We start from the raw sequence: 51,164 nt of genomic DNA on the forward strand, positions 1-51,164 counted from the left end.
GTGCAGACCAACAGGAGCCGGATGTAGATCGCTCCTGAGAGACACAGCCAGAATACAGCAAATACAGAGGTGAATGCCAGCAGCAAACCACTGAACTGAGAATAGGACCCCCGTTGAAGGAATCAGAGAAAGAACTGGAAGAGCTTGAAGGGGCTCGAGACCCCATATGTACAACAATGCCAAGCAACCAGAGCTTCCAGGGACTAAGCCACTACCTAAAGACTATACATGGACTGACCCTGGACTCTGACCTCATAGGTAGCAATGAATAACCTAGTAAGAGCACCAGTGGAAGGGGAAGCCCTGGGTCCTGCTAAGACTGAACCCCCAGTGATCTAGACTGTTGGGGGGAGGGCGGCAATGGGGGGAGGGTTGGGAGAGGAACACCCATAAGGAAGGGGAGGGGGGAGGGGGATGTTTGCCCGGATACCGGGAAAGGGAATAACACTCGAAATGTATATAAGAAATACTCAAGTTAATAAAAAAAAAGGAAATTGTCCACTGTGCCCACGTGTATGAGAATCTTCCCTACTTTTTCTTCTATTAGTTTGAGTGTATTTGGTTTTATATGGAGGCCCTTGATCCACTTGTGCTTGATCTCTGTACAGGGTGACAAGAATGGTTTGATTGTACATGCTGACTTCCAGTTGAACCAGTGCCACTTGTTGAAAATGCTATCCTTTTTTCCAGTGGATGGATTTAGCTCCTTTGTCAAAGATCAAGTGATCATAGATGTGTGGTTCATTTCTGGGTCTTCAATTCTATTCCATTGATCTACCTGCCTGTCTCTTTACCAATACCATACATTTTTTATCACTCTTGCTCTGTAATACAGCTTGAGGTCAGGAATAGTGATTCCCCCAAGAAGTTTTTATATTGTTGATGATATTTTTTGCTACCCTGTGTTTTTTGTTATAACAAATGAGATTGCAAATGACTCTTTCTAACTCTATGAAGAATTGAGTCAGGTTTTTGATGGGGATTGCACTGAATCTGTAGTTTGCTTTTAGCAACATGACCATTTTTACTGTATTAATCCTGCCAATCCATGAGCATGGGAGAACTTTCAATCTTCTGAGATCTTCTTCAATTTCTTTCTTCAGAGACTTAAAGTCCTTGCCATACAAATCTTTCACTTACTTGGTTAGAGTAACACTGAGGTATTTTACATTATTTGGGACTATTGTGAAGGGAATCATTTTCCTAATTTTTTTCTCAGCCTGTTAATTCTTTGAATAGAAGAAGGCTACTCATTTGTTTGAGTTAATTTTATATCCAGCCACTTTGCTGAAGTTGTTTATCAGGTTTAGGATCTCTTCTGGAATTTTTGTGGGCTCTAAGTATACTAACATATCATCTGAAAATAGTTATATTTTGACTTCTTACTTTCCAAATTGTATCCCTTTGACCTCCTTTCATTGTCTGATTGCTTTGGCTAGGACATCGAGTACTATATTGAATAGGTAGGAAGAGAGTGGGCATCCTTGTCTACTTCTTGATTTTAGTGGGATTATTTCAAGTTTCTCTCCATTTAGTTTGATGTTGGCTACTGTTTTGCCATTTATTGATTTTACTATGCTTAGGTATGAGCTTTGAGTTCCTAATCTTTTCAAGACTTTTATCATGAAGAGGTGTTGAATTTTGTGAAATGATTTCTCAGCATCTATTGGGATGATTAAGTGGTTTATTCCTTTAAATTTGTTTACATAGCAAATTATATTGATGTATTTACATATACTGAACTATTTCTGCGTTACTGGGATGAAGCCAACTTGATGATGATGGATGGAACTTTTGATAAGTTCTTGGATTTGGTTTTCAATAATTTTATTCATTATTTTTCCATCAATATTCATAAGGGAAATTGGTCTGAAATCCTCTTGTTGGGTCTTTGTGTAGTTTTGGTATAAGCACAATTATTGCTCCATAGAAGGAGTTGGGTATTTTTCCATTTGTTTCTATTTTGTGGAATAGTGTGAAGGGTATTAGGTCTTCTTTGTGGGTCTGACAGAATTCTGCACTAACCCATCTGGTACTGGCCTCTGTTTGGTTGGGAAACTTTTAATGGCTGCTATTTCTTTAGGGCTTATGCAGTTATTTAGATGGTTTACCTGGTCCTGATTTAACTTTGGTACCTGGAATGTGTCTAGAAAATGGTTCATTCCTTCCAGATTTTCCAATTGGTTGAGAATAGGCTTTTGTAATAGGATCTGATGACTTTTTGAACTTCCTCAGTTTCTGATGTCATGTCTTCCTATTCATTTCTAATTTTGTTAATTCAGATACTGTCTCTGTGCCCTCTGATTAGTCTGGCTAGGGGCTTATCTATCTTGTTGATTTTCTTAAAGAACCAGCTCCTGACTTTGTTGATTTTTTTGTATAGTTATTTTTGTTTCTACTTGGTTGATTTCAGCACTGACTTGGATTATTTCCTGCCTTGTCCTCCTCATGAGTGCATTTGCTTCTTTTTTTTAAAATTTGTTTAATACTTAATAATAATTTTTTGGTTTCCTGGCAAACATCCCCTCCCCCCTCCCCTTCATTATGGGTGTTCCCCTCCCAACCCTCCCCCCGTTGCCGCCCTCCCCCCAACAGTCTCGTTCACTGGGGGTTCAGTCTTTGCAGGACACAGGGCTTCCCCTTCCACTGGTGCTCTTACTAGAATATTCATTGCTACCTATGAGGTCAGAGTCCAGGGTCAGTCCATGTATAGTCTTTAGGTAGTGGCTTAGTCCCTGGAAGCTCTGGTTGCTTGGCATTGTTGTACATATGGGGTCTCGAGCCCCTTCAAGCTCTTCTAGTTCTTTCTCTGATTCCTTCAACGGGGGTCCTATTCTCAGTTCAGTAGTTTGCTGCTGGCATTCGCCTCTGTATTTGCTGTATTCTGGCTGTGTCTCTCAGGAGCGATCTACATCCGGCTCCTGTCAGTCTGCACTTCTTTGCTTCATCCATCTTGTCTAATTGGGTGGCTGTATATGTATGGGCCACATGTGGGGCAGGCTCTGAATGGTAGTTCCTTCAGTCTCTGTTTTAATCTTTGCCTCTCTCTTCCCTGCCAAGGGTATTCTTGTTCCCCTTTTAGAGAAGGAGTGAAGCATTCACATTTTGATCATCCGTCTTGAGTTTCATTTGTTCTAGGCATCTAGGGTAATTCAAGCATTTGGGCTAATAGCCACTTATCAGTGAGTGCATACCATGTATGTCTTCTTTGATTGGGTTAGCTCACTCAGGATGAAATTTTCCAGTTCCAACCATTTGCCTACGAATTTCATAAAGCCGTTGTTTTTGATAGCTGAGTAATATTCCATTGTGTAGATGTACCACATTTTCTGTATCCATTCCTATGTTGAAGGGCATCTGGGTTCTTTCCAGTCTGGCTATTATAAAAAAGGCTGCGATGAACATAGTGGAGCACGTGTCTTTTTTATATGTTGGGGCATCTTTTGGGTATATGCCCAAGAGAGGTATAGCTGGAACCTCAGGCAGTTCAATGTCCAATTTTCTGAGGAACCTCCAGACTGATTTCCAGAATGGTTGTACCAGTCAGCAATCACACCAACAATGGAGGAGTGTTCCTCTTTCTCCGCATCCTCGCCAGCATCTGCTGTCACCTGAGTTTTTGATCTTAGCCATTCTCACTGGTGTGAGGTGAAATCTCAGGGCTGTTTTGATTTGCATTTCCCTTATGACTAAAGATGTTGAACATTTCTTTAGGTGTTTCTCAGCCATTCGGCATTCCTCAGTTGTGAAATCTTTGTTTAGCTCTGAACCCCATTTTTTAATAGGGTTATTTGTCTCCCTGAGGTCTAACTTCTTGAGTTCTTTGTATATTTTGGATATAAGGCCTCTATCTGTTGTAGGATTGGTAAAGATATTTTCCCAATCTGTTGGTTGCCGATTTGTCCTAACCACAGTGTCCTATGCCTTACAGAAGCTTTGCAGTTTTATGAGATCCCATTTGTCGATTCTTGATCTTAGAGCATAAGCCACTGGTGTTTTGTTCAGGAATTTTTTTCCAGTGCCCATGTGTTCCAGATGCTGCCCTAGTTTTTCTTCTATTAGTTTGAGTGTATCAGGTTTGATGTGGAGGTCCTTGATCCACTTGGACTTAAGCTTTTTACAGGGTGATAAGCATGGATCAATCTGCATTCTTCAACATGTTGACCTCCAGTTGAACCAGCACCATTTGCTGAAAATGCTATCTTTTTTCCATTGGATGGTTTTGGCTCCTTTGTCAAAAATCAAGTGACCATACGTATGTGGGTTCATTTCTGGGTCTTCAATTCTATTCCATTGGTCTATCTGTCTGTCTCTGTACCAATACCATGCAGTTTTTATCACTATTGCTCTGTAATACTGCTTGAGTTCAGGGATAGTGATTCCCCCTGAAGTCCTTTTATTGTTGAGGATTGTTTTAGCTATCCTGGGTTTTTTGTTATTCCAGATGAATTTGCAAATTGTTCTGTCTAACTCTTTGAAGAATTGGATTGGTATTTTGATGGGGATTGCATTGAATCTGTAGATTGCTTTTGGTAAAATGGCCATTTTTACTATATTAATCCTGCCAATCCATGAGCATGGGAGATCTTTCCATCTTCTGAGGTCTTCTTCAATTTCTTTCCTCAGAGTCTTGACGTTCTGATTGTACAGATCTTTTACTTGCTTGGTTAAAGTCACACCGAGGTACTTTATATAATTTGGGTCTATTATGAAGGGTGTCGTTTCCCTAATTTCTTTCTCGGCTTGTTTCTCTTTTGTGCTGAGGAAGGCTACTGATTTATCTGAGTTAATTTTATACCCAGCCACATTGCTGAAGTTGTTTATCACCTTTAGTAGTACTCTGGTGGAACTTTTGGGATCACTTAAATAAACTACCTTATCATCTGCAAATAGTGATATTTTGACTTCTTCTTTTCCGATCTGTATCCCCTTGATCTCCTTTTGTTGTCTGATCGCTCTGGCTAGAACTCCAAGAAGTCTATTGAATAAGTAGGGAGAGTGTGGGCAGCCTTGTCTAGTCCCTGATTTTAGTAGGATTGCTTCAAGTTTCTCTCCATTTAGTTTAATGTTAGCAACTGGTTTGCTGTATATGGCTTTTACTATGTTTAGGTATGGGCCTTTCATTCCTATTCTTTCCAGGACTTTTATCATGAATGGGTGTTGAATTTTGTCAAATGCTTTCTCAGCATCTAATGAAATGACCATGTGGTTTTGTTCTTTCAGTTTGTTTATATAATGGATTACGTTGATGGTTTTCCGTATATTAAACCATCCCTGCATGCCTGGGATGAATCCTACTTGATCATGGTGGATTATTGTATTTGATATTAGAATGGCTACTTCAGCTTGCTTCTTCTGACCATTTGCTTGGAAAGTTTTTTTCCAGCCTTTCACTTTGAGGTAGTGTCTGTCTTTGTCTCTGAGGTGTGTTTCCTGTAGGCAGCAGAATGCAGGGTCCTCGTTGCGTATCCAGTTTGTTAATCTATGTCTTTTTATTGGGGAGTTGAGGCCATTGATGTTGAGAGATACTAAGGAATAGTGATTATTGCTTCCTGTTATATTCATATTTGGATGTGAGGTTATGTTTGTGTGCTTTTCTTCTCTTTGTTTTGTTGCCAAGATGATTAGTTTCTTGCTTCTCCTAGGGTATAGCTTGCCTCCTTATGTTGGGCTTTTCCCTTTATTATCCTTTGTAGTGCTGGATTTGTAGAAAGATATTGTGTAAATTTGGTTTTGTCATGGAATATCTTTGTTTCTCCATCTATGTTAATTGAGAGTTTTGCAGGATACAGTAACCTGGGCTGGCATTTGTGTTCTCTTAGGGTCTGTATGACATCTGTCCAGGATCTTCTGGCCTTCATAGTTTCTGGCGAAAAGTCTGGTGTGATTCTGATAGGTCTGCCTTTATATGTTACTTGACCTTTTTCCCTTACTGCTTTTAATATTCTTTGTTTATTTTGCGCGTTTGGTGTTTTGACTATTATGTGACGGGAGGTGTTTCTTTTCTGGTCCAATCTATTTGGAGTTCTGTAGGCTTCTTTTATGCCTATGGGTATCTCTTTTTTTAGGTTAGGGAAGTTTTCTTCTATGATTTTGTTGAAGATATTTACTGGTCCTTTGAGCTGGGAGTCTTCACTCTCTTCTATACCTATTATCATTAGGTTTGATCTTCTCATTGAGTCCTGGATTTCCTGTATGTTTTGGCCTAGTAGCTTTTTCTGCTTTACATTATCTTTGACAGTTGAGTCAATGATTTCTATGGAATCTTCTGCTCCCGAGATTCTCTCTTCCATCTCTTGTATTCTGTTGGTGAAGCTTGTATCTACAGCTCCTTGTCTTTTCTTCTGATTTTCTATGTCCAGGGTTGTTTCCATGTGTTCTTTCTTGATTGCTTCTATTTCCATTTTTAATTCCTTCAACTCTTTGATTGTGTTTTCCTGGATTTCTTTCAGGGATTTTTGTGTCTCCTCTCTATGGGTTTCTACTTGTTTATTTATGTTTTCCTGGAATTCTTTCAGGGATTTTTGCGATTCCTCTCTGTAGGCTTCTACTTGTTCTCTAAGGGAGTTCTCCACGTCTTTCTTGAAGTCCTCCAGCATCATGATCAAATATGATTTTGAAACTAGATCTTGCTTTTCTTGTGTGTTTGGATATTCCATGTTTATTTTGGTGGGAGACTTGGGCTCCGATGATGCCATGTAGTCTTGGTTTCTGTTGCTTGGGTTCCTGCGCTTGCCTCTCGCCATCAGATTATCTCTAGTGTTACTTTGTTCTGCTATTTCTGACAGTGGCTAGACTGTTCTATAAGCCTGTGTGTCAGGAGTGCTGTAGACCTGTTTTCCTGTTTTCTTTCAGCCAGTTATGGGGACAGAGTGTTCTGCTTTCGGGCGTGTAGTTTTTCCTATCTACAGGTCTTCAGCTGTTCCTGTGGGCCTGTGTCTTGAATTCACCAGGCAGGTCACTTGTAGCAGAAAAGTTTGTCTTACCTGTGGTCCCGAGGCTCAAGTTTGCTCGCGGGGTGCTGCCCAGGAGCTCTCTGCGGCAGCAGCAACCAGAAAGATATGTGCCGCCCTTTCCGGGAGCTTCTGTGCACTAGCGTTCCAGATGGCGTTTGGTGTTTTCCTCTGGCGTCCGAGATGTGTGTGCAGAGTGCAGTTTCTTCTGGTTTCCCAGTCGTGTCTGCCTCTCTGTAGGTTTAGCTCTCCCTCCCACGGGATTTGGGTGCAGAGAACTGTTTATCTGGTCTGTATCCTTCAGGTTCCGGCGGTGTCTCAGTCGCAGGGGTCCTGCCGCTCCTGGGCCCTCCCCTACGGGAACCCAGAGGCCTTATACAGTTGCCTCTTGGGCCAGGGATGTGGGCAGGGGTGGGCAGTGTTGGTGGTCTCCTCCGCTCTGCAGCCTCAGGAGTGCCCACCTGGCCAGGCGGTGAGATCTCTCCCACGGGGTTTGGGAGCAGAGAGCTGCTGCGGGCCGGGATCAGCGGGTCGCATTTGCTTCTTTTTGTTCTAGAACTTTTAGGTGTGCTGTCAAGCTGCTAGTGTATGCTCCCTCCAGTTTTCTTTTAGAGGCCCTCAGATCTATGAGTTTTCCACAGCACTGCTTTCATTGTTTCTCATAAGTTTGGTTATGTTGTGCCTTCGTTTTCATTAAATTATAAAGTCTTTAATTTCTTTATTTTTTCCTTGACCAAATTACCATCGGGTAGAGTGTTGTTCAGCTTCCATGTGTATGTGGGCTTTCTATCATTTTTGCTCTTATTGAAGGCCAGCTTTCATCCATGGTGATCTGATAGGGAACATGGGATTATTTCAATCTTCTTGTATCTGTTGAGTCCTGTTTTGTGTCTGATTATATGGTCAGTTTTGGAGGAGGTACCATGAGGTGCTGCAAAGGTGGTCTATTCTTTTTTTTTAGGATGAAATGTTTATAGATATGTTAAATCCATTTGGTTCATAACATCTGTTAGTTTCTCTGTGTCTGTGTTTAGTTTCTCTTTCCATGTTATGTCCATTATTAGAGTGGGTTGCAATGTGTTCTTTGAGCTTAATAAAGTTTCTTTTATGAATGTAGGTGCCCTTCCATTTGTGCTGCAAGGTTATAGCAGGGTATTACCTAGCATGGTCCATTAAATAGCAGTGTGCTTTGGGTGGCAATGAGATGACCTTAGTGTCTACTAGGGCCCCAAGAAATGGTTCACTATGTGGGGTTATGGAGGGTGCCTAACAACTGCTGATACACAGTTCATGTAGAACTGCATGGTTGGTGAACAGAAAGGCTTGTCATAGAGTATGTTACATGGGGCTTTGTGGGGAAATATTCAGCTGGTTCTAGATGAGCAATACATTTGAGGAGATGGTTTTGGGGGATGGGACTTCAAGCTGGGCCAAATACTACTAATGGTATTTGAGCAGAGCAGCTGGAGGACATATGTGTCAAGTCCTGACTTGCTGGTATGTATTGAATAGAGTGGTGGAGAGAGAGGCATCCAGACCTGATACATTGTAATGTTTGTGGAGTTTTGGTATGTGTTTGTGTGTGCGTGGAAAAAGGTCTCAGTTAAGACCTAATATCTAGAGGTATATGTGGTATAGGGCCACAAGTATTTGCATGGGCTGGTACCTACTAGTGTTGGAGCTGTGCTGTGTCCAGCAGAGCCTGGTAACTTGAAGTCTTTGTAGGGGAGCAGGAGGATGTCTGCACGGGTTGATAACTAGCAGTGTGTATAGAGAATTCATAGGACATGTGCAGCCCTAGGCTTTCTGTTTTCTAGGAGAAGCAGCATTGAGACACTCAAGCTACAGAATGTTCCATGTCTTTCCCATCTTTTACCTCACTCTTCTACTTTCCTGAGGTATTTGGAAGTCAAAAGCAAAGCTAACAGTAAGAGCTGGAAGGGACAACACAGCTTTGGGTTGTGATCATTCTTCTATCCCACATTCCTGTGGAGAAATCTTGGAAGTGGATAAGGGAGTCTTGAGTGTAATACAGCAGCAAACAAAGCACATCTGCCTGTCTGCCAGGACATTCCCTTGGTACTGCTAAATAGTAAATCAGTATCTTGGCATAGGATAGGAATTTGTGGCACCTGGGTGTTACAGTGATGAGGCTCACTCTAGATGTCCTAAGGAGGTGTTTGAACAAGCCAGGCTCCACATTCTGTATTTTCTTGTCTGGTAAATGCAGAGCTCCTGTGTCCATAGTTCACCTTTTCTGTGTTATGTTATAACATAACTGAATAATCCTCTTCACAACGTCACAGTTAGGTAATTCTCTTAGGTAACTTTTATATGAACACTATAGTTTTAGATTTTGGGACAGTGTAATATTGGTGACAGTGTTCATTATTTCAATGGCTTTCCTACTTGTTTTTTTAAGCTTCTTTTGCAACCCTTGTGGATAAACAATGTTATCTGCCTTGATTTGCCTGTGTGCCTTTGACAGAACTAGCTGACTTGAATTAGGTGATCTGTTGCTGGTTTTTGTGGTCAATCTCATGTGTTCAGTCTTTGTTCCTTCCTTGTAGCACTTTCTGTTTCTTGGAGGCTTTGTGTGGAAATTGCTAGAACCAGAAGTGCAGGGTCTTGAGGAATCTTTTCTGCCCTCTTCCAGTAATTTGTTACATTTGGTATTTGAGCATCATACTAGATTTGGCTAAGTCTATAGATGAAGTGCTAAAGTTCCCTCATGTTAACAACTTTATATTTCTATCAACCAAGTTTTAAAGTTTTCTTAATGACAATTTACGTAAGTTATGTTGGAATTCTTGAATACTTCAATATTTAAATAGAATTTTTCAGTGAGAAATTGTCTAATAGGATGACCTCCAGTTCACCCTCTTCAGCTTAGTTGTAGCCAGGCATAATTGGTCCATGGACGTTGCCTTTCTCAGATCTAGTCTAGAGGCCCAACAGTTGTGCATTCCCTTCTCAAGACTCTACTGAGACACGTTCCTCATCTGATAAGGCCAGTTTCCTTGGTAATCCAAGAGGACATAGATGACATTTCTGCACTGTAGAAAGCATGAAAATGAATTGGGGATCTCATCTCCCGAAAGGCTTTCACAGGGGGTCTTTATTCCCAGATACTACTGAGAAGTGAGGATGGTAGTCTATAGGTAGATGATGGAATAGAAACCATTTCATTGTTATTCACAACATGTCTTTCTGATGCTGTGTAGAGCCTCTATGATCCTTTAAAGCTCATGCAATGGCCTGCTGGTCTCCCAGCAGAAGGGTGGTGTGACATGCTATCCTTCATCTCTGGACAAGTGTTGAGTGTGAAGGTCCTGGGATTGGGAAGTGGAAATGAGCTTCAGGATGTGGCCAGGGACCTACAAGAGAAGAAATATTATGGATCAATGAAGAAGCTGGCCAAGAGTTTCACATTCCCCAAGCCCAATACCTGTAACCCTGGTAGATAACAGTAGGCTTATTTTTTTTAGTGGAATCAGGACTGAGACAGATATAAAATTTAGTGTCTTCCAGTGTGAAAGTCGCTACAATGACATCATCATTGTCTCTTCTGTCACCTCTGACTACAAGTTAATGATTTCTCACTGATGCCCTGTTACTTTTCAGAAATCAGGCCCTAGAAGCAAAGGAGGTAAAGCATTCCTCACCAAAATGTCTAAACATATGCACCTAATTCTTGCAGCACAACTCACATATGTTTACATGAGACTAAATGCATACATGCTGAAAGTAAACCTCCACAATAGAATATGTCCAAAAGAGTCTGAAAATATTAGAAGAGAAAGGACAGTCAATGAGAGATCTGGATTTGGCCTCTGAGTCTCCAAAGAAGCCAGGTGCACTGGTTACATATGGTCAAAAGGTTTACTGGGTAGAACTTAAAACACTGTCCCAACCAAAACTGATCTGTCCAAAAAAGCAAGGTACAGAGCATCTCAAGGACTCAGTTTTGTCCTCTATGAGGTGAATACCTGTGGAATGTTTTGAGATGATCTTTGTGAAGACCCTGCTACAAATAGCTGGACTGACTGCCCCTGCTCCTATTCCCTCCAGCAGATAGGGAAGGAAGGAAGTACTGGATGTGGGGTCCTGGTACTCATCTGATTTCTCTCCTATCGGGTAAAAGTCTACATGGAGCAATGCCCCTCACTGAGTAGCAAGGGTACACAAAGTCCCCATCAGATTTATGCATTTCATTTGTTGCTATTGAAATATATCATCTTAGAGACATTTAGCTGGATCTGGAGCCAATGATTCATGCTGGTGAATTATGTCAAATGCTTTCTCAGCATCTAATGAAATGATCATGTGGGTTTTTTCTTTGAGTTTGTTCACATAGTTGATTATGTTGATGGATTTCTGTGTATTGAACCATTCCTGCATTCCTGGGATGAAACCTCATTGATCCTGATGGATGATCATTTTTATGTGTTTTGGGATTTGGTTTGCGAGAATTTTATTGAGTATTTTTACATCAATATTCATAAGGGGAATTGGTGTGAAGTTCTCTTTCTTTGTTGGGTCTTTGTGTGGTTCAGGTATAAGCTTAATTGTGGTTTCATAGAAGGAATTGTATAGTGTTTCTTCTGTTTTTATTTTGTGAAACAGTTTGGCCAGTATTGGTATAAAGTCTTCTATGAAGGTCTCATAAAATTCTACACTAAATCCATCTGGTACTGAGCATTTTTTGGTTGGGAGATTTTTAATGACTGCTTCTATTTCTTTAGTTATTATGGGCCTGTTTAGATGGTTTATCTAATCCTGATTTAAGTTTGGTACCTGTTATCTATCTAGAAAATTGTGTATTTCATCCAGATTTTCCCGTTTTCTTGAATATAGGGTTTTGTAGTAGGATCTGATGATCTTTTGAATTTCCTCAGAATCTATTGTTATTTCTCCTATTTCATTTCTGATTTTGTTAATTTGGATACACTCTCTATGCCCTTTGGATAGTCAGGCTAAGGGTTTATCTATCTTGTTGATTTTCTCAAAGAACCAGTTCCTGGTTTTGTTGATTCTTTGTATAAGTTGGTTGATTTGAGCCCTGAGTTTGATTATTTCCTGTCATCTACTCCTCTTGCGTGTATTTGCTTCTTTTTGTTCTAGAGATTTTAGGTGTGCTGTCAAGCTGCTGATGTATGCTCTCTCCTGTTTCTTTTTGGAGGCACTCAACTATGAGTTTTCCTCTTAGCACTGCTTTCATTGTGTCCCATAAGTTTGGGTATGTTGTGCCCTAATTTTCATTACATTCTAAAAAGTTTTTAATATATTTCTTCATTTCTTCCTTGACCATTGAGTAAAACATTGCTCAACTTCCATGTATATGCAGGCTTTCTGTCGTTTTTGTTGTTATTAAATACCAGCCTTAGATTATGGTGATCTGATACCATGTATGGGGTTATTTCAATCTTCTTGTATCTGTTGAGGCCTGTTTTGTGACTCAGTATATGGTCAGTTTTGGAGAAAGGACCATGAGGTGCTGAAAGGAAGGTATATTCTTTTGTCTTAGGATGAAATGTTCTATAAATATCTGTTAAATTCATTTGGTTCATAACTTCTGTCAGTTTCTGTATGTCTGTTTAATTGCTCTTTCCACGATCTGTCGATGGATGAGAGTGAGGTATTGAAATCTGCTACTATTCGTTTGTGAGGTATAATATGTGATTTGAGCTTTAGTAAGGTTTGTTTTATGAATGTAGGTACCCTTGCATTTGGAGCATACATATTCAGGATTGAGAGTTCATCTTGGTGGATTATTCCTTTGATGTATATGAAGTGTCCTTCCTTATTTTTTTGGATGACTTTCAGTTGAAAGTCGATTTTATTCAATATTAAAATGTGTACTCCAGCTTGTTTTTTGGATTATTTGCTTGGAAAATTGTTTTCCAGCCTTATACTCTGAAATAGTGGCTATCTTTGTCACTGAGGTGTGTTTTCTGTATGCAGCAAAATTCTGGTTCCTCTTTACATATCCAGTCTGTTAGTCTATGTCTTTTTATTGGGGAATTGAGTCCATTGATTTGGAGAGGTATTAAGGAGTTCTGATTGTTGTTTCCTATTATTTTGTTGTTAGAGGTGGAATTATGTTTGTGTGTCTCTCTTCTTTTAGTTTTTTACTTTTTCTAGGGTGTACTTTCCCTCCTTGTTTTGGAATTTTCTATCTCTTATCCTTTGTAGGGATGGATTTGTAGAAATATATTGTGTAGGTTTGGTTTTATCATGGAATATCTTGGTTTCTCCATCTATGTTAATTGAAATTTTTGCTGGATATAGTTGCCTTGGCTGGCATTTGTGTTATCTTAAGTTCCATATGATATCTGCCCAAGATCTTCTGGCTTTCATAATCTGTGGTGAGAAGTCTGGTGTAATTCTCATAGGTCTACCTTTATATGTTAGTTGACCTTTTTCCCTTACTGCCTTTAATATTCTTTCTTTGTTTTGTGCATTTGATGTTTTGACTATTATGTGATGGGAAGAATTTCTTTTCTGGCCCAATCTATTTGGAGTTCTGTAGGCTTCTTTTATGTTGATGCTTATTGCATCTCTTTCTTTAGGTTAGTGAAGTTTTCTTCCATAATTTTTTGAAGATATTTACTGGTCCTTTTACTTGGGGAGCTTTGCACTCTTCTATACCTATTATCCTTTGGTTTGATCTTCTCATTGTGTCCCAGATTTCCTGAATGTTTTGGGATAGGTGCTTTTTGCATTTTTCATTATCTTTGACAATTGTGATGATTTTTTTTAATGGTATCTTCTGCCCCTGAGATTCTCTCTTCTATCTCTTGTAGTCTGTTGGTGATGCTTGCATCTGTGGCTCCTGATCTCTTTCCTAGGTTTTCTATCTCCTGGGTTGTCTTCCTTTTTGCTTTCTTTATTATTTCTAGTTTCATTTTTAATTTTGGATGATTTTGTTCAATCCCTTTACTTGTTTGTATTTTTAGGGATTTTTGTGTTTCTTCTTCAAGGGTTTCTACTTGTTCTACTTGTGTTGTTCTGTATGTCTTTAAGGGAGTTATTTGTGTCCTTCTTAAAGTCCTCTATCATTATGAGACATAATTTTAAATCCAAATCTTGCTTTTCTGGTGTGTTTGGATATTCAGTATTTGCTTTGGTGGAAGAACTGGGCTCTGATGGTGCCAAGTATACATCTAAGTCTAGATACATGGAATAGCTTGATGCTCTGTTGCTTTAAGAAAATACTGACTAAAAGTAAGGAAGGTGAGAAAAAAGAGTTTATTTCATCTCACAAGCTAGGCTATCATGAAGGAATGCCTACACAGTAACTTTAGACAGGAATGAAGAGGAGAACATGGAGTTACATTGTTTGCTGCCCTGCTTTCCATATTGTCTGGGTGTGCTTTAGAGAAACCAGGACCTCCTGCCAAGGGGTGGCACACACATTTGGCAGTACCCTCCATATCAATCATGAATTAAATGCTCCACAGACCTGCAAAAAAACCAATCTGATGGACATAATTCCTCGACTGGAGTTTCTTCTTCCAGGTGACTCTAGTTTGTGCCATGTTGACAAAAACTACCCAGCACATATATTAAAGTCATTGTTTGCACATCCTCATACTGCCATTCTTCATGATGTCTAACTCCTCACCGAAAGCAATCAACCAATCAATCAACCAACCAACCAACCAAATAACAATAAAAAACCATGTAGTATACATTTTTATTCATTAACAATTTGTGTTTAGGGATTATTAATTATGAATAATGGAAATTAACTTTCTCCTAAAATGAAGACTTTTTTTTAGATTCATCTCTATATGATTTACTTAGTAAATCATCACAGGAGTCATTCATTTGACTCCTAAGCTCTTTTTAAAAAATATTTATTCATTTATTTATTTATTTATTTATTTATTTAATTGATTTTATGCTTCTTGGATATTTTATGTATTTACATTTCAAATGTTATCTCCATTCCCCTTCTCCCACATCCCCTCCCCACTCCTCTTGCCTCTTTGAGGATGCTCCCACTCCCACCCACCCACTCCAACCTCTCTTGGTGACCAGTATGCTCAGGAAAAATGCCACATTTGGTGTTGTGCAGTTTGGCGGTCGGGAGAAAATGATCCACAAGGTGCAAGGTTTTAGTTGAGTATGATACCCCAGTCTCTTCCACAAATTGGGATAGGTACTTCTTTGACAATTCTGGCTAAGATCTTTTTGCCTGAGAAGTGGTTGTTTCAGGGGCATAGCTGAATGCAAGGGCATGGCTTGCTAATGTGGAAGTTCAGGGTGCTGGAAAGGGATGTAGCCCTGTGAAAAGAATGGGACCTCAGGACTGTATGGGGTCCATGTGCTCATCTGGAAGGGCGAGTGAAACAGATTTATGTTTCTAGGACTGTAATACCTTTTTGCGTGTCTCATAGTGACCTGAGGTGCTGAGCCATGGGTCCTTTTCAGAATTTGCCTGCACCCGCAGTGGAGCCTAGGGATGTGTATCCCAGCTCCTCACCTGGTCCAAGGTCTAGTATGCATCCCCAAAATCCTAAACCTGAGGGGCAGTTGAGAGGGAACACTGGAGGGCAGAGTCCCCAGAATGAGTCTACATGGGGGTAGACTGAAAAATACTAGATTGTGATTGAGTGATTTATTTGACATTTTAAAATTGTGGTCTTATTATACCTTGTTCATAGTAAAAATATTATACAATTATTTTTGCTAGAGGATTTTACTCTCTATTTGCAATGTAAACAACACATTGCAAATGTGGAAATAGTTAAAATGCTGGCAGCTCATGGTAAACATGGGTTTCTTATGTTGGCTAGTGTTTGCACAGAGCTGTGAAACCTGTGACAGTTATTTTCTAGAGTGGCATGGCACTTTTTAATTAGAATGTCTCTCTCTCTCTTTCTCTCTCTCTCTCTCTCTCTCTCTCTCTCTCTCTCTCTCTCTCTGTGTGTGTGTGTGTGTGTGTGTGTGTGTGTGTGTGTGTGTGTTCTGTGTGAGGTTATCCACATAATTTATAGATTTTAAATCTATAAACCACCATGTCTGGAGAAGGCTGGACATATATACAGGACACATGCCCTTTCTTGACATGTACAACACAGACTTTGTCTTAAACTATTGTCTAAAGACTCTTTTACAGCTTAGAAGAGCATTTAAATCATAGTTAATGTAATTGAATAAATAGTAATCATTCAAAAATAGCAAAATCAAGAGGTTTGTGAGCCCAGTTTTAAGGGAAGTTATAAACCGTATATTAAGGACATATTTTGAATAGACAAAATTCACAAACACAGCCAAGAAGAAGACAGATTTGGAGAGAATAAACAATAGATCTATTTGCAAGTTTTCCAATGAAAATATAAACTGGATAGAATTTATCTTCTCCCCTATATAGCTTTTGTTTTAGCTTCTTCCTGAATTTTGTTTCCATTTAATGCCAGAAAATTATTTGGCCATGTTATGTTCATTTGGCATTCATTTCTATGTTTTGGGATTTTTACAATTTATACTGTCGTGGGGGCACCAATGCCAAGGCAGACATTTAGAAGTCAAAAGACAATTTTTCAGAAGTTGTTTTCTTCTTCCATCATGAGGGTTCTGAGAATTAAACTCAATTTCTGGGAATTGACCTCAGTTCTGGGAATGATCAGCTTTGATAACAAATACCTTACATTTATCCTGACATGAACCTTTATCTTAGATGAGGTTGATATTCCAGAGGGAGAATAGTGTTATGTCCCAGATACAAAGCATGCTCAGTGATATTTTGTGTCTCTTTCATGTTTTTCATAAGCCTCAAATATTTCAAACTACTTCCAGCACCATGCTACTTTCTTAGATAAGTTGTTCCTGGAGAGAATACCTATATCGTTTATGCTTGTTCTTTCAGAATTGTGTGCTCTCTAGTGTCTTTTTCCCCATGTCAGTTATCCAAATAATTTTACTGATGTGCTGTGCAATCTGGAAAATGTTAACAAGTGTACTGATTAAACAAAATTGCAAGTGTTGGGACAGGCTTTTGAAGATTGTGGTAGAGGTGTCCTCTTTAGAAAAGTGCTGAACAAATTTGAATTGGATTTTCAAGCAAACACCTGTATGTATGGAAAACACTGCTGATTTTTAGTAGATTTGTTGAGGGCTTTGTACAAATTGTGCTATGGAGATTGTATAGTATTTGCTGTTTAAGCATTGGGGGTATAAATTCCCATTCCCAGGACATACAGAATAATCAAGTAACCTTAGTGCTCTATGGCAGAGAGAAGAGTACATGTGGGGAGACCCATGGATCCAGCTGCATATGTAGCAGAGGAATGCATCGACTGGTATCAAAAGGAAGAGAAGACCTTTGTCTTGTGAAGGCTCATTTCCTAGTGTAGAGGAATGCCAGTGTAGTGAAGCATAGTGGGTGGATGGGAAGGGGAGCATTAGGAGTGATGGCAAAGGGGTTGTACTGAGAAAGGGGATAACATTTGAAATTTAAACACATAAAATATCCAATAAAATAAATGAAATTTAGAAAAAGAAAATTCTTTTTTTAAAAGATTTTCCAAATTGTGGAGTGCAAGTTTTTAATATATTTCCTTATGATTCTCTGGATTTTCTCAGTTTCTGTTGTTATCTCTCTCTTTTCATTTCTAATCATGGTACTTTGGATATTTTCTCTCTGTCTTTTATTTAATTTGACTAAGAGTTTGTCAATCTTGCTGATTTTGTCAAAAAATCAACCTTTTGTTACATTGATTCTTTGTATTTGTTCCAAATTTATTTACTTCAGCCCTGACTTTGATTATTTCTTGCCATCTCCTTCTTTTGGTTGTGATTTCTTTCTTTTATGCTATAGCTTTCAGGTATGCTCACAGTTTCTAATATAGCAGCTCTTAACAACCCTGTGAAGCACTTAGTTCCTCTGAGAACTGTCTTTATTGTGTCCTTTAAGTGTGAACATGTAGAGTAACCATTTTCATTCAATTCTAGAAAGTGTTTAATTTCTTTCTTAATTTCTAGCTTGACTTGCTTTCATTCAGTAGTGACCTGTTCTTTTACCATGAGTTTGTAAAGATTTCTGTCTTTTAGTTTTTTGTTTCATTTTTCTATTGTTGGTATCCAGCTTCTCTTGTGATAGACAGAATGTAGAGAGTTATTTCAACTTTCTTGTATGTGAAGACTTTGCGTCTAAGTATGTGATCAATTTTGGAGAAAGTTCTATGATGTGCAAAGAAGAAAGTAAATTCCTTTGTATTTGGGTGAAATGTTCTGTAAATATTTGTCAGATCCATTTAGTTTTCGATGTCAGTTAGCTCTGGTATTTCTCTATTTAGTTTTGTCTGTATGACATGTCAACTGAGTAGGGTATTGAAGTCTCCTACTATCTGTGTTTAAGGGACAAGATATGAGTAAAGCTGTAAAAATGCTTCTATTATGAACTTAGGTGTACTTGAATTCACGAATGGATGCTAAGAATTGAGCACTTAAACTGAAAATTAAATCAAATAATTAGGAACTAATTAGTTGGCACAGGTAATTTCAAGACAAGAGAGCATTTAGGCTATGCTGTGGCTTCTTCTGAACTCTCTTGTCTACATCTGTGGTGAAAAAGAGCAACTGTTGGATAGACAGATTGGAAAAAAATCTGCAGATTACTGACTAGGAAAAGACAAAGTGAAAATTTCAGCTAAGGTGTATGCTGAAAAAGAGGCTGTGATTGTTACCTGTAATCCCCTGCTCTGCTGTGGGATGATATGAACATACACTGAGGAAAAACTCCACCTATAGCAGACTTCAACTTCTGAACATGCACATTTGTTTAAAAGGTGTCAGTCTGAACTGAGACTGCCACAGAAGGGGATGGATCCCTGATCCTCAACAGTACCCCCAAAATCCAAGAGTAAAGCTGTAACCATGAAGTACAAAAAGCATTGGAGACCTCAAGGTTTTAGTGATACCAGATGTAAGAGAGGTCTGCTTAGGAAGGTTGCATGAGCTTATTAATTGGCTCATTCTTAAACTGGACTGAATCATTTTTACTATCCATTTTCCTGCACCCAGTCTGTTATCAGTATTTATCATGAGCAGAAATAAATAAATGATTGATAGCAAACAAATGGAGTAACTGAAACTCTTTTATTGAATTTTGTGTATATAGAGACGTGCTAGCAAAATAATCATAAGTCAATGCTAGTAAAACTAAAATGTTTATAAACGTTCTAACAGTTACTTAACTACTCTTCTGATGTAATGTTTCATTTACTTGATTAATTCTTTTCTCTAAAAGTAATAGTTAAAAATTGCCAATGTGTAAATTATGAATACAATCGTGTACAAAGCCAACATAGTATGTTTTACCATTCATCTCTTTCAAGTTCTGCTATTTTAATTTCTGAATACAAAGGAAACTCCCAGAAGAATAAAGCCAAAAGAGGCTTAAGTTCGACACTATTATGTTTCCAAAGTTTACCTTAAATCTACAGTTAACCAGTAGATGGTTGGAGACCAGAGTCATTCCTTTTATAGGCTAGAGTGACTCTGGGCTCTTATGAACTTAACCCTGACAGGAGGCAGATGTAGGGACTTCAGTTTAGTTTGGATTGTAAGAGGGGACTCTCTACCTAGAGAAACTTTGAATAATTTCAAGACTTAGGAGCAAACAATAAAATTTTACAATACAATTCGGATATAATTTTTTTATATAATAGACATTGTCAATTAACTATACACATATGGTTAGATTTCGGCAGTAACCAAGCGATTGTCTATAAGTTCAACAAAATTTCACACTTTTCTAGTATTTTATAACCACATCATTGGGAATGTATTAGTGAGCTTTCTTTCATTATAACAATATCTGGGGAAAGCAACTTATAAAGACAGAAGCTTTATTTTAGCTCTTGGGTTTGGAATTTACGTTCTGTGGTGAGATGGACAGAATATCATGGTGAGGGTAAATGGCAAAGCAAAACTAACCACCTCATTTTATTGAATTTTTCATGGCCAAGAAACAAGGGAAAGGAAGACCAAGGGCCAGGAGCACTCATTCTCTTCTAGGCCATGTTCCAGTTTCGTAGCTTCCACCCACTAACTTCTACTACACCTTCTCATAGCTCTTGCTGGCAGTAACACATGCTGTGTCCACGTCCTCATCACATGGCCATTGCAGGTTTGAGTGCTAGAAAGCAAATGGCATTCTAGCTCATGCTAAATACCCCAGGCTCCTGTTCACACCACAGGCTGCTCCTGCTGATCTCAGCTTAGCAGTGCTGATGTCTGCAACTAAAGTAAAAGGGTAAGTGCTGAGAATTTGTGACCTAAACATGTGTGCCTTTCTGTCTTCTGAGCCATCATTCAGTCATGCAACATGCTGTGTTCTCCATATTGCCTGGTTACTGGGAGTAAAAGGATGCCCAAGACATGGAGCGAGTGAGAGGTGGAAGGAAGTATGCTGGCAAGCAAATGCAGATGGACTCTGCTAAAGTGGGCAAAAGTACAAGCTGTTCCTCAGAAGAAGAGATGACAGGAGATCAAAACTTAACTGGCTGCAAGTTGAACACCAACCTTCCATTCTGCTTTTATCAAGACACAATTTGTGCTTTCCAAAGGTCACCCTCATGCCTTTCTTCTGTTTCTTTTATGCTCCAGAACTATGATTCTGTTTATTAAGATTTGGATTTCTGACATCTCCTTGAAGTCCTTCCCTCAATTTCCTCCTACCAGGTAGAAAATGTTCCAGTGAGCATGTTGCAACAAGTTGTCCACAAACTGAGTCTTCCCACTGTAACCATGAAAAATACCGATTGAGCAGAAAGACATTAGGAATTTCTGTACATTCATTTAGATGATTTCTAATATTTGTGTTTTTGTGCATAAGATAGTTATTTAGAGTTAGAATATAGGCTATACCTCCTAGAAAGATGTCATCATAAAATTTATACTATTCAAGTTTGTTTATTTATTAGCTTATTAAGCCATCTTACTGATTTGTACTGAATAGTGGAGAAAGTATACACTGGACATAATATGATTTTGTGAATTGTAATGTGATGTCAGTAATAACAGAGTCGGTGTCACAGTCCTTGGCATTTACAGTTTGCTTTCTGATCTTCCTTTGGCTGGATTGAGGCTTGCAGACAGACTCCTGTCCTTGATGTCTATCTTCTCATCTTGATCAGAGTTCCATGCAGAAGTTTAGAGAGGTTCCATCCAACTTTTGCTCATAGATTTCATCAAACCTCTCATTCTGGGCCACAGTAAAGTGGTTTTTCCAATCACCCACAATTCCTAAAGGACAAAGGCCAGACAAAAGCATCAGTGTGTGGTTGACAGACTGTATCCCTGACTGGAGTGTGCAGTACCCACATTGGTGCTGTCCTGACAGGAGCTCAATTCCTCACCACTTTACCTCTCCTTAATGAGAAGGGGGTTTAGTTGTCTTTGTGCAGGGGCTCTGGCATCTAAATAAAATCAATCAATTCAATGTGACCCAGAATCTTGGCTCTACTGTGCTACACACACATATTATGTAGTAACAATTATAAAAATGAAGGAATGGTAGACATATAGCCATACAAGGAGATCTTAAGATGTTATACTGGCCAGAGATCTGGGGCATAAGAAAATACATATTGTGACACTCCAAGTATATGCCACCTAAGAACAAACAAAACCAACTTACAGTGAGAAATGGGAATATTTTCTTCTGAAGGAAAGATTGCCTGCAAAGGATATGGCAGGATATCAACCAAGCTGATGGAATTCTTTTTACTTTGATCACTTAGTTTTATTTGTTTGTAAGAATGTATTGAACTGCATCGTTTATTTCTATGAATTGTTTTTAGTAGATTATGTTATTGGAACGAGATTCTATTTTTATTATTTTAAATAATTTTAGAGAGATAATCACTGTAACACTTGTGATTCTTAAAGAAAATTATCCAACTTGATGAACAAGAAATGTTCATTGTAGCATTAATCATAAAAATATGGACACAATATCTATAATAAGAGAAATAATTGGAGGAATAACAGGATATCCATGAGTCCTGTATAGACAGTCATGCGTAGAGATCAGTATTTCTTTTCCTGGAGGGATAGCTCATATTCTGGTAAGCAAAAGTATGTAAGGTAATCACGGTTTGTGTTAGTGAACAGGTTTCTGTCATGGTATTCTTAGTTGTGTTTTTATGGCCAAAGCAAGCAAGCAAAGAAGCAAACACAAGTGAGTGCAGAGAAGAGTGGACATTGATAGACTGGGAAAAAGGGTGCTTCTCAAACCTTACCAAAGTCTAAGAGAGAAAAGAGGGAATACTGCAAGGGCAATGGATTAACTCCTGTGCTGAAAGTAAAAGAAAAAAAGTTCTGCAGCTGTTTATAAAACCTAGTCCTGGTTGCATAGCAGTGGAAAAAAGTGCAGATGTTAATGAGACAGTGGGATGGGTTTCATTCTGTACCTACCTTTTTGGAAAGTGGGTTTACTGAGGATTTGTGTGAAATCATCGAACTGTTGAGTTTTAGAAAGTTACTGAGTATACTAACTTTAAAAAATAACATTCCCCACTTAAAAGTGAATCACCAGGGATAACCAGATTTTTTTCTTTCAAAATCTAGGAAGCATTAAGGGCCTGGGTCTCAGTAATACATGCTGAAAGTCCTGAAAGTGTCATGAGTCATGATTTGGAGACAGAATCAAACTAGATGTCAGCTCTGATGAGTCTAACCGCAGGCAGGGATCCCAAGGAGGTGTGCACCAAGGGGAGTCTGTCTTAGTTATCTGTAAGACTTGCTTTGTAGAGCTTCTTGTACACTAGGAACAAGTCTCTAGCTTTCTTAGAATCACAATATGTGGATTGGAGGGGGACTGGCTCAGAATTAGAGATAAATAAGCCCCACAGACCTTTTCTCATGAAAGGGGAAATGGACTGGTCCATGATAGTCTTGGGGATTGTAGAAAAATTTGTCAAAGGATTGTCTTTCATTTTCTCAAACGATGTCTCCAGGACTATTTTATCCACGACCTCTTCATCCAAATTCTTGCCCATGAACTGCATTACCTTCTGGATTTCACGCTTTGGGTCCTGTGAGTGAGGGTAGCATTAGTTGGACTGGAAAAGAGTTTTCACACTATCACATTTTTCCAGACATCCCTGTCAGAACCACATTCCTAAAGCAGCTTCCCTGTCCCTGATGCTGAAGAAGTAATTTACTTACCCTCTTCATGTCTTCATAGAAGAGGAAGAGAATCTGGTATCTGCCTCGAATTTCCCACCATCCTTTCACATGGTCAAACCAAGATCCCCAACTTACTGTGAAAAACAAGAATTGTTTTCATGGACACAAATCTTCCAAGTCAGGAAAGTTTGACTTTCCTTTTTTCTTTTTCTTTCTCTCTCTCTCTCTCTCTCTCTCTCTCTCTCTCTCTCTCTTTCTTTCTTTCTTTCTTTCTTTCTTTTTCTCTCTCTCTGTCTCTCTCTCTGTCTCTGTCTCTCTCTCTCTCTGTCTCTCTCTCTCTCTTTCTTTCTTTCTTTTTTTCTTTTTTCTGGCTTCAGGTACATCAGAGAAGGAAAAATTCTGTATTAGATATTTCCCAGCATCACTGAGCTGCTCGCTTCTGATGTCACATAGTTTCTGTCAGTATTGGGGACTTTTCTTTAATATGAGAATTAAAGTGGCTACATATTGATTATGCACAATCACTTGCACCCTGATATTATGACAGGGTCACACAGGCTGAGGAAAGTCTATAGGTCAGGAATCCCCAAATAGAGGCCAGGATAGGAGGCAGAGGAAACTCTGGGGGATCAACTGTCAGGGGTTGTTCTCTCAGCTCAGCCTAATCGGGGTAAAACCACAGAGGGACAATGCATTTTTATTTACCTTTTCCATTGATGAAGGTTTCAAAATACTCATTCCAGGTGCCTGGATTGGGGAGCACCTGGCACATTCTGTAGAAGTGGTAGTAGGAAACCATGCAGTCTTTGGCGTTTCGAGCCACATAAAGGTACTTTGGAGAAGAAGAGAGGTGAGTTAAAGGAACACAAATATTGGAACTCCCTAGTTGTCCCTCTGGGTGAGTCCTTTTGGGGAATGCTCAGCTCTCCTGCCCTGGCACTGAGACTCAGCCTAGAGCAATGTCACCAATTATGATACTCCCACCCCAGCCCTAACTCATTAAAATTTATCTCAATTCTTGATTTCCCTTTTGTTATCAGGGGCAAACTCTTCCTCTACATACTCTGAATCAACTACAGAGCCACTGAGCCTTCCAGAAACCTCAGCCTGATTTCTGAGAAAGCAATTGCTCCACCTGCTGTTTTGGCGTGGAGCAGCACCGTGGATCCTACTTGATATGAGCACACACTTTCTTCCATGATGATCACTTTAAAATCTGTGTGTTTCTACACAGAATAAGCAAACACTAGGTGCATTTCAATAAGGACCCTGTTGGGAGACTTTGTTATCTTGCCCTTGTATTCTCCAAGTCAAAATGCTGCTGTGCACCAATGGAAAGAATTTTCTAAAGTGTCAGATTATTTATTTATTTTTTAATTTAATTCTTGCACTTTGTACTCAGGCTGTCTTTCACCTCAGTATTGACTGACATTTTAGGAGTTTCATCTTTCCTTTTCAGGGATGTGCTTTCCAGCCACATGGCATAACTCTCACCTTTCCTCAGCCCTCATTCATCCCTTTCCAAGTCCATACATTTCTCTATTCTGATGCACACAGTCTGAGGGTTAGGCTCGTTCTGGTTTTTAATTTTCTGTGTTGTATATATAAATCGTTAAATATGTATATATAATATATAATGTATATAATATATGATGATATATACATATATGTGTAAGCAATTATAAAACACCATTGCTTTATTTGATGATTCAACCTAAAGTCACATCTTCTTTCTTTATGTCATATTTGATACAATGATCTATTTGGTACAGCATTAACATTTTCTTTTTTTGTCACTTTTTTGTTTGTTTATTTATTTATTTACTTTTTTAACTTGAGTATTTCTTATTTCCATTTGGAGTGTTATTCCCTTTCCCGGTTTACGGGCCAACATCCCCCTAATCCCTCCCCCTCCCCTTCTTTATTGGTGTTCCCCTCCGCATCCTCCCACCATTGCCACCCTCCCTCCAGTAATCACGTTCACTGGGGGTTCAGTCTTAGCAGGATCCAGGGCTTCCCCTTACACTGATGATCTTACTAGGGTATTCAATGCTATCTATTTGGTCAGAGTACAGGGTCAGTCCATGTATAGTCTTTAGGTAGTGGCTTAGTCCCTGGATGCTCTGGTTGCTTGGCATTGTTGTTCATATGGTGTCTCGAGACCCTTCAAGCTTTCCAGTTCTTTCTCTGATTTCTTCAATGAAGGTCCTATTCTCAGTTCAGTGGTTTGCTGCTGGCATTCGCCTCTGTATTTGCTGTATTCTGGCTGTGTCTCTCAGAGGAGATCTACATCCAGCTCCTGTCTGCCTGCACTTCTTTGCTTCATCCATCTTGTCTAATTGGGTGGCTGTATATGTATGGGCCACATGTGTGGCAGGCTCTGAATGGGTGTTCCTCTGGTTCTGTTTTAATCTTTGCTTCTCTATTCCCTGCCAAGGATATTCTTGTTCCCCTTTCAAAGAAGGAGTGAAGATTTCACATTTTGATCACCCGTATTGAGTTTCAAGTGTTCTAGGCATCTAGGGTAATTCAAGCATTTGGGCTAATAGCCACTTATCAATGAGTGCATACCATGTGTGTTTTTCTGTGATTGGGTTATCTCACTCAGGATGATATTTTCCAGTTCCAACCATTTGCCTACGAATTTCATAAAGTCATTGTGTTTGATAGCTGAGTAATATTCCATTGTGTAGGTGTACCACACTTTCTGTATCCATTCCTCTGTTGAAGGGCATCTGGGTTCTTTCCAGCTTCTGGCTATTATAAATAAGGCTATAAAATAGTGGAGCACGTGTCTTTTTTATCTGTTGCGGCATCTTTTGGGTATATGCCCAAGAGAGGTATAGCTGGATCCTCAGGCAGTTCAATGTCCAATTTTCCGAGGAACCTCCATACTGATTTCCAGAATGGTTGTACCAGTCTGCAATCCCACCAACAATGGAGGAGTGTTCCTCTTTCTCCCCATCCTTGCCAGCATTTGCTGTCACCTGAGGTTTTGATCTTAGCCATTCTCACTGGTGTGAGGTGAAATCTCAGGGTTGTTTTGATTTGCATTTCCCTTATGACTAAAGATGTTGAACATTTCTTTAGGTGTTTCTCAGCCATTCAGCGTTCCTCAGCTGTGAATTCTTTGTTTAGCTCTGAACCCCATTTTTTAATAGGGTTATTTGTCTCCCTGCGGTCTAACTTCTTGAGTTCTTTGTATATTTTGGATATAAGGCCTCTATCTGTTGTAGGATTGGTAAAGATCTTTTCCCAATCTGTTGGTTGCCGTTTTGTCCTAACCACAGTGTCCTTTGCCTTACAGAAGCTTTGCAGTTTTATGAGATCCCAGTTGTCGATTCTTGATCTTAGAGCGTAAGCCACTGGTGTTTTGTTCAGGAAATTTTTTCCAGTGCCCATGTGTTCCAGATGCTTCCCTAGTTTTTCTTCTATTAGTTTGAGTGTATCTAGTTTGATGTGGAGGTCCTTGATCCACTTGGACTTAAGCTTTGTACAGGGTGATAAGCATTGATTGATCTGCATTCTTCTCCATGTTGACCTCCAGTTGAACCAGCACCATTTGCTGAAAATGCTATCTTTTTCCATTGGCTGCTTTTGGCTCCTTTATCAAAAATCAAGTGCCCATAGGTGTGTGGGTTCATTTCTGGGTCTTCAATTCTGTTCCATTGGTCTATCTGTTTGTCTCTGTACCAATACCATGCAGTTTTTATCACTATTGCTCTGTAATACTGCTTGAGTTCAGGGATAGTGATTCCCCCTGAAGTCCTTTTATTGTTGAGGATAGTTTTAGCTATCCTGGGTTTTTTCTTATTCCAGATGAATTTGCAAATTGTTCTGTCTAACTCTTTGAAGAAATGGATTGGTATTTTGATGGGGATTGCATTGAATCTGTAGATCGCTTTTGGTAAAATGGCCATTTTTACTATATTAGTCCTGCCAATCCATGAGCATGGGAGACCTTTCCATCTTCTGAGGTCTTCTTCAATTTCTTTCTTCAGGTTCTTGAAGTTCTTATTGTACAGATCTTTTACTTGCTTGTTTAAAGTCACACTGAGGTACTTTATATTATTTGGGTCTATTATGAAGGGTGTCGTTTCCCTAATTTCTTTCTCGGCTTGTTTCTCTTTTGTGTAGAGGAAGGCTACTGATTTATTTCAGTTAATTTTATACCCAGCCACTATGCTGAAGTTGTCTATCAGCTTCAGTAGTTCTCTGGTGGAACTTTTGGGATCACTTAAATATACTATCATATCATCTGCAAATAGTGATATTTTGACTTCTTCTTTTCCGATCTCTATCCCCTTGACCTCCTTTTGTTTTCTGATAGCTCTGATATTTTGACTTCTTCTTTTCCGATCTGTATCCCCTTGACCTCCTTTTGTTTTCTGATAGCTCTGGCTAGAACTTCAAGAACTATATTGAATAAGTAGGGAGAGAGTGGGCAACCTTGTCTAGTCCCTGATTTTAGTGGGACTGCTTCAAGTTTCTCTCCATTTAGTTTAATGTTAGCAACTGGTTTGCTGTATATGGCTTTTACTATGTTTAGGTATGGGCCTTGAATTCCTATTCTTTCCAGGACTTTTATCATCAAAGGGTGTGGAATTTTGTCAAATGCTTTCTCAGCATCTAATGAAATGATCATGTGCTTTTGTTCTTTCAGTTTGTTTATATAATGGATCACGTTGAAAAAATCATGGTGGTTGAAAGTTCCACCAGAGAACTACTGAAGCTGATAGACAACTTCAGCATAGTGGCTGGGTATAAAATTAACTGAAATAAATCAGTTTTCTGTATATTAAACCATCCCTGCATGCCTGGGATGAAGCCGACTTGATCATGATGGGTGATTGTTTTGATGTGCTCTTGTATTCGGTTTGCCAGAATTTTATTGAGTATTTTTACGTCGATATTCATAAGGGAAATTGGTCTGAAGTTCTCTTTCTTTGTTGGGTCTTTGTGTGGTTTAGGTATAAGAGTAATTGTGGCTTCATAGAAGGAATTTGGTAGTGCTCCATCTGTTTCAATTTTGTGGAATAGTTTGGATAATATTGGTACGAGGTCTTCTATGAAGGTATGATAGAATTCTGCACTAAACTCGTCTGGATCTGGGCTCTTTTTGGTTGGGAGACCTTTAATGACTGCTTCTATTTCCTTAGGAGTTATGGGGTTGTTTAACTGGTTTATCTGTTCCTGATTTAACTTCGGTACCTGGTATCTGTCTAGGAAATTGTCCATATCCTGCAGATTTTCAAGTTTTGTTGAATATAAGCTTTTATAGTAAGATCTGATGATTTTTTGAATTTCCTCTGAATCTGTAGTTATGTCTCCCTTTTCATTTCTGATTTTGTTAATTTGGACACACTCTCTGTGTCCTCTCGTTAGTCTGGCTAAGGGTTTATCTATCTTGTTGATTTTCTCAAAGATCCAACTTTTGGTACTGTTGATCCTTTCTCTGGTCCTTTTTGTTTCTACTTGGTTGATTTCAGCTCTGAGTTTGATTATTTCCTGCTTTCTACTTCTCCTGGGTGTATTTGCTTCTTTGTGTTCTAGAGCTTTTAGGTGTGATGTCAAGCTGGTGACATATGCTCTTTCCTGTTTCTTTCTGCAGGCACTCAGAGGTATGAGTTTTCCTCTTAGCACAGCTTTCATTGTGTCCCATAAGTTTGGGTATGTTGTACCTTCATTTGCATTAAATTCTAAGAAGTCTTTAATATCTTTCTTTATTTCTTCCTTGACCAGGTTATCGTTGAGTAGAGCATTGTTCAACTTCCACGTATATGTGGGCATTCTTCCCTTTTTGTTATTGAATACCAGCTTTAGGCCGTGATGGTCTGATAGCTCGCATGGGATGATTTCTATCTTTCTGTACCTGTTGAGGCCCGTTTTTTGACCAATTATATGGTCAATTTTGGAGAAAGTACCATGAGGAGCTGAGAAGAAGGTATATACTTTTCCTTTAGGATAGAATGTTCTATAAATATCTGTTAAGTCCATTTGGTTCGTGACTTATCTTAGTCTGTCTTTGTCTCTGTTTAATTTCTGTTTGCATGATCTGTCCATTGATGGGAGTGGGGTGTTGAAATCTCCTACTATTATTGTGTGAGGTGCAATGTGTGTTTTGAGCTTTAGTAAGGTTTCTTTTACGTATGTAGGTGCCCTTGTATTTGGGGCATAGATATTTAGGATTGGAGTTCATCTTAGTGGATTTTTCCTTTGATGAACATGAAGTGTCCTTCCTTATCTTTTTTGATGACTTTTAGTTGAAAATTGATTTTATTTGATATTAGAATGGCTACTCCAGCGTGCTTCTTCTGACCATTTGCTCGGCAAGTTGTTTTCCAGCCTTTCACTCTGAGGTAGTGTCTGTCTTTGTCTCTGAGGTGTGTTTCTTGTAGGCAGTAGAATGCAGGGACCTTGTTGCGTATCCAGTTTGTTAATCTATGTCTTTTTATTGGGGAGATGAGTCCATTGATGTTGAGAGATATTAAGGAATAGTGATTATTGCTTCCTGTTATATTCATATTTGGATATGAGGTTATGTTTGTGTGCTTTTTCTTCTCTTTGTTTTGTTGCCAAGGCGATTAGTTTCTTGCTTCTTCTAGGGTGTAGCTTGCCTCCTTATGTTGGGTTTTACCATTAATTATCATTTTTAGTGCTGGATTTGTAGAAAGATATTGTTTAAATTTGGTTTTGTCATGGAATATCTTGGTTTCTCCATCTATGTTTTGCTGGATACAGTAACCTGGGCTGCCATTTGTGTTCTCTTAGGGTCTGTATGACATCTGTCCAGGATCTTCAGGCTTTCATAGTTTCTGGAGAAAAGTCTGGTGTGATTCTGATAGGTCTGCCTTTATATGTTACTTGACCTTTTTCCCTTACTGCTTTTAATATTCTTTCTTTATTTTGTGCGTTTGGTGTTTTGACTATTATGTGACGGGAGGAGTTTCTTTTCTGGTCCAATCTATTTGGAGTTCTGTGGGCTTCTTGTATGCTTATGGGTATCTCCTTCTTTAGGTTAGGGAAGTTTTCTTCTATGATTTTGTTGAATATATTTACTGGTCCTTTAAGTTGGGAGTCTTCACTCTCTTCTACAACTATTATCCTTAGGTTTGATCTTCTCATTGAGTCCTGGATTTCCTGTATGTTTTGGACCAGTAGCTTTTTCTGCTTTACATTATCTTTGACAGTTGAGTCAATGATTTCTATAGAATCTTCTGCTCCTGAGATTCTCTCTTCCATCTCTTGTATTCTGTTGGTGAAGCTTGTATCTACAGCTCCTTGTCTCTTCTTTTGGTTTCCTATATCCGGGGTTGTTTACATGTGTTCTTTCTTGATTGCTTCTATTTCCATTTTTAATTCCTTCAACTGTTTGATTGTGTTTTCCTGGAATTCTTTCAGGGATTTTTGTGATTCCTCTCTGTAGGCTTCTACTTGTTTATTTATGTTTTCCTGTGTTTCTCTAAGGGAGTTCTTCACATCTTTCTTGAAGTCCTCCAGCGTCATGATCAAATATGATTTTGAAACTAGATCTTGCTTTTCTGGCGTGTTTGGATATTCAGTGTTTGCTTTGGTGGAAGAATTGGGCTCCGATGATGCCATGTAGTCTTGGTTTCTGTTCCTTGGGTTCGTGCGCTTGCCTCTCACCATCAGATTATCTCTGGTGTTACTTTGTTCTGCTATTTCTGACAGTGGCTAGACTGTCCTATAATCCTGTGTTTCAGGGGTGTTGTAGACCTGTTTTCCTGTTTTCTTTCAGTCAGTTATGGGAACAGAGTGTTCTGCTTTCGGGCGTGTAGTTTTTCCTATCTACAGGTCTTTAGCTCTTCCTGTGGGCCTGTGTCCTGAGTTCACTAGGCAGGTCGCTTGGAGTAGGAAGGTTTGTCTTACCTGTGGTGCTGAGGCTCAAGTTTGCTTGTGGGGTGCTGCCTACGAGCTCTTTGTGGGGGTAGCAACTAGGAAGCTCTGTGCTGCCCTTTCCAGGAGCTTCCGTGCACCAGGGTTCCAGATGGCGTTTGGTGTTTTCCTCTGGAATCAGTAATGTGTGCAGAGTGCAGTCTCTTCTGGTTTCCCAGGCTTGTCTGCCTCTCTGAAAGTTTAGCTCTCCCTCCCACAGGATTTGGGTGTAGAGAACTGTTTATCTGGTCGGTCCCTTCAGGTTCTGCGGGTGTCTCAGACGCACTTGACCCGCTGCTGCTGTGCCCTTATCCAAGGGAACCCAGAGGTCATATACAGTTTCCTCTTGGGCCAGGGATGTGGGCAGGGTTGGGCAATGTTGGTGGTCTCTTCTGCTCTGAAGTCTCAGGAGTGCCTACCTGTCCAGGCGGTGAAGTCTCTCTCCCACGGGGTTTGGGAGCAGCCGCATTAACATTTTCTTATTTTTGCATATAACAGGTTTGTCAGAAGTTTTTAGGAGCCAACTTGAACTGTTCTTTAGCAGACACCCTCATGAAGGTCTCTTTCCTTATGTATGTTGTATGTATGTATGTATGTATGTATGTATGTATGTATGTATGTATGTTGTAATGTATGATCATGATCACAGTAGTAATCTGGGGATCTGAGCTGAGATGACTCTTCAGATAAGATCATGTGTATTTCTGTTAGATATACTGGTGTTTCTGGTACTTGGGTCATCTTATGCTGATTTGTAAGAGCTTATAGTCCAGGGTAAGAATAGGGAATTAATCTTTAAAACCTTTGACAGATGACACAAGACTACCCAGAAGTTGCCTACAGTCTTTTTTACCACCTACTATATTGGTAAATTTCCTTCTGTTGTTTGAATTCACCGAGAAGCTGGCTTCAGAAGTTGGGTTACTCCATACGCACTTCAACACCAAATATATTTTTCTAAGTGTACTCCAAGATCCCTTATCTGGGGAGAGACTACTCCATGAACTCTGTGACAAGGAGGGAAGAGAAGAGCAAAATAGCCCAAGTAAAAAACTAGTTACTGAGAACATCTGGAAGGTGAACTCTTTTGTAAAGGTGTTACTTTGTTTAGCCCATTGGGAAAGAGATACTAGAAGATCAGCTCTTGGAAACCTTAGCCATAGAGAGAAACCTCAGTGTGAAACTCCAGCTGATGCTTAAACTTCCTCAGTTTCTTGAAAATGGTGTGAGCACAGGATCTCCTGATGTTATCTCTTTCCTACCTGTCCTTTACTTGGAGGAATATTCTGATCAGCCTGGGTATTTTATGAGTAAATTGACTGGCTATCCCAATGGAGATTCATCAGTAGTTTTTGCTAGATGTTTGTGAGTCCTCCCTTTGTAATATTATCTTTCTACTGTGATTTGTTCCTTGACCTGGAAGCCTTGCCCAGGGACACTCTATGCTCTGCCTGAGAATCTCTGTGCTGGGAACAACAAGTGTCAGATTCAAGAGGGCTTGTCCAGGCAATTTCTGCTTGAGGACCTGATTTGTTGTTTGTTATCTCTCTCTCTCTCTCTCTCTCTCTCTCTCTCTCTCTCTCTCTCTCTCTCTCTCCCTCTCTCTCTCTCTCTCTCTCTCTCTCTCTCTCTCTCTCTCTCTCTCTCTCCACCCTTCCATTTGCCTGCTGCTTTCTATTTGTTCATTTTCTCTGGCTTGTTTTATATACTTAATAACCTCACTCATTCAAAACTGAAAATATACCCATTGAAGACGGTTCTCAGTACCACAGAGCTCAACTCCTCCACCTACATATACATGGAAGATGATGACCCATGATACCTATGCTCTCTCCTCATTCTCTTATCTCCTTGTGTTCATGTTCTGTTTCAATCCCTGTGCAAACATTAAAGCTAATGTTGCTGAATTATCCAGGGGATCAAATACCACTGCACAGGTCCATGATAATTATGCTTTTCTTAATTTTATTTCAGTTTTATTTTTTTGTAACTTGGGAATTTCCTCAGCTTATTTGATCTCAGATAATATCAAGAGGTATTCCTCAGTGATTTCATGATAGCTGGTCTCAGTAATGCCAGGAATAGAATTGGCATTCGTCACCCACCTTTACGGACAATACAAGTAATTTGATTGTAGGAACTCCACCAATATTTCTGCTATCTATAAATACTTTAGTCCTTTCAAAACAATCCTTAAAGCTTAAATTATGTGATGGTTTTATTTATATTGATGCATTGCCTGCTTGTATGATTATGACCCATGTGCAAGCAGTACCCATACAAAACAGAAGAGGGCATCATATCCCCTAGTACTGAAGTTACAGACAGTTGTGAGCTAGTATCTGAACCTTTGTCCTCTGGAAGAACAGTCAATACACTTAAGCACTGAGCCCATTTCTCTAGTCCCTTTTTATCTTTCTTTCACTATTTCCATTTAAAAAAGAAAAAGATTATTCTTAGAAAAGCCATTGACTCATCCTTGAATTTCAGCTCCACTCACTGCACGAATTCTGTACCCTTGGCATACTCCTTGGTATACCTATGGTATACTCCTATCATGGTCAAACACCCTCAATGTGTCAGGAACACAATAGACAAGACACTGGGACACATGACATAATCCTAGAAAGAGTGAAAGCAGCCTGGAGGCTTCTGAGGCTCCATCCAAGCCTCCTCTGCAGCTCCACTGGGATTTACCCTTTGAACATCAGTCCTTTGCACTTGATCTGCTCAGTCTTCTTTGTGCTCCACTCCATAAGCCCTCCTATAGCCTACAGCCTATGGTTCCCGTTCCCCACTCCCAGTCTGCTTCACTGAAGAACACATGATCCCCAGTACCTCAGTCTGCCCTCGGCCTTCACATCACATTTGAAAGCCTCTGGGGAACCACTCTACTAAATCTAGCATGGTGTTTGACTTTACTGCACAGTATGAGGTCTCAGAGGTACAGCGTACTGCTAAGGAAGCTATACTCACTCAGGCTGTGAAGGCCTGAGGCTCTGGGCTCCCTGCTCCAGTCCCGATAGGAACTGCTACTGTCTTACCTTACAGTTGTTTGTCCAGAAAGACGGTGGCAGCAGCTGAGGGGGAAGATGGGTCCTTAATATCCTTGGAGCTGGCATCGCATTGGCTTTGTCCACACCTGTAACACAATTCAGGAGATGATTGCACAGTATGCTCAGCACATGAGAATATCCACTCCAGGTGCTGCTCAGGGAATCCAGCATCCACACAGGGATTCTCGTATTTTTGCCTTGGGGATTGGGGGTGGTGGAAGAAGGATTATTGGTTTTGCTTTCGTGTTTGTAGGCTTACATAGCTTAAGACCTGGATGCTCCCTTCGAGTGAATTTACTGTCAGTTTGTAGAAAATGGGATGGAGGCTTCGATAAGTATGTGTTATTAAGAAAATCCAAACAGGACTGTTCCTCAGCACACACACACACCACAGGCACAGCCTGTACTTTCTATAAAGGAAATAGCGACCCAGCACTAGGAACGTATATGTCCTTGTCTAAAATCTATAGACTAAGAGATTCACTTGGTTCTCAAATTATAGGAGGAAGAAAGACTCTATTCTTCCTTCTTTAAGAAAATTTAGATGCCCAAACTACCAGACCCAAGGAGAACAGAAAGCCACTAATGACAACACATCCCACACCTGTGTAGCATGTTCAACTTCAATAGATGTGTCCCACACACATCACTGGAGTTGTACATTCCTACCTTGAGATTATTCCTCCTCCTCCTGCTCCTCCTCCTCCTCCTCCTCCTCCTCCTCCTCCTCCTCCTTCTCTTCCTTCTCCCCTTTCCTCCTCCTCCTCCCCCTTCCTCCTCCTCCTCCTCCTTTTTGTTCTCTATAGGAATTAGTCAGCCTGAGTTCATGAAACCCCCCAATTCCTCTGAGACCTATAAGAATGGACTTCCCATATTTTACCATGTTGCTTGGATTCTCATCAGTGCTCTTTCATGCTGCTATCTGTATGACCATGGGGTTAACAATTCTCCTAACAAGACTTACATCTCTAAGGAAACTCCTCTTAGTGTCCCTCTCAACACCCAAACATGAAGTCTCTTATTGGAACCTCAAGGAATTCACTCTCTCATTTTGAGGATAATGACCTGGAAGCCAAGAATAACCAAATTTGTCCTATTGAGCCAGAGCTGATAAGAAACAGTGAGCAGACTCTTTTCACCTCCCTTCCAGCCATATCAAAAACTTCTCTCTGGTTATGTGCAGTGATGTTTCTTCTATTACATCCTTTCTGATACATGATTTGTAATTTCTGCACTTCTATTTACAAACCTTGTAGGGACTTTCTCTGTGAATCATTGAGTTAAAATGGGGTAAGATGAAATAAAGATATTGCAGACTGTCCCTAAGGTCTTTCCTTTAATCTAGCAATCAGGCTATTCAAATAATGGCAGTGGAGAAGTTAGAGAATTAGTCCTGCATTGCTTCAAAGATTGCATGAAATCATTCTGTTAGGTGGCACATTTGAATCTGGACTGTGATCCACAGAAAATGGTAAAGATTCTCTTATATGAATAATCTGAAAACCTGTCAAACAAGGAGCAGAGATACTTTTAAAAAACTAGAATTGTGACTGATAATAAGTGGCAATTAACTATAAACATACAGCGGAAGGGCATGCTGTAAACTTGCGTTCCACCTTACTTCTATGATATGAGGTCTGGAAGGTGACAAGGTATAATGCTTACTTTCCATTGTCAACTTGACTGGACTATGAACTGTATCTCTGGGTGTGTATATCCATAATACGGTTTCCAGAAAGGTTCACCCACAGATTGGCAGCCCAATGGGAAATTAAACTAAATAGAAAAAGGTGAGCAAAACATTAGCATCTGTCTGTGCTCCTAACTATAGACTCAATGTGATGAGCTTCATGACAGATTTATAATGTGTCCTGAAATTTGAGTTTAAAACCCCTAAAATGCTGTAAGCAAAGCTTCACAGACAATTCTGGGGAAATTTTGGAAGAGCACAGTGCCAAAAAAAGAGTAGAGTGTGGAGGCCCACTCATGAGGTCGCAGAACTGCTCTATGGAGAGATGGGCTGGAGGTTATTATATTATATTTTGGTGAAGAGTCTGGCCACACACTGCTCTTGAACTAAGAATTTGATAAAGTTGATTTCACAACAATAAGGGATTATGTTTAGCAAGGAAATCTCAAGACTAGAAACTATGTATGAAAAGAAAAATGTTCAGTTAAAGTTACGTGAAAAATAGCTTTTCAATTGAACAAAGTAATTGCCTCCTCGTGTGTGTGTGTGTGTGTGTGTGCATATGTATGTATGTACATGTGTATGTGTGTGTATTTATATGCATGCATATGTGTGTGCATGTGTGTATGTGTGTGTATGTGTGCACATGTTTATATGTGTATGTGTGTATATGTGTGTGCATGCATGTGTTTGTGTTTCTGTTTGTGTGTATGTGTGTGTGTGCGTGTGTGTGTGTGTTTTGAATCATAAGACACTGTCCAGAAACCACTTGGTTATGAAAGTAAAGTACTGAACGCAGATGGGTGTGAGCTGCTGATGAGTAGATTTCTGTTCCTTCCTCTATTCTGCAGTTACACATGACCAGAGCAAAGGTATAATGAGAACATTAGGCAGAATTTTGCCTTCATATGCATCTATCTTCCTTGCTGATTCACATTTGGTAGAAATACAGAAAAGAAATGGATCTGGAAAGGGTGGCATATACATTTAACCCAACACTCAGGAGGCAGAAGCAGGAGAATCTCAGTGAGTTCAAAGCCGGACTAATATACAGCATGATGCTGTTCCAAAAGACAAATAGGGGGAGGGAGAGAGACAGGATAGGAAAGAAAAAGAGAAGATGAAGGGACAAGGACAGAGATTAGACAGAAGAGGAACATATATGGAATCAGGGTCTCTTACCTGAAGGCTGGGGTGGCTGAGCCCACTCAATAAAAGGGTGTCGGTGTTGAATGATGGTTCTCTGGCACTTCTCTACATCCCCATTCTGCTCAATCATGTTGACAATTTCTTGAATCCATGTTGTCCCTGGGAAGACCATAAAGATTGAGTTAGAAGATTATTCTTCAAATATACTAATGAAGGGGTGTGGATGCAGATGTTGGCTTTACCTTCTGTTCTAACCAGGATCTTGTTAGCTATAGAAGAAATACTTTGGATCTCTGGGAAAGGTAAAAAAGTAGAGACAAATCTCACCTCTTCCCAAGAAAAATGAATGGTACAGACTAAGCTTCAAGATCCCAGGGATAAGACATGTGAAGTAGCACCCATTGTGGGACAAAAAGAGCCAGCTTCTAACTGTAGGTAGTTCTAACTTAGGTGAGGAGTTCAGATAGCTCAGAGGATGAGGCTGGGGCTACTACTCTACCAGGTTACCTGATTTAGGGTAAGTACAGATGAGGAGGTCATCTGGCTTTGCCTTGAAGGTCTGAATCTGACTCCAGTTGTTGACAGTTGGATCCATCAGTGGGATCCCTGCGACCTCTTTCAGTTTTGTCTGTCTGCTCAATTCTGGGGCCAGGGCCATGATGTCTCAGGGAAGAAGGTTTAGTTCCTGTGAGAAAAGATCAGAATGGAATTCTTTTTTCTTTCTCTATTTTTTTTATTAACTTGAGTATTATTTACAGTTCCAGTCTTATTCCCTTTCCTGGTTTACGGGCCAACATAAGGGATTATGTTTAGCAAGGAAACTCCCCCTCCCCTTCTTTATGGGTGTTCCCCTCCCCATCCTCCCCCCATTGCCGCCCTCCCCCCAACAATCTAGTTCACTGGGGTTCAATCTTAGCAGGACCCAGGGCTTCCCCTTACACTGGTGATCTTACTAGGATATTCAGTGCTACCTATGAGGTCAGAGTCCAGGGTCAGTCCATATATAAAGTTTAGGTAGTGGCTTAGTCCCTAGAAGCTCTGGTTGCTTGGCATTGTTGTTCATATGGGGTCTCGAGCCCCTTCAGGCTCTTCCAGTTCTTTCTCTGATTCCTTCAACGGGGGTTCTGTTCTCAGTTCAGTGGTTTGCTGCTGGCATTCGCCTCTGTATTTGCTGTATTCTGGCTGTGTCTCTCAGGAGAGATCTACATCCGGCTACTCCAGCTTGCTTCTTCTGACCATTTGCTTGGCAAGTTGTTTTGAGCCTTTCACTCTGAGGTGGTGTCTGTGTTTTTCTCGGAGGTGTGTTTCCTGTAGGCAGCAGAATGCAGGGTCCTCGTTGCGTATCCAGTTTGTTAATCTATGTCTTTTTATTGGGGAGCTGAGGCCATTGATGTTGAGAGATATTAAGGAATAGTGATTATTGCTTCCTGTTACATTCATATTTGGATGTGAGGTTATGTTGTTGTGCTTTTCTTCTCTTTGTTTTGTTGCCAAGACGATTAGTTTCTTGCTTCTTCTAGGGTGTAGCTTGCCTCCTTATGTTGGGCTTTTCCCTTTATTATCCTTTGTAGTGCTGGATTTGTAGAAAGATATTGTGTAAATTTGGTTTTGTCATGGAATATCTTGCTTTCTCCATCTATGTTAATTGAGAGTTTTGCAGGATACAGTAACCTGGGCTGGCATTTGTGTTCTCTTAGGGTCTGTATGACATCTGTTCAGGATCTTCTGGCTTTCATAGTTTCTGGAGAAAAGTCTGGTGTGATTCTGATAGGTCTGCCTTTATATGTTACTTGACCTTTTCCCCTTACTGCTTTTAATATTCTTTCTTTATTTTGTGTGTTTGGTGTTTTGACTATTATGTGACGGGAGGAGTTTCTTTTCTGGTCCAATCTATTTGGAGTTCTGTAGGCTCCTGTTACGCCTATGGGTATCTCTTTTTTTAGGTTAGGGAAGATTTCTTCTATGATTTTGTTGAAGATATTTACTGTTCCTTTGACCTGGGAGTCTTCACTCTCTTCTATACCTATTATCCTTAGATTTTATCTTCTCATTCAGTCCTGGATTCCCTGTATGTTTTGGACCAGTAGCTTTTTCTGCTTTACATTATCTTTGACAGTTGAGTCGATGATTTCTATGGAATCTTCTGCTCCTGAGATTCTCTCTTCTATCTCTTTTATTCTGTTGGTGAAGCTTGTATCTACGGCTCCTTGTCTCTTCTTTTGGTTTTCTATATCTGGGGATGTTTCTATGTGTTCTTTCTTGTTTGCTTCTATTTCCATTTTTAATTCCTTCAACTGTTTGATTGTGTTTTCCTGGAATTCTTTCAGGGATTTTTGTGATTCCTCTCTTTAGGCTTCTACTTGTTTATTTATGTTTTCCTGTGTTTCTCTAAGGGAGTTCTTCACGTCTTTCTTGAAGTCCTCCAGCATCATGATCAAATATGATTTTGAAACTAGATCTTGCTTTTCTGGTGTGTTTGCATATTCCGTGTTTGTTTTGGTGGGAGAATTGGGCTCTGATGATGACATGTATTCTTCGTTTCTGTTGCTTGGATTCCTGCGCTTGCCTCTCGCCATCAGATTATCTCTAGTGTTACTTTGTTCTGCTATTTCTGACAGTGGCTAGACTGTCCTATAAACCTGTGTATCAGGAGTGCTGTAGACCTGTTTTCCTTTTTTTCTTTCAGCCAGTTATGGGAACAGAGTGTTCTGATTTCGGACGTGTAGTTTTTCCTATCTACAGGTCTTCAGCTATTCCTGTGCCCTGTGTCTTGAGTCCACCAGGTACGTCGCTTGGAGCAGGAAGGTTTGTCTTACCTGTGGTCCTGAGGCTCAAGTTTGCTAATGGGGTGTTGCTTATGAGCTCCCCGGGGGGACAGCAACCAGGATTATCTGCACAGCCCTTTCCGGGAGCTTCCATGCACCAGGGTTCCAGATGGCGTTTGTTTTTTCCTCTGGAATCAGTAATGTGAGCAGAGTGTAGTCTCCTCAGGTTTCCCACGCGTGTCTGACTTTCTGAAGATTTAGCTCTCCCTCCCATGAGATTTGGGTGCGGAGAACTGTTTATCTGGTCGGTCCCTTCAGGTTCCGGTGGTGTCTCAGGGGCATGGGACCTGCTGCTCCTGTGCGCTTATTTCCAGGAACCCAGAGGCCGTATACAGTTTTCTCTGGTGCCAGGGATATGGGCAGGTGTGCGCACTGTTGGTGGTCTCTTCCACTCTGCAGTCTCAGGAATGCCCACCTGTCCAGGCGGTGAGCTCTCGCTCCCATGGGGTTTGGGAGCAGTGAGCTGGTGGGGGCCCAGAATGGAATTCTTAAAGTACTGTGATAAAGCATATACAACATGAAAATGACTCTTAAGTATCATAAGTGGATGGCTCAGTGGCATTAATAATATTCCTGCTGTTCTATGTCTACCATCACCTTCCATCTCCTGAAAACATTTTACTTTTCTAGATGGAAGCTAGGAGCCCACTACTGCTAAAGCTCAGTGCCAGGCTACCACTATTTTCCTTTTTATCTCCTTAAACTCTAGATGCTTTAGAGTAAGTTCATTTTGTCTTCTTGTGAATAGCTATTTTATTTAGTTGAATATTCTTAAGGATCGGCTGTATTGTGGCATGCTATCAGATTTTCTTCCCAATTAATGCTAACTTTTATTGCATGCCTGCTTGTAGTGTGGTTTGTTTATCCATTTCCTTGTCCACGGGAACTTGGAGTGCCTCCTTTCAACTATTGTACTATAAACAATGCACAATACCTAAGCTTCTACATTCATATTTTTGGGTTCATAACTCAATGCAGATATGCAAAATAGTATGTTCTCATTTTTGAGAAATTGTCATAGAACTTTCCTACAGTGGCTGTATCATTTAAGAAGTCTACCAGTAGTATATAGTACTCTCGAATCACTGACATGTATCTCCCTTAAATCTCCATCCCAATAGATTTGTTTTGCTTTTCCTTCATGACTAATAATGAATATCTTCTCATGTACTTACAGTCTACTTTATGTCTTTTTTTCAGAGAGAGACACATTGTTCCACTGTTTGTGGTTGGTTGCTATACCTAGAAACTTACAAATATATGAATAGGAGGGATGAATGATCTTCTAATACTCAAGAGTAAGTGGCTATTGTAGTTTCAAAGCACATCTACCACTGCTGCTCAGAGGCATAGCAAGGTAATGTTCAGTGACTGCTACAGTAGTGAGTACCACTATTATATTTATTATAAGCAACTCGTTTTTAGTTCTTATATAATTTGAAGCCTAGAACATTAGAGGGAAAGAATATTTATGGAAAGTGTAACCGCGAATAATTGCTAGTAATTGTGTAAAGAAAACTACAGTGAATGAGAGAAACAAAAACTGTCCAGGCTGGCCAGATCAAATATCAGGATGACAGGTTCCCAGAGAAAGTTGAGTTCTCTGGAATGGATGCAGTGCTTTTAGAAAATGAAGACCCGGTTTTACTTGAAAACATTTCCAATATAAGCAGCAGCTATAGTTGTAGTATAGCAGAGAGGGTGTACTTCCCATAAAACTCTGAGATGTGATATAGTCAGCTTCAGCAGAGGAAGATAGAGTATTGCCATCTCCCCTTCCTTTCTTTTCTTTTAAGGTAAGAGTAGATAGGATCTCTGCATATCCCAGGATTGCCCATAGCTCCCTCTGTAGCCTTGAATGTACAATCCTCCTGCTCCAGTCTCCTTGGTTCTGAAGTGGCAAGTGTAAGCTCACTCACTTAGTTTGGAGCACTGACATTTCTAACATACCTTCCATGTTAGGTCCTTCCCTTTTAATTCACATCACAGGTTTAGCATAAGTAATAATCATTCCTCTAAATATAAGAAGGCTTACAAGATTCTAAATCAATGGTTTGATAAAGACCTCAGCTAGTATCTGTCTACTAATCTCATAAAACTTCTTTAAAAATTGCTTCTAAGTTACAAGTGTGCGTGAAATTTAAGATGTTCATGCAATAAGTCCATATTCACAAAGAAAACTAATACAGAAATTGTTATTACTTAATGTATTTTTGTCCTTTTCTTTTTTTTTTCTTTGAGCCTGTAGAAATAGAGTTTTAAAAAGGTTACTCATTGTCAGAGTCAGGATGTGCAGTGCCGGACGTGCCTGAGGGAGAGCCAGAGATAGGACTTGCCAAACCAGCTACCAGTTCCAAGGACACTGATCATCCGTAGCCACCCCCTCCCCTTCCTTCACTCCCCAGAAGTGAGTCATCTCCCTGAGTGAGATGAGCCACCCTACCCGAGCTGCTGAGCTGCTAGATAGCATGTACTCCTTGCTGTTGTAATTTCGAGCCGAAAGTAAGTGTGCACCATTTGAAATGACCAATCATGTGTAACCACGCAAATGTCCCTAACCTCCCCTATATAAACCCCCGAGTTTGGAAGCTCGGGGTCGATTCCTCTGTCTCCTGTGTGAGATACGTATCGACCCAGGATCCCGCTAATAGGGATCTCGTTAATAAAAGCTACCTCTTGCTGTTACATCAAGACCGGCTACTCGTGATTCCTGGTGGCACCCCACCCCATGATTGGAGCGAGAGACGAGGCTCCCCGTTCAGGGGTACGCTCTTTCAAGCCAATTGTTAAGATATAATTGCCCACCTAAACATACAAATCCCAGTACCATCCATCCCTTAGGAACATTAGTAACAACCTGTAAATACACAGAGCGAGATCTTTACATCAGTGTCCATTGTCCTGCCAGCGAGTCTCTCTCTCTCGCTCTCTTCTCCTTTCTGTTCCAGTCTCCTCCTCTTCCTTCAAACTTCTCTCCCACCCATCCTTCCTTCTCCTCCAATGACAGGCCTCCTTCTATCCTGTACCTACCCCTCACCTGTATTTTACAAATTCAATGGGGAGAAGTTTCTAGTGAAGTCACCTGATTCCTGAGTACTTGACTAGGCAGCTGTCCTTGGGGCAGTGGAGTTAGCATCAAAATACAGATAACTCCAGGGCAAACCAGAACATTTCCCCCTTTTTGTCCAGTTAAAAAGCCTTTTCACTTATATATAAATTGAGTACAATTATTACCATTCTAAAATTTATAAAGCATATGATATACTCAACACCCAGTCCATCACTTTTTTAGTTAAACAGAACATTTAGTTATCCATTCCAGCTTAAGAAAGGCTTAAAATGTATATTATATCTTGGCTAGCTTGTATACTATCTGATAACTATCCAATAAAATATGTATTTTCAGAGTTAAACAGCCTGATAGGCTATGAGACTGTAATCAGTCTTCAACCCTGCCAGAAATCTTTGAATGACCAAATATCTATTAAGATAGGAAGCCTAACATGGCTTCCAGAACTACGAGGTTGTAGAGACAAATCTCCACTAGCACATTCCCCTATTAGCAACATGTGAGTGCAAGTCTGCAAGTCTACAGTGTCCTTTTCAAATATAAATTTTGGTATTCAGTATAACAGTTCCCAAACACATTCTCATTTTGAACTCCAGTAGAACTTTGGTGGTGGATATGGGAGTCCTCAAAGTATATTGATGATGCAGTTCCCTCTACCAGCTCATAGACAAAAGGGAATAGATTTCAAGGCCTTTAGAAGCTGAGAGTAAATTGGAGGCAACAGCCTCAGTCCTTCACCTGCACAACAGAACAGAAGGCTGATGTTCAGCAGATGAACTGAGGTGGGATGTTTTCCCCAAGCCTCTTGGTGTGCAGACCTTCATTTCACCTAGCTGCTGTAATCTGCTCAAACTTCTGACCAAAAACAGTTAAAACAATCAGTAGGGTATGATGGCAAGCAATATGAGGGAAGCTAGCAGAAAGAGTGTGACTTTGAGGCCAGTCTAGGTTACAGTAATACTGTTTTAAAGCACTAAACCTGTGAGTCTGGAATGCCATGCAACCAAGGGAGCCATCCAGAGCAAGAGTAAGGTTGATGTGTCGAAGCCTTGAAAATCTCATCCTGATACCAGCAGGAGTAGGACTGTTTTCCTCCTTGCTCTGGGTGTGCATTCCCTGTGCACATAAACCCTATGATCCCCATTTTTGCCACCCTTGAGGTAGTCATGCAAAATTACAGATTATCCTTCCTCTTTCCCTGTAAGGATATGTTCAGGAATCAAATAGTCCTCCACAGGTAAATGAACATTCCAAACATATGAACACCAGCCAGTAATATACCCTCAGTATGAAAACTCCTACCTACTCACCGAGGTATATATAGCCCTTAATAAGCCCAATAAGAGAGAGCTATTTCACTGAAAACCATCACTAAAGAAGGCTATTTATCCCTTTGCATTCACTCCAACTGACACCCTGTGAAATCCACATACCAGAATAAACTTTGTTCTTTTCAGTCCTGCTCAGTGCACAATGGTACCTGGATACCTCAAGGGCAGAAGCAGACCTAGGCTGGCACAAAACAAAATAAGAATAAAGGAAAAAGTTTGAGTTAATTAATTCATCCTTTGTTTTCCTATACAAAATTGCAAGTATGCTTCTGCCTCTGCCTCTGCCTCTGCCTCTGCCTCTGCCTCTGCCTCTGCCTCTGCCTCTGCCTCTGCCTCTGCCTCTGCCTCTGCCTCTGCCTCTGACTCTGCCTCTGACTCTGCCTCTGCCTCTGCCACTGCCTCTGCCTCTGCCTCTGCCTCTGCCTCTGCCTCTGCCTCTGCCTCTGCCTCTGCCTCTGCCTCTGCCTCTGCCTCTGCCTCTGCCTCTGCCTCTGCCTCCAAAATGCTGCGATTCCAGATACGTACTACCACATCTTGTTGCATCATTTTAAACTGCTCAATTTGTGAGCAAGTGCAAACTATTTGCATAAACTAATATTGCAAAAGCATTGGTGGATATGATGGACTGAACTGTGTGCCTCCACATTCACATGTTGAGCTCTAATCTTCTTACTTTAAAATGTGTCAGTTTGAGACAGGGCCCTGAAGATGTCATTAAGTTGAGATGAGGCTCCAATTCTATCATACTAGGGTTCTTCTTAGAAGAGATTTAGACATACAGAGAAATACCAAGGGATGTACACAGGGAACAACATGTGTGGACATAGTAAAAGAAGGCCCCCTGCAAACAGAGGAAAAGGCCTTGAGAAACCATACTGACAGACACCTTGATCTGGGACTTTTTTGTAGGAATTTTTTTTAAAACTGAGCAGAATAGCATGATCAGTTAAAGCTCAGAGACCTGCTGTTTCATTGAACATTGGAAAATAAAGAAAATTATTCATTTGTCTTAGTGTTTCTTTTTTACTTGACCAAACAAGTAACTGAATTTAAATAAGTTTAAAATTATGACCTGGAGGTAAGGACTGAACATCTTCAGTTGACAGAGACCAGCTCATTAATAGAGTCTGTGTGGTATAAAGGTAGATTTGAGGGCTGAGTGAGGCCATGGAAGTATGTACAGTGAGTCAGGTGGGGGCTGATGTGTAGTTCTGTAGTAAAGGTTTGCCCAGTGTGCACCATGCCCAGCTTGACAATGTTGGGGAGGAATAGAGGTTTCTGAATGCCTTATCTTACAGTGATACAAAAGCCACAGACACCCAGCTGAAATCAGATTCTCAAGTTTGAATGTGTTCCCAGAATTGGAGTTGATGTGTGCACAAACCTCACTTCTGCTGCTGAGCAGAAGCAGAGATCACAGGGGAAGAACTGAAAGCAGCTTCCTGTGCTACTGAGCACCAGTGCCTCGCAGACTGGGTACATCAAATACTGAGAATGACACTTTCTACTTCTGATAACCTCATAGAAGGTCAAGGAGCACACAGGTAGAAATACACCTGCCATCTGACAGCCCACAGCATGCAGGCTAGAAGAGAAAAAGAGTGCTTCCTTGGGCTTCTACTTATAGGTGGTCTCAGCTGTGGTCACTGCTATTTTTAGAGTAAGGCAGATAGACACACAGACTTTCCCAGGCAGGCTCCTTTTCGTCCTCTGAGGCCAGGTCCCTGTGGCCTCCTTTGTGAAACAATCTCTAGTCTTTTCCATAGAGTTAACCTTTCATCTTGTTTTCTGAGACAGGTCCTCACACTGTCCTCCAGACACGATTTGAAGTCATAACTGTCCTCCACCCTCAGCTGCAAGAGGATCTAAATTTACATGAGAACTTCCCAGATCTTATGCCACAGTGCTATGGTTACTTGCTTATATAAGTAACTTCCCTAAGCAGGAGACCTGGTCCAGTTTTTTTTATAGGCCTAGCTTGAATGGTGTCCACAGACTTAACGAAAGAAGGTCCAGTGTGGTGAAGAAATAGTCATAGCCAGAGCAGTGTAGATGGCTGACAGGAGGGGAGTCTTTGTGAGGGAAAAGTACAGTATGCACAAAGAGATGGTATTGTGGAAAGGTGTCTGCATGAATTTCTAAGTTGAACACAGCCAATGTTAGCTTCAGATTTTTTTTTTATTATTATTTTTCTTAGGTTTCTTAAGACTTAGGATCTTTCTGACTTGAGTTACACCACTTACACATTAGCACCTGTATGTCTGAGAACTAAGAACATACACCAACAAGTTATGCCAAATGTTTTAGATAAGCTGTGTTCTTACCTTCAAACTCTAGTTTTCACCAATCTAAAAGCTGGACTGCCCAGTGTTCGGTAAGTACAAAGGTACACTTAGAGGAAGGAAGAAAGTATTTCTGGTATAGGGCAAGCACAGATGCTCAAATTCTACTATGCCAAATATACCCAAACTTTAGCAATCAATCTCAAACAATCTGTAATCAACGAGATCAGCTAGAGCTTTAATCAACAGAGTCACGACTACAAGAAACAAACTTTGGCATCTGGCCAATGAGGAAGTAAGTCTCACTGTTTAGGGATCACTGTTCTATAAATCTCCACTACCTTAAGTACTTTCAGACTCAAGGCTGTTTAGAGAAATGCACAGAGGCAAACACACTGCTCCTCCCTCTCTAAGACCACCTGCTTCCCCACTATGTGCAGGCCCTGGCTTTGTTGCAGAGTCCCCATGCTACGTGGTCTTCTTCCTCTCCAGTCTGATAGAGTTTAAAGTGGGAAAAACAAGAGTATTGCCATGCTTATGTTCAAAAAGAAAAATAACTCAAAAGCTGACACATTCAGCCTTTTACTCAAAGCACCCTGTGCCTAGATGAGTGCAGCCCTTATAAAGTTACTCAAACCTGGCACATGAGGCTTACATCCATGACCTCATTTACCTTTTAAGACTCGTGATGCTAAGGTGTGCCAAACTAAAAAATTATTAACCACCAGGATTCACAAAGTAAACTAATTCCCAATCTCCCCTTAACTGTGATTAAAAAGAAGCTTAAAACATGAGTGAGTTTAAAAAGACATTTCAAAACACGAGTCTAAAGAATCTTTGTTTTTCTTCTACCACAAGAGCTAGTCTTAGTTACTTGGGTCCTGTTCTGTTGGCAAGTAAACAGACTTGGGTTCAGTAATGGAGAAACTAAAATACTGGCTGCATGGTCTCAGGTATCCAGTGGAACCTTCTTAGAGATTTCTTTTCTATATGTATAAAATGTGAGTCATGCTAACTACCTCCAATCAGTACTGTTAGATTAAAAACATGGAACCAGGGCTCTGAGGTTAGAGTGGGTGGGTAAGAGAGGGAGCATGCTCATAGAAGCAGGGGGAGGAGGTATGGGAGAGAGGGAAAGGGGATAACCTTTGGAATGTAAATATATAAAATATCCAAGAAAAATAAAATTTAAAAAGAAATAAAGAGAGAGAGAAAGACAGACCCAGCACAGACTAAGTAGTTACAAATGCTGGCTTTTTCCCTTTCTTTCCAGAATATATTCATTGATGCACACATATGAAGAATGACAGAACAAAAGTTTAGACGAAGAAACTATGTATATATTTATTTATACTCACATCATCCCATGATATATATATATATATATATATATATATATATATATATATTTGCATGAAGAAGGCAAATTAAATTCCTTGATGTTGTTCTTGGCAACCTCAGATCAAACTGAGCTTACTAGATCTCTTCTGGCAACTTCCAAACTTGCTTTAGCCATGAAATTAAAGCTTAACTCATCTTTTGATACTGTAATTCCTCCATGGCTGATATGTCTTCTACCACCTCCTTTCTAAAGAGGTTTTGTTTGTTGACTCGCAAGTCACAATTGCCCTGTAGCAGAAGACCCTGTGTCCTAGTATCTGTGTGGAGATATCCTACGTTGCATGCTACTATTTTCACACTCAAAGTGTCACTCTAGACTCTTTATCCCATATAAGAGTGATATTGCTAATTGAATAGCTATGTATTGAGGGTGAATGCAAAAGAGATAAATCAATAGGTTCTAATAACCTGGCATATGTATTTAGTGAGCATTGATTACAACTGATTCCTTCATGGTCACAGTGATGAACTAAAGTGACACTCACCCCTCCAACAGCTCTATTTGCTTCCTCTACCACACAACAAACTGTGGGCCACCAACCAGACGCCAATAAATGAGAAAACAGAAATGGTATACAGCTTGCCACAGTTGAAACAGGCAGCTAGAAGCCAGGGGAAAAGATGGTAAAAGTCCTCAAATATTCAGTCACTCCTGACAGCCCATTGTTCGAGTAAAGGAGCCTCTAGAAAAGAAAATCTGTAAATATTTATAACCATAAATGCACTAAACACAAATTCATAAAACAAATACTGTCTATTAGATCTAAATCCACAGATTAACCACCACAATGACATTTGATGACTTTAGTATCCCATTGTCAAAAACTGAGAGGTTGTCCAGACACAAACTAAACAGAGAAACACTGGAAATGAATGAAATCGCAACACAAAAGGACAAAATATATCTTATAGCACATCTACCTGAACATTAAAATTATACTTTCTCCTCAATGAGACAAAGAAATCTCTCTAATATTCACCGTATATTAGAACAAAAAGCAACTTTCAACAAACACAGGAAAATTGAAATAACTTCCTGCATTCTATCTGAACACAATGAAATATTACAGCTTTGAATGCTTAATGAAAATCTAATTGAGAGATCAAAAAATCAATAACTTCATCATACATCCAAAAGCCTTGAACAAACCAAACCCCAAACCAGTAGATGAAAAGAGGTCAAAAGTTAATGAAATGGAAGTAAAAAAAAGTTTACAAAGAATCCATTAAATTAAAAGTTTCATCTGAAAATATTTTGGCAAACTCTATGTTAATCTAAGCAAAGTAAAAAGAACTCACATGTAGAAAGCCCTGAATGAAAGCCTAAGTGCATGTGTGTTTTTACAGACCCAAATAATAAAATGAGAAATGAAAAAGGAAATATTATAACATATAAATGAAATTAAGAAAAGTATAAGAACATATTTTAAGTCTCTTTTCCACTAATCTAAAATACCTGAAAGAAACAGATGAATTTTTAGAAACACTTGACATATCAAAATTAAACCAATAAAAAACAAATGAGCTAAAGAGATCCATAACTTAGTAATGAGACTGGAGAAATAATAAAAATAAAACATGTCCCAAATAACCAGTGCCAAAGATCAGATGGACTCACTGCAGAATTTTAGCACAAGTTCAGAGAAGAACTATCCAATTGCTCACAAAATAGAAAAAGAGTGTATGAGCCAGCAGATATAGAGGACAGCTATAAAATGCTGACTTCTGGAAATGACACAGCTGGTGCAAGAATCAAGTAACTCAGAGCAGATGTGGTTACCGGTATAACACCTGTACAAGATCATCAAGCCAGTTAATTACCCTGTAGTAGATAGTCCTGTGTCTTGGTGTCTCTGCATACACTGCATGCAACTATTTCACACTTGAAATGGCTTACAAGAATTGGTAAATCCAATCACAGGACCCATGCCCTCTTCTGGCTTCTGTGGACACAGGTAAAGCCCTCAAACATAAAAGAAAATTACTCTAAACAACTTCTTTTAAAGAAAAATAACATTTTTCTTGTTAGCCAACATCATTTGAAATTTGCCCTTGTCAATTGAAGAGCCAACAATCCTATTCATCTTTCAAAATGTGTAATCTATTTTCTTACATTTTTGGTTGTTAGCTTAGCCTTTAATGGCTGAGCCATCTCTTCAGCCTAACAGCATATTTTCTATTCAGTGTTTAATGGCATTTCATTTAAAGGACTAAGTAAAGTCGGTGCTATATGCTATCTTTATTACTTACAGTTAGTGTTTAAGCACAAGCAGTATGTGTCTCTAAGGATACTAAGCAGAACAGATGCACGTCTTGCTTTTCTAACAGTCTCTTCCAAAGGTCCTCCTTCAGATTAGTGAATTCCCTGATCCAAGGTTAACTGGCAGCACAGGAATCCACACACTTTGACCCCATCCTGGAGGCACCAGAACATCTTGGCATGAATGCTGTGGCTTTCTTCAGGAAATCACCCCTCAGTGTTGCCATATTGTATTATGATTAATAAGTTTACTTTTGATAGTATTGGCCACATATATGTTTGAAATCAGGGTTGGACTTTTGTCCTCTAGAGGAAAGAGCATGCAGGCTGAATTAATTCTCAATGTGGGAGGAAAGTGACAGAAACATTCTTCTTGAGGGCCTCTGTTCAAGGGAGGGAGAACAGTGCACTACACTTATGTCTTTTCAGACTTTAGGGGGCTATTGGTGATGTCTAGTAGCTTCTGGCAACATGTTCTAGTTAGAAAGCCAAAAGGTTCTATGAACAGGTAATAGGAGGCTTTGAATTCTATAAAAAGATGGAAAGAAATACTGATATTGTTCTAGTAATTAGTGATGATGGCCATTTATTCATTAAATATTGGTTGATTACTAGGAACTGTATCAGACATGGAGGAGTGTGCAAAGAAAGAAGTGTTAAAAATCTTAAGATTTTTAAAACTTGACACTGCATGTGTTGTTACCGCTCTCAAAATCTTAAGAGAAATGGCCCAAAACTCCTGGGTTGAGTATATAGTCCTATCTCCTGCTTCTGTAAAAGACAGTGGAATTCTGGAGACAGGTAAGATAAAAGAATGTGCAATAGGACAATGTGCTCCCTTGGTTCTGTCCATTCAGATGCACTTACTGGCTGGTAAACATGGTTATCCTGAAAACCTTCAGTGGTGGCACCCTCTACATAGCAGGGTCTTAGTTTGATTTCTCTTCCTATTACAAAATAGCCTAGACTAGGTAATTTATCATGAAATGAAGAATAGAGAACCTTGTGACCTCTGAGGCAGAGGTATCACACAGTGAAGAGCAGGAAACATTCTAGTTCTTGCTTTATGTATTCTCACCCAATCCTATTTACTTTTCAAGGACCC

At 39.9% G+C, this 51,164-nt stretch overlaps 1 protein-coding gene across 15 annotated transcripts; it reads right to left on the reverse strand.

Moving 5' to 3' along the window:
* Nucleotides 1–20,516: 20,516 nt before the first annotated feature.
* On the reverse strand, nucleotides 20,517–50,307 carry LOC148003342 (sulfotransferase 1C2A-like). 15 transcript variants are annotated; one of them, XM_087568364.1, is made up of 11 exons: nucleotides 50,050–50,268; nucleotides 48,285–48,496; nucleotides 44,219–44,297; nucleotides 39,707–40,211; nucleotides 37,398–37,575; nucleotides 36,924–37,049; nucleotides 34,040–34,137; nucleotides 23,805–23,931; nucleotides 23,139–23,233; nucleotides 22,825–23,005; nucleotides 20,517–21,212 (listed from the first exon to the last, which is right to left on the reverse strand). In XM_087568364.1, the coding sequence occupies exons 5-11, from the start codon at nucleotides 37,546–37,548 to the stop codon at nucleotides 21,100–21,102; spliced, it is 891 nt and encodes a 296-aa protein (XP_087424490.1). In that variant the 5' UTR covers nucleotides 37,549–37,575; nucleotides 39,707–40,211; nucleotides 44,219–44,297; nucleotides 48,285–48,496; nucleotides 50,050–50,268; the 3' UTR covers nucleotides 20,517–21,099. The 15 variants fall into 15 exon arrangements, with proteins under 15 accessions (XP_087424490.1, XP_087424489.1, XP_087424499.1 ...); XM_087568363.1 differs by lacking the exon at nucleotides 39,707–40,211 and having other exon boundaries at nucleotides 48,285–48,482; nucleotides 50,050–50,241; XM_087568373.1 differs by lacking the exons at nucleotides 44,219–44,297; nucleotides 48,285–48,496 and adding an exon at nucleotides 31,856–32,002 and having other exon boundaries at nucleotides 50,050–50,212.
* Nucleotides 50,308–51,164: the final 857 nt, after the last annotated feature.

This window comes from Rattus norvegicus, chromosome 9, assembly GCF_021556685.1.
Source record: "Rattus norvegicus strain SHRSP/BbbUtx chromosome 9, alternate assembly SHRSP_T2T, whole genome shotgun sequence".
Lineage (NCBI taxonomy): Eukaryota > Metazoa > Chordata > Mammalia > Rodentia > Muridae > Rattus > Rattus norvegicus.

Excerpts from the sequence above, each read along its gene's own strand:
- LOC148003342 (XM_087568373.1), bottom strand. The coding sequence starts at position 37,548 with ATGGCCCTGGCCCCAGAATTGAGCAGACAGACAAAACTGAAAGAGGTC. Across the intron at positions 23,006-23,138 it reads TCTATGAAGACATGAAGAGG|GACCCAAAGCGTGAAATCCA; the intron begins GTAAGTAAATTA and ends CCTCACTCACAG. Across the intron at positions 21,213-22,824 it reads TTCCCCTTTCATGAGAAAAG|GAATTGTGGGTGATTGGAAA; the intron begins GTCTGTGGGGCT and ends TTTGTCCTTTAG.